At 45.2% G+C, this 70,102-nt stretch overlaps 3 protein-coding genes and 1 non-coding gene across 6 annotated transcripts; all 4 read right to left on the bottom strand.

Moving 5' to 3' along the window:
• Positions 1–11,983: 11,983 nt before the first annotated feature.
• LOC131896381 (keratin, type II cytoskeletal 6A-like) lies at positions 11,984–15,736 on the bottom strand. 2 transcript variants are annotated; one of them, XM_059246998.1, is made up of 9 exons: positions 15,230–15,736; positions 14,483–14,697; positions 14,108–14,168; positions 13,857–13,952; positions 13,459–13,623; positions 12,915–13,040; positions 12,560–12,780; positions 12,316–12,350; positions 11,984–12,216 (listed from the first exon to the last, which is right to left on the bottom strand). In XM_059246998.1, the coding sequence occupies exons 1-9, from the start codon at positions 15,734–15,736 to the stop codon at positions 11,984–11,986; spliced, it is 1,659 nt and encodes a 552-aa protein (XP_059102981.1). The 2 variants fall into 2 exon arrangements, with proteins under 2 accessions (XP_059102981.1, XP_059102980.1); XM_059246997.1 differs by having other exon boundaries at positions 11,984–12,350.
• A 19,132-nt stretch (positions 15,737–34,868) lies between these two features.
• LOC131897271 (U6 spliceosomal RNA) lies at positions 34,869–34,975 on the bottom strand. The gene has a single exon (XR_009375626.1). It is a non-coding gene; the product is annotated as a U6 spliceosomal RNA (small nuclear RNA).
• A 3,598-nt stretch (positions 34,976–38,573) lies between these two features.
• On the bottom strand, positions 38,574–42,293 carry Krt6a (keratin 6A). 2 transcript variants are annotated; one of them, XM_059246981.1, is made up of 9 exons: positions 41,787–42,293; positions 41,036–41,250; positions 40,661–40,721; positions 40,410–40,505; positions 40,055–40,219; positions 39,512–39,637; positions 39,149–39,369; positions 38,906–38,940; positions 38,574–38,806 (listed from the first exon to the last, which is right to left on the bottom strand). In XM_059246981.1, the coding sequence occupies exons 1-9, from the start codon at positions 42,291–42,293 to the stop codon at positions 38,574–38,576; spliced, it is 1,659 nt and encodes a 552-aa protein (XP_059102964.1). The 2 variants fall into 2 exon arrangements, with proteins under 2 accessions (XP_059102964.1, XP_059102963.1); XM_059246980.1 differs by having other exon boundaries at positions 38,574–38,940.
• Positions 42,294–52,636: 10,343 nt separating this feature from the next.
• Positions 52,637–58,239, bottom strand: Krt5 (keratin 5). Its single transcript, XM_059247632.1, has 9 exons — positions 57,604–58,239; positions 56,841–57,055; positions 56,044–56,104; positions 55,842–55,937; positions 55,559–55,723; positions 55,057–55,182; positions 54,472–54,692; positions 53,694–53,728; positions 52,637–53,293 (listed from the first exon to the last, which is right to left on the bottom strand). Exons 1-9 carry the CDS (start codon positions 58,153–58,155, stop codon positions 52,998–53,000), a joined length of 1,767 nt encoding a protein of 588 aa, XP_059103615.1. The 5' UTR covers positions 58,156–58,239; the 3' UTR covers positions 52,637–52,997.
• Between the last annotated feature and the right edge of the window lie 11,863 nt (positions 58,240–70,102).

Raw genomic sequence — 70,102 nt, 5'->3', positions numbered from 1 at the left:
ATCATACAAGTCTTTCACTTGCTGGGTTAGAGTTTTATGTATTTCATGTTATTTGAGGCTATTTTGAAATGTATTGTTTCCCTTATTTCTTTCTCAGTCAGTTTGTCATTTGTATGTAGGAAGGACACTGATTAGTGAGTTCATCTTGTATCCAATTACTTGCTGAAAGTGTTTATCAGCTGTAGAAGTTTCCATGTGGATTTTTAGGGTCACTCGTATATACTGTCATATCATTTGCAAATGGAGATACTTTAAACTTCTTCCTTTCCAATTTGAATCCTCTTGATCTCCTTCAGTTGTCTAATTGCTCTAGCTAAGACTTCAAGTACTCCATTGAATAGATCTGGAGAGAGTAGACAACCTTGTCTTGTTTCTGATTTTAGTGGAAATGCTTTAATTTTCTTTCCATTTATTTTGATGTTTACTTTGGCCTTGATGTAAATTGCCTTTATTGTGTTAAACTACTCAGTTAAACCAACATATATATGCTCCCTGTATTCATAATATCTCCAGAACTTTTATTTTGAAGGGCTGGTAAGTTTGTTAGATGGGAATGGGGGGCGGGCTGGGGGGGGAAGGTGAGGGGGGCGGGAGGGAGGAGAACAAGGGAATCTGTGGCTGATATGTACAACTGAATTGTATTGCAAAATAAAAATTAAAAAATAAATAAATTTAAAAAAAGTCTTTTCCTCAACTAATGATGTGATCATGCGATTTGTGTCTCTTGGTTTGTTTATATGGTAGATTTCATTTATTCATTTACAGGTGTTGAACCAGCTCTGCATGTCTGGAATAAAGCCTACTTGATCATGATGGATGATCTTTTTCATGTGTGTAACTGAAAGTTTTTCTGTGTCCCTGCCTGCTGTAGGTCTGGACCAATCTCTCCCACCTGTGTCTGCCAAGTAAACACACAGAGGTTTATATTAATTAAAACTGTATGTCCATGGCAGGCTTCTTGCTATCTAGTCTTTTTTTTTTTTTTCCGGTTTGGTTTGGTTTTTCGAGACAGGGTTTCTCTGTGTAGCTTTGCACCTTTCCAGGAACTCACTCTGTAGCCCAGGCGGGCCTCAAACTCATAGAGATCTGCCTGCCTCTGCCTCCTGAGTGCTGGGATTAAAAGAGGGCGCCACGACTGCCTGCACTATTTAGTTCTTATACGTTAAATTAACCCATTTCTGTTCATCTATAAGTTGCCACGTGGCTGAGGCTTACTGGTCTGCTGGCGTGTTGTTCCTTTGGTGGTTGCTAGTGTCTGCCCCTTCCCAGAATTCTCCTTGTCTGTTTTTCCTACCTATACTTCCTGCCTGGCTACTGGCCAATCAGCTTTTTATTTATCAAGCAATCAGAGTAATACATTCACAGCATACAGAACTTCCCACAGAAGATGTGCTTTTCAATTTGATTTGCAAGTACTTTATGAGAATTTTTATATCTATGTTCCCAAGGAAAAATGGTCTGTAATTTTCTTTTTTGGGAATGGGGGTTGTGTGGTTTGGGTATCAGGGTAACTGTGGCTGCATAAATGGACTGGGCAATGTTTTTTCTGTTTCTATATTGGCGGATAATTTGAGGAGTATGGCGTTATCTCTTTGTTGAAAGTGCTCCAAAAACCATAAAGCCCTGGGCTTTGTTTTTGTTGGCTTTTAATGGCTGCTTCTATTTTACTGGCTTTATAGGTCTGTTTAAATGGATAATGAGATTTTAATTAAACTTTTGGAAGTGGCATGTCTTGAGAAAATTATCAATTTCTTAGATTTTCCAAATTGGTGGAGTACAGCTTTTTAAAATATGTCCTTAGATTCTCTGGATTTCCTCGCTGTCTATTGTCTGCCTTTTCATGGATAATTTGGTTAGTTTGGATATTCACTCTCTGCCTTCTATTTAGTTTGCATAAGGGTTTGTCAATTGTATTCATTTTCTCAAAGAACCAACTCTTTATGTCAATGATTCTTTGCATTGCTTGTTTGTATTTTATTGATTTCAGCCCTCAGTTTGATTATTTCCTGTCATTTGATGTGTGATTTCTTCTTTCTGTCCTAGAGCTTTCAGGTGTGCTGTTAAGATCTCTCTAACTTTTTTTATGTAGGCACTTAGTGCTATGAACTTGCCTTAGAACTGCCTTCATTGTGTCCCATAAGTTTGGGTATGTTGTGTATTCAGTTTCATTCAATGCTAGAAATCTTTAATTTCTTTCTTAATCCATTTTAAATTCAGTAGTGAATATTTCAGTGTCCAATGAGTTTGAAAGCTTTCTATTGTTTCTGTTGTTGTTGGTATCCAGCTTTAGCCCATTGTGGCCACATAGCATGCAGGGGTTTACTTCAATTTTCTTGAATCTGTTGAGACTTGCTTTGAGTATATGGTCAGTTTTGGAGAAAGTTCTATGAGGTACTGAGAAACAGGTTTTTTGTGTGTGTTTGGGTGAATTGTTCTGTAAATATATTGAGTCCATTTGGTTTATAACGTCTGCTAGCTCCAGCATTTCTCTATTTAGTTTTTTGTCTGTCTTTTGGCCAGAGTCAGGTCATAAAATCTCCCACTATCAATGTGTGATTTCAGCTGTAGTAGTGTTTCTTTTACAAACTTGGGTTCCCTGTGTTTGGTACACAGATATTAAGAAATGCTATGTCCTTGTCAGAAGCTATTTCCATAAGAATTAAAGCTTTTAAAAAGAGGAAAGAAAAAGAGGGAGATGAGTACCTACCATTCTCTAGCAAGCATCTTGATCTTGGTTCAAGATCAACAGGCAAGTAATTCACTGGGGCTAATTTTGGAATGAGTACACAAGGTGCTATGATGGTCGTCCTTGCCCCACAGGGGACCTCTACCTCAGCCAGGTGCTCATGTGGAATGCTTGGCTATTTATCAAGAGATTATGAGAATCTGGGCAGGGCAGTGGTGGCACATGCCTTTAATCCCAGCACTTGGGAGGCAGAGGCAGGTGGATCTATATGAGTTTGAAGTCAGCATGGTCTACAAGTTAGTTCCAAGACAGCCAGGACATTTACACAGAGAAACCCTGTCTTGAAAAAAAACAAGAACAAACAAAAAAACAAAAACAAAAACCAAAAAAAGAAAGAGAATTTGGAATGTTTCTAGATAAAGTCATAGATGTTCCTAGCAGGCCACCAGGGAACATTAATCCTCAGATTGAGGAATTAGGATTTTTTTTTTTTTTTTACCATTTTTCTTTAAGGGTCTTGCAGACTGCATCTTGTCCAGACAGGCAGAACAATTCCAAATGTCTGCAGATCCTACCATGTCCTAACTTGAAATAATCCCAGTCATCTACAGTATTTTAGAGGCTCTTCCAAATGCAAAGAGAAGGCTCAGACTGTCACTTTGCTGATGTCATTACCTAGCCATGTGCCCAGAGGTGAGTCATAGTCACCTCTCTGCCCACCAAGGAGGTTAGTTCACCAAGGGAGGGACCAGGTGCTACAAACCACTGAAGCCATGCAAACATCCTCTCAGAATCTGACTGGTTACATATTCTGGTTATGACTCGGGCTTCATACAGGGTCCTGAGGGTGAGCTCATCAGATGGTCTTGTCCTCTAGCTAGGTATCTCTTTAATGCTTTTTAAAAGTGGAAATTGAAGTGCACACACTCTAGAATTCTCCTTTTTAAAGGGTACAAAGAGTTACTAAATGACAAACTTGCATCTAATCACAGGATGTTTCTGTTATTTCCAAAAGAAGCTTGAACTGGTTAGAAGTTTCTCCTAAATGCCCCCTGCTTCTCAACCCTGTACACCACTTATTTTCCATCATGTCTGTGAACTGCCCTAACCTGGACATTCACACTGGTGGAATAAAATGTGATACTTGGGGAAAGAAGAGTTGCAGTTTCCTCCTGATGGATTTTTCTTTTGATGAATCTGTAGTGCTCTTCTTTATCTCTTCTTATCAGGTTTGACTTGAAGTTTATTTTGCAACATATTAAAATGGCTGCATCAGTTGTCTTGTGTCCATTTGTTTGGAATATCTTTTTCTGTCCCTGTAGCCTGAGATGATGTCTGTTCTAGATATTAGAGTGTATTTCTTGGGTGCAGCAGGATGGAGCCTATTTTCACATCCGTTCTGTGTCTTTATTGGGGAATTGATGCTGAGATGATGTGAGCAGTGATTTTTTTTTGATTCATGTTATTTAGCTGTGTATGTTATTTGGTGTGTGTGTGTGTGTGTGTGTGTGTGTGTGTGTGTGTGTGTGTGTATCCCCTCTTTGGATTTTCTGGTGTGTGATTATTTATTCCTTGTGTTTTCTTGCATGTAGTTAACTGTTGTGGATGGTCTTTCTGTATGCTGTGAATGTGTGTTGCTACCATTGGTTAATAGAGAAACTCCTATGGCCTATGGCAATGCAGAATACAGAAAGGTGGGAAATCCAAGGGAGATACAGGTAGAAGAAAGGTGGGGTCAGAAGGGTCACTGCTACCTGCCTAGAGGAGCAAGATGTAATAGGATACAGGTAAAGCCATGAGACATGTGACAATATATAAATTATTAGAATTGGGTTAATTTAACATAAAAGAGCTAGCTAGCAAGAGGCCTGAGCCATAGACCAAACAGTCTTAATATTAAGTCTGTGAGGCCAGGCAGGACCTAGAAAAATTCCAGCTACAGTTAACCTCTTGAGGTTGGAGTTTACCTTTCAGTGCGTTCTGTAGGGCTGGGTTTATAGATAGAAATTGATTAAGTTTGGTTTTATCGTAATGTGTCTTATTTTTCCATCTATCGTGATTGGAAATTTACTGGGTCTAATAGTGCTGGCTGGCATCTGTTGTCTCTTAGAGTCGTAGAACATCTGTCCAGGCCGTTCTGGCTTTTAGAGTCTCCATTGAGAAGTCAGATGCTATTCTCACAGGTCTGCCTTCCTATGTTATCTGGTCTTTTCTCCTTGCAGCTTTTATATTCTTTTTTGTTCTTTATGTTTAGTGTTTGATTATTGTATGCTGAGAGGAATTTCTTTTCTAATCCATTCTACTTGGTGTTCTGTATATTTGTTGTAGAAGGCATCTTCTTCGGTTTAGGGAAATTTTCTTCTATGATCTGTTGAAATGTTTTCTGTGCCTTTGATCTGAGTATCTTTTCTTCCATTTATTCCTGGTATTCATATATTTGGTGTTTTTATCATGCCCCAGATTTCTTGAATGTTTTGTGCCAGTATATTTTAAAATTTAACATTTTCTTTCATGCAGATATCTGTTTCTTCTATTATGTCTTCAATTTCTGAAGTTCTCTCTTCCATATTTTGTATTCTGCTGGTGAGGCTTGCCTCTGAGTTTACTGTCTGATTTCCATATTTTTTCACTTCTAGATTTCCCTCAGTTTGGTTTTCTCTCTTGATTCTATTCCCACTTTCAGGTCTTGAACTGTTTTCTTCTTTTCCTTCCCCCATTTGTTTGTGTTTTTGTAGGATTTTTAAGGGATCAGTCCATTTCCTATCTGGGATCTCTGTCATATCCATAAAGGCTGTTTTTAGGTCTTTGTTCCGTACTTCAGCTATGCTCCCATTGCCAGGGTCTGCTGTGTTTGGATGCCTGGCTGTGGTGGAGACACATTGTCATGGCTGCTGTTGATTGGGTTTTTGTGCTGGCATCTAGGCATCTTGGTTTATGATGATTGCAATACAAGGTGCCGATATCTGGTCTTGCCTTTGTTGGGTGGGTGTATTGTTCCTTGGTTTCTGTTGCCCTCTCTGGTGCTTAGGAGGGTGTGGTGGCTGTGTGTTGCCTCTTAGGCAGTTCTCTTGGGATCCTGCTGGGTGTGACTAGTGGGACTTCCAGGAACTGGGAACTGACACTTAGAAATGGTCTGAAGGGAGTAGGGTGTCCACAGGAGACAGGAAATAAAGCAGAGTGTTCTATTATGATCTGCTCAGTCCCTTGCAGATTGGGGCAGAGTGAGGAAAGGCCACAGCAGGTCATCTGCCACAGAGGCAGTGGGGAGACGGAGGAGTAGATTTTGAGGAGAGGAGGGAGAGTGAAGGTCTGTGGTTACCCTACCAGCTTCCCTCCCCAGAGTGCCAAAACCTCTTAGAGTTTGATAATTAGAAGCAAACAACTCGATTATAAACCAGCCTAAGTCTTCAAAAGACGTGTCACTGAGTTGTCCTTACAGGTGACAAATAAACGATACTCAAGCTGTCATCAGAGAAATGCTGATTCAAATATCGAGATGTCACCGTATACCTGGCACCGTGGTCAGGCCCGGAACTGTGTCACCACAGGCTGTGAAACAGGTGACACCTAGTCACTTCTGGTAGAGGGTAAAATAGGGTCCAGCCACTGTCAAGGCAGGATTGCAATTTCTTAACACAACCAAGTATGCTCTACCCAGATAATCCAACAATTGTACCCCTTGACATTTACCCAAATGAGTTGAAATTATGCCAGAAAAATAAAAACATGCATATGGACGTTTATAATGGCTTTATTCATAATTGCTAAAAAGTGGAAGAAACCAAGACATCCTTCTGGCAGTGGAATATCATTCATCATTTAAAAAAAATTAGTTATAGCCAGACGTGGCAGCTCACAGTTTTAATCCTAACACTTACTAGGAAGAGGCCAGTGGCTCTTTGTGAATGGAGTCCAGCTTGGTCTACATAGGTAGTTCCTGGCCAGCCAAAATGATACAGTGAAAACGTGTCTCAAAAAAACTTATCTGTCAATCCAGTCAAAGGCAAAGAGAAAAATTGAATGTACCGTCTGCTAACATTGAACGATATATTCTGCATGATTCCAACCACCAGACACAACTGATAGCAACAACAAACACATTGAGTGGAGTCAGGATTTGGTAGAGGCAGGGAGGTATAGATGGAACTCATCTAGAACGTATAATACAGGAGTACTAGAGTGGGGCTGTTCTCTATAATATTGTAGCGGTTGACACGTGCTATTTTGCACGTTCCAAATCCATTAGAAGATAAAAAGCCATGAGTGGATTCTAATGCAGACTGTGGACTTTGGGTGATGGCAACATGTCAACATTGTGATCCACCAGTGGTAACAAGTGTATCACTGTGTGTGGGTTGTTTTATTATTTGGTGTGGTTGTGTCTTTGTGGGAGCAAAGGCTATACTATGAGTCTTTACATTTAGACAATTTTGCTATGAACCTAAAACTGCTCTAAAACTCAAGGCACAAGTGGTCTACCTGGAGGACATGATGCTATGCAAGAGAAGGCAGGGACACGATGAAAACTGTCATGTGACTTTACTTCTGTGCAGAGTTTAAATGAGGTTAAGAGTTAGACAGTAGAATTGGTTACTAGGATGGGGGAGGGGAGCCATCAAAGGAGAGGGAAGTTGCAGATGAAAGGGAAAAGCTTCCGGGTGGGTAAGAGGGGTACTTGTAGACTGACTGCACAATAGTGTTCACTAAAGAAAAATGGCACCTTTCAAAAAGAATAGAAGAGTAAAATTTAAATATCTAACCAAAATATGATTGAATGGTGGGTATGTTTGTTGGTAGGTTCTCTATTCCTTTTCATATACCTACTTGGAAACTTATTATATCTCATAAATCTATACAATTATGGTTTAACCGATAAAAGCTATATTAATTGAAAAACCAAAAACAAGGGGGTTAGAGAGATGGCTCAGCAGTTAAGAGCACTTGCTGCTCTTACAGAGGACCTGGGTTCAGTTCCTAGCACCCACATGGGGGCTCACAACTGTTTGTAAATTTCCAGGGATTTGGTGCCCTCTTCTGGCCTCCACAGTACCCAGGTATACACATGGTACAGGAACATACATACAGGCAAAACACCTACACATATAAAAATAAACAAATGAAATCATTTAAAAAACATAATCTAGATGTTTTGACCCAAGCATAAATATCATGCTATCACACATGACAGTTTCCCATGTAAGCACTTCACCACCTACAAATGTCCTCTATCACTTTATATCAACTATATAAAGTGTCCTAAACACTTTACATCATCTTGACACTAGTTAGAGTCACCAGATCATAGCCCATATGGGGAATGGCTTTACCAATTTCCCATGGGTCCAAGGCCTTGGGGTTCTTGATGACTATACCCATGTCAATACATATTTACTCAGGACTTCAGTCACTGGGGCTTCCTCTTCTCCCCACAAGATAAGATAAACCTTTTCCTTCCTCGGTTGCTTTTGAACTAAAGAGTGCTGAGACTTCTCCTTTCCACAGAAACCTCATTCAGTGTGCTGTTGTTTGCAAAAGAGCTTGCTAGAATCGAAATTAGTATTGCACTGAATATATATGTTATGTTACATATTAGATATTACATATTAAGCATTATATATTATACCAGGATACAGAATGCAGATAGAGAGGTTGGCATCTTAATAGTGCTCAGTCTTCTAACCTGTAAACCAGGTTGTTGACTGGCCTTTTAGACAGCTCCCTTGGTGTTTTATAGACTTCCTGCTGTAGATCTCTACAGATTTCGTTAGGGGCTTCAGTGTTTTCTATATACTGTTTTCTCTCTCACTGATTTTCCTTTCTGTTGTTTCCCATATATGGCATGTGTCATGAAGGGCTTAGATTACAGAAACCAGTCTTCATCTTTATGCTTTCTGAGGAGTTCTGGGCAGAGAGGGAAGAGAACCCAGGGTGGCGAGTGTCCAGGGTCGTTTGGAGAGCAGCGAAGGTCAAACCAACAGAAAATGATAGAGAAGTCAACACACAGCACCAAAACCCAAGACAATTTCTCCCTTGCTTTGAGGACTTGGGGGTTAGGAGGATGGCGTCTGTTTTAGGGGATAATGGGATGGAGGTAGCCCCAGGAAGGAGTGAACTGATTGACCTTACACTGGGGTTCAGGTTCCCCTTGCTTATTCATGACATTAAATCAGGACGGGACAGACAGGAGTGAAAACATCACTCCAGGCCAGCTACATAGAAACCAGGTTCTTGGCATATCCACAGGGGTGGTTAGAGGTATGAGAAGGAGGGGGATATTCTCCAAAGCCGAAGCCTCCTCCAACTCGGCTACCATAGCCTCCTCCAATGCCACAGCTGCCCCCTCCGAAGGAGATCCTCTTGGAACTCCCCACCCCATAGAGGCTCCTGCTGCCAAAGCCAGCTCCTCCACACATGGCCCCAGAGCCACCACTGCCTCGGGAGCGGCACACAGACACACTGCTGAAGCCAGAGCGGTTGAGCCCAGGGACTCTGGCTGAGCCGGCACTGAAGCCTCGGTGGCCGGTTTGACTCCTGATGGTGGATTTGGTAGACATGGTTCCTGGAGATGAGAAGTCTGTGAAGTGGAGAGACTGCAGGGCACAGCTGAGCAGATGAGGGTGACAGGCTCTGGGCAGCTGCTTATATATAGTGTAGATGGGCTGGGCTTGGTCCTAAAGGTGAGCTGCAGAGTGGGAAGGGCAGGGCTTTACACACAGTGAGCTCACACCTAGATTATTCAAAATGTTATTTAATATTGAGGTTGTGGTTTGGCTTCCTTTATTCAGGGAAAATTATCCTGCATCCAATTATAACTTAATCTGGGTACAGTAAATCAGTTGTTCATTCACTGTGTCTCAGTTAGTCACCGACTCAAAGGTTCTGCAGGTCCTGATGAATGTGCTGAGATCCCTCTGCTCCTTGCCTGCCCCTCTCTCCCACAGACATCCTGGAGACCAACTGTCCTCTTATGCCAACAGAGAGGCTGTTACTGACCTTCAGCGATTAGGAATGTGAACTGTGACCTTTTTTCCTTTAGATCCCATCTCAACAGATAGAGAAGTCAACCATACGTTGTCCCACACACCTGTCACCAGTTTACACCAAACAGCTCACAGCCAGCCTTATTTATTCACCGTGTTTCCAATCAGTTCACTCACCAACCCTATACTATTTGAAAGCAGATCTCAAAAAATATGATTTCTTCAGTAAATAATTCATATTACATCTAAAGATAGGCTGTTTTGTATATATGTATAAAATAGCCATATGTCTTTATATATATATGTATATATATACACATATATTTACATTAAAAATGATTCAAGGAACTGTAAAGATGGCTCACTGGTGAATAACACTTGTTGCTCCTCAGTGGACCTGACTTTAGGTACCAACATCCACATGGTCGATGACAACTATCTATAACTCCAGTTCTAGGGAATCCCATTTCTTCTTCTGACCTCTGAGAACACCACACACACGCATGTTACACATACTTACATTCACAAATCTAGTCTTATACATAAAATAACTTAAATATAACAGAAGTGATTGATTTTCCTATAATCTTGTTAGTATTTTTTAAGTATTTTGATTATTCACATTTGTAAATATATTTAACTCTTGTTTTATGTAGGTCATAGATCTTCAATAGTTTACTAGAACTTATCATTATCCCATAATCATTTTTCTCCTAATAACTTAATAAAATGTGTCCTGGTGTTTTGCCTGAATGAATGTCTGTGAACCTCTTGTGTGCCTGATTCCCTGAAGGTCAGAAGAGTTGGTCAGATCCTCTAGATAGAGTTACAGAAGGTTGTGAGCTGTGAGCCACATAGAAACCCAGTTTCTTGGAATATCCAAGGGAATGGTTAAAGGTATGAGAAGGAGGGAGATATTCTCGTAAAGCCTTTATGTGTCCCAAAATGAGAATTTCAGGATTTGCTTCAGGATTCTTGGCTTCCTTAATTTGACTAGCTCCAATGTCCCCAGTATTCCCCAGTAAGTGTTGTAGGTGGGATCATTGGCATGTCTGAATACCATGCTGTGTTTATGCTGTTTCTTCAGGGCACATTTCCAGAAATGCAGTTCCAGTTCAGAAGAAGCAACGTTAATTGACTGGTCCCTAACTGTCATGCAAGCTACTTGCTCATGAACAGCTGTAGTTCTAAAACAAATGCCTTATTCTCTTGTCAAAAGTCTTTGCGATGGTGGTGCAAGGATGTGTTTCCCCACCTGAATGCTTTGGCTGAGTGTGTACAGAGGGGAAGAGGTGCCAGTGATCACATCAGGGAGACCTCACCGCTTACTCCTGATAAGGGCTGTTAAAAACAAGTGTACACTAACAGTCTGACAGATTCTTGTTCTCACTGACAGGAAGACAATTCACATGGGAAGGAACACTCAACTCACATTTGTTAACTCTCTCTAAAGAAGGGGAGTGACACACATGGGGGAACAGATGTGTTAAAATTATCACATGATAATGAGGAAATATAGGTTCTGAAGAAAGGCTATGAATTTGAAAATGGAGGATCACGGGAGGATTTGGAGTAAGGGTAGCTAAAAGGAGGTGGAAAATAAAGAGGGAACTTGGTATAATTATATTTTAATTTAAATGTATTAAAATTAAACATAACCTTAAATTTCAAATATATATATTTATGATAAAGACATACAGAGCTTGGAATGTGAGCAGTAGGAATACCCTAAAAGGGCCTTATCTTTTTCAGTTGCAGACTTTCTATATAAAACAATTCGCAACAAAAAAATACACTTGGAGGAAGTCATTATGTTATAAACCTGCTTTATTTGGCAATTTCATGAAAGCAAAGAGCAGAGGAGAGGTCACATGATCACAGACTCCATACACCACAGGACTGTTGCCTTAGGCTATCAAGTTACTGCCAGGGAGCTTCATGATTGAAGCTGGGGGTTTTCTAGGGCAACAGGAAACTAAAGGGAAGCTCCCATTATGTTGAGTAGGACCTAGACAATGATTTCCAGAAGGAAAGGGACAGGGACACCATTTCACAAGTAACGTCAGAGACAGGAGCCTGGAAACCTAAATACAACTTGAAGCACCAAATGTGAGTGAACTGTGATGTGAAGTCAGAGGATGACAATCAAAAGATGAGTCATGGGGACCCAGCAGAGACAGACAGAGGAGCAACAAGGACTCAGCTCCCCAGCCCAAACCAGAGAGCAGAGGTGGGAGACCAGCAGGGACAGCCCCTGAGCACAGGGCTCTGCAGCCAGGGGTCTGGGGATCAGGGACCAGCTCTGGTGGCAGGGACTTCAGTGCCTGTAGCTCTTCCTGCTGGAGGAGGTGCTGGTGTACTTGATGGTGGAAGAGCTGCCACCAGAGGAGCTGAGGCCACCGCTGATGCCCCTGCCACTGCCAGAACTGAAGCCACCTCCAAGGCCATGGCTGCTGCTGTAGGAGTAGCTGCTGCCTCCTCCCAGGCCCAGGCTGCTGCTGGCACCACCTGAGCTGCCATAGCCGCTGGACATGGTGGACTGCACCACAGCTGTGGAGGAGGGAAGGGTACAAGGGACACCGTGAGCCACTCTGTCCGGTGAGCCAGGCACAAGGCAGGGCAAGGGGAGGTGGCCAGCAGAGTACTTACAGATGTTGACTGGTCCAACGCCTTCACCATTCAGCCTGGAAGAGGAACAGAGCAGGTGAGAACCAGGGAGCCATCACCTCAGTCCCTGTGGGAACCCTCAGTCTGGTGACGGTTCACAGAGAATCCCCGGCAGAGGGTTCCTGAATGGAGCCATTGTGGCCACAGCTTGTGCTCCCTCATCTTGTGCTCAGTGCCTGGCATCATGGAGGTGTCCTCAGGGGCTGGAGGAGGGGTGAATACTCACCTGCACTCCTCTCCTTCCAGCAGCGTCCTGTAGGTGGCGATCTCCACATCAAGGGCCAGCTTGACATTCATGAGCTCCTGGTACTCCTTCAACAGCCTGGCCATGTCCTGTTTGGCCTTCTGCAGGGCATCCTCCAGCCCCTCCAGCTTGCCCCTGGCATCCTTGAGGGCCATCTCCCCTCGCTGTTCAGCCTCAGCAATGGCAGCCTGCAGGTTGGCACACTGGGCAGAGAGAGAAAGAAAAACAAACTTGAAGTGTGGTTCTCTTGAGAGGGTGAGCCCAAGATCTTTGTTCCTAGAGTCTAGAGGACCAGAAATAATGGATAGCAACTTCTGAATTTTTCTGTTTATCCTACCTGCTTCTTGACGTGGTCGATTTCAGATCTCAGCCTCTGGATCATGCGGTTGATCTCAGCGATCTCCTGCTTGGTGTTGCGCAGGTCATCCCCGTGTCTGCCAGCTGTGACCCTCAGCTCCTCATACTGAAGGTCAATTGAAGAGAGAGCATTTATGTGAGTTTTGTATATGAAAGCAAATTCACCTTTGAGTGCCATGCACTATCATTGATGTTATAGGTTTTCCTCAAGAGAAGCTGTAGGGGAACACAGCCTATATAGTTCTTTGGGGACTGAAAATGTTCTATGTAATCTCATGAGGACCAGTATTCTTAGTACAGCTGAAGCAAAGAGAGCATGGACACCATTTATGGCAACTTTCATTCTACCTCTGGTTTCTTTTGATCCTTGGACTACAACATAACTCTGCAACACTTGTAAGGTCCATTTGCTATTGCCGGATCCCAGGTTCTTCTCAGTAGATCTCTAACCTCGAATGATGTCGAGACTTACAGATTCATTTTGGTTCCCAGATATTCTTAATCAGCCTCCATTCAATACTCACTTTTGTCTGGTACCAAGACTCAGCCTCTGCCCGGCTCCTCTGAGCAATCTCCTCATATTGGGCCTTGACCTCAGCAATGATGCTATCCAGGTCCAGGCTACGGTTGTTGTCCATGGAGAGGACCACAGAGGTGTCTGAGATGTGAGTTTGCATCTGAGACAGTTCCTACAGATCAGAAAGAGGCAACGTGAGCTTTGGATGTGAGGTTTACAGATGTTCCCAACACCCCACTCGCACTTTGCACAGGAGAAAATAAAGGGAAATGGGGCAGACTAGAAGAGGGAGAAAAATAGAGGAAGACACACACACACACACACACACACACACACACACACACAGACAGACAGAGATACAGAGAGAGAGACAGAGAAAGAGACAAAGAGTGTAAAGTGACTTACTGCATCATAGAGAACTCTCAGGAAGTTGATCTCATCTGTCAGGCTGTCTGTCTTGGCTTGCAGTTCAACCTTATTCATGTAGGCAGCATCTACATCCTGAGGAAAGAGTCAACAACATGGAATCTGGTTAACTCTCTTGCCCAGCCTATTTTCCTCCATCTCCCTGGCAACCATTCTCTGGAATGGACCAGACATGCAAAGCATTTTTCTCCATCAGCAGAGAAACCATCCCTGTGACTTAGTCAGCTCACCTTCTTCAGGGTCACAAATTCATTCTCTGCTGCTGTGCGCTTGTTGATTTCATCTTCATATCTATAAGAGGGAGGGTTCCACACATTGTAGTCAGTGGGTAGATGGCATCACAGGCAGCCCTTGACCCTACCCCAGCTTCTAAAAATGCAATATATCCAAATCATGCCAAAGATGATTTTGTTGTTATTAAATATCATTCCTTTTCTCTCCCCTAGCCTCCTACAACCCTCCAGGGTCTTATTCTCTTGCTCTTTGGCAATAAATTGTCATTTCATCGTTATGACTGAGCTTCCTTAATTCATGGAATTCGGGTCTAGATTATGCCTCCATTACCATGAACTTGGGCAACCTGAGTTCTTCTTTTGTTAACTCACTTGTTCTTGTAGTCCTCCACTGTATCCTGCATGCTCCTCAGCTCTGAGTCCAGGCGGCCCCTCTCCCCAATGATGTTGTCCAGCTGCCTCCTGAGGTTGCTGATGTACTGTTCAAACAATGGCTCCAGGTTCTGCCTCACAGTCTTGGTGCCCTGCTCCTGCAGCAGGGTCCACTTGGTGTCCAGGACCTTGTTCTGTTGCTCTAGGAACCTCACCTGGAGGGGCAGAGTGTGACAAGTATTTGAGTTTCATTCTTCAGTGACCCCTTTATTAGTGTGACTCTCCTCTCAGGCTGTCTGTCTAGACCCCTTCAGTGTAATCCCTGGCCCTGGGTCTACAGGTGCAACCAGAGTGAAGCTTCCAACATCATCCCCGTAAGAAAGGCAGAGCTCTCAGGCAGGGCACAGGCAGTATAGGCAGTGCTCACTGGGGTGTGGTTTACCTCATTGTATGAACCTAGGATGGCTCCCAAACTGGACTTCTGCCTCATTACAATCCTCCTTTGTGAGCTCATATCAGCCTACTGGAATCAGACACCCTTATGGGGCAACCTCTGGAGGAGAGGAACTCTGACCCTGATTGCCAGCTGCCAGCCTAACTAAAGAGGAGCACCAAGCCAGGACAGAGTCAACTAGAAACAATGGCCATATTTGAGCAAAGACTAAAGTATCTTCCCTCCACATCTGCCTTTGGCATTCACTGGAGTCTACTCCTGTGTAGACTCCTCTAGCAAGAACCACATCTCACCTTGTCGATGAAGGAGGCAAACTTGTTGTTGAGGGTCTTGATCTGCTCACGCTCCTCAGTCCTCACCCTCTGGATGGTGGGGTCGATTTGCAGGTTCAGAGGGGTGAGGAGGCTCTGGTTGATGGTGACCTCTTGGATGCCTCCAGGGGGGCACACGGGGAATCCAGCTCCCCCATAGCCACCACCAAAGCCAGCTCCACCACCGAATCCAAAGCCACTGCCGACTCCTCCTCCAAAGCCGAAGCCTCCTCCAACTCGGCTACCATAGCCTCCTCCAATGCCACAGCTGCCCCCTCCGATGGAGATCCTCTTGGAACTCCCCACCCCATAGAGGCTCCTGCTGCCAAAGCCAGCTCCTCCACACATGGCCCCAGAGCCACCACTGCCTCGGGAGCGGCACACAGACACACTGCTGAAGCCAGAGCGGTTGAGCCCAGGGACTCTGGCTGAGCCGGCACTGAAGCCTCGGTGGCTGGTTTGACTCCTGATGGTGGATTTGGTAGACATGGTTCCTGGAGATGAGAAGTCTGTGAAGTGGAGAGACTGCAGGGCACAGCTGAGCAGATGAGGGTGACAGGCTCTGGGCAGCTGCTTATATATAGTGTAGATGGGCTGGGCTTGGTCCTGAAGGTGAGCTGCAGAGTGGGAAGGGCAGGGCTTTACACACAGTTAGGTCACACCTAGATTATTCAAAATGTTATGAAATACTGAGGTTGCAGTTTTGGCTTCCTTTAGTCAGGGAAAATCCTTCTGCCTCCAGTTTTGACTTGATCCATACAGTAAATCAGTTGTTCATTCACTGTATATCACTTAGTCACCGACTCAAAAGTTCTGCAGGTCCTGATGAATGTGCTGAGATCCCTCTCCTCCCTGCCTGCCCCTCTCTCCCACGGACATCCTGGAGACCAACTGTCCTCTTATGCCTACAGAGAGGCTGTCACTGACCTTCAGCGTTTAGGAATGTGAACTGTGACCTGTTTTCCTTTAGATTCCATCTCAAACAGGTAGAGAAGTCAACCACATGTTGTCCCACACCCCTGTCACCTGTTTACACCAAACAGCTCACAGCCAGCCTTAGTTTTTCATGTTTCCATTCAGTTCACTCACCAACCCTATACTATTTGAAAGCAGATCTCAAAAAATATGATTTCTTCAGTAAGTAATTCATATTATATCTAAAGATAGGCTGTTTTGTATATATGTAGAACATGACCGTTGTGTTAATATATATATATATATATATATATATATATATATATATATATACACACACACATAATATTTACATTAAAACTGATGGTTCACTGTTGAAAAACATTAGTTGCTCTTGCTGAGGACCCAACTTTAGTTCCCAACATCCACATGCTCAGTCACAACCATCTGTAACTCCAGTTCCTGGGAATCCCATGTCTTCTTCTTACCTCTGAGGGCATCAGCCACATGCATGTTACACATACTTGCATTCACAAAACTAGTTTTATATGTAAGAGAGTTAAATATAATAACAGATATTATTGATTTTCCAATACTCTTCAAGCATAATTTTTTAAATAATTTGATTGTTCAAATTTGTAAATATATTTAATTCATGTTTTATGTAGGTCGTAGATCTTCAATAGTTTAACAGAATTTATCATCATCCCATGATCTTTTTTCTCCTAGTATCCTAAACAAACAAACAAAAAAGTGTGCTAGTGTTTTGCCTGAATGAATGTCTGTGAACCGCCTGTGTGCCTGGTTCCCCTGGAGGCCAGAAGAGTGAGTCAGTTCCCCCAGAAGTAGAGTTACCAGAAGGTTGTGAGCTGTGAGCCACTTGAACCCGAGGCCTGCACAAGATCAGACAGTGCTCCTCCCTGCTGAGCAATCTCTCCAGCCCTCTCCTAATAACCATTTTGTTAAGGATCCAGATGAACTTCCTTCTTAGTGTTCCAGCTGCTGCCTTCTCCTTGATTGCTGCTGGTGTGTGCTTTAACAGGCCTCAGTGTCCACCCTGTCTGCTGTAAACTGATTTTATTTAAGTCATGAATCTCAGTGGAATGTAGTCAAGCCTTTCAGGGATGGGGATGCCTGCCTCCAGTATTTCTTGTAGTTTTCATAATTGTTCTTAACTATCCTGGGTTTTTTTCTGTTTCCATATGAAGCTGAAAGTTTTCTGTCAAAACCTGTGAAGAACTGTGTTGGAATATTGATGGAATTGTATTGACTCTATAGGCCGCTCCTGGTAGGATGGCCGTTTTTACTTTATTAACCCTACCGACCCATGAGCTTGGGAGATCTTCCCATCTTCCTGTTATCTTCTTCACATTTTAAACTTCTTATCATACAACTTTGCAGTGGGATAATGCTCTGGTAGACCCTAAAGATTTGTCACTCGAATTGGTTTAATAAAATGTTGATTGGCCAGTAGCCAGGGAAGAATTATTGGTGGGTGACAGACTAGAATTCTGGGAAGAGGGTGGATGGAGTCAAGAGTTGCAAGAAAGACACAGAGGAAGCAAGATGAGAATGCCTCACTGACAAAAGGTACCAAGCCACGTGGCTAAACATAGGTAAGAAGTATGGGTTAATTTAAGTGTAAGAGCTAGTCAGTAATAAGCCTGAGCTATTGGCCAAGCATTTATAAGCAATTGTAATATGAATCTTAAAACGTCTTATTAATAAAACAAACCTGGAGCCAGGTATTGGGGTGAACACTGAAAGATTAGAGAGACAGAACAGGCCACAGCTAACCTTACCTTGCCAGCTTCTCATCTGATCCTGTTTCCTCAAACTGGAAGCCTCTAAGTCCTCATCTGGAATGAATCTCAGCTGAACTGCTGCTAAAAGCCTGAAGGCTTAACCAGACTCTAGTTCCTGGTCCTCATACCTTCTATATCTTTCTGCTTCCTGCCATCACTTCCTAGGATTAAAGGCATGTGTCACCATGCCTAGCTGTTTCCAGTGTGGCTTTGAACTCATAGAGATTCAGATGGATCACTGCCTCCAGAATGCTAGGATTAAAGATGTGTGTGCCACCATTTTCTGGCCTCTATATCTAGTGACTGTTATGTTTCCTGACCCCAGATAAGATTATTAGGGTGCACAATATATTGGGGAACACAATATCACCACAAGTAATCTCAAAGTCTATTATTTAAGAAGTGGCTGCCAGGTATTTGGGAGTAGACAACCAGGAGAGAAACTTCTGCTTATATTTGGTGCCCAGACATTTGTCAAGAATCTCCACATAAAACATGAGAGAGCTTAAAAAACAACAAACAAAAAATGGTTCTAAAATGGAGCAGCTTCCTAGTTCATGTCTCTCATTTTGGGCTGCAGTGGGCCTCAGCTGAACATGGTGGACTCTTGCAGTCTCTGACAGGCTGCTATAGAAACAGGCTTCTACCAGCCACTGCACAGCCATGGGATTAAGAACATAGCTGCATGCTACTTAATACTGCTTCCCAAAATTGGGGCAATTCACATGGCTCTCACCAGGGCCTCCACCATGAAATATACTCTCAGGAAGCCATGGAATGAGGTGGAACCAGCTGTTTTACTCCTTGCCATGCCTGCTTAGCAGATTAAATGCTCATGTGGTCAGTAAAAGATAGAGATATGCAGTAAAGACAGATGCAGACAAAAAAGGAAAAAAACTCTAACGGGTTTACATTGTGTTTAAAGATATACTCTCTTGGGAGAGTAAAGAGAAGGTATAGACTGTCATAAAAAAAGAAGTATGTAGTTTTAAAATAATAAAATAAAGTCCTTAAAAGGAAGTAGAGTAATGTAAAGAAGGCCACATAAAGATGGAATATACACAGAGAGTCTGGCTACTGTATGTTATTGTGTTGTCTTTGAATTGTTTGACAGCTGAGAAAGGAGCAGCAGCTGCTAAGAGACATTTGATTATAAACATTGTTGGATTAATCCAACCTATATATTTTGAAAATGCCTTGCTTGACTTCAAAATTTAATTACAAAGATATGTTACTTTGGAGAAGAGGTTATGCTTCTATTTCCAGAGGAAATGAAAAGTTGTGGATTCATTAAGAAAAATCAGATTTGATTAAGGAAGACCCCCTGAAAAATTTCCAATGGGAACAGATGACCAAGATGGCCCAGATGATTCAGTGTTTCAGAGCACCCCTGCTGCAGTTTCCTCTGAGTTCTGCATCCAGTACAGCTTCAAGGCTGCTTGCTGAGATGATCCATCACCACAGACTCTTCCAGTCCAGGACTTGACCATACTCCTACATTTTTCCTGGTTCCCCCCAAAATTACAAATGTCACCAATAAAAGGAAACTGTCTCAAGAACTATACTCACATTCCTAAAAATAGATTATGAATGCTTGTCTTTGTTTAGTGGGTTGGTTATGAATTGTTATTGGTTATAGACAATCTCTTCCTAAAGAAGAAAGGAGGATAAGATATAGAAATGATAGAATAAAAGTATGGATTATTGACTCTACTTTAATTCAAAAAACAACTATTGATTTTAAATATTTTACATTGGTATGGGTTTTGGTTTATTGCTACAAATTTAAGATCAATTTTATTTAAATATATGTATATTTCTTGCTGTGGGATATCTTTCTGTATGCTGTGAATATGTGTTGCTCTCATTGGTTGATAAATAAAACTGTTTGGTGAATGGCAAGGCAGAATAAGGTTAAGTGGTACATTCAAACTAAAGACAGAGATGAAGAAGGGTGGAGTCAAGAGAGATGCCAGTCTGCCACCCAAGGAGCAACAAGATTCTAGCAGACCAGTAACACTGAGGCCACATGGCAACATATAGATGAATAGAAATTGGTTAATTTAAGATGAAAGTTCTAGTTAGCAAGAAGCCTGAGCCATAGGCCATAAAGTTTGTAGTTACTATAAGCCTCTGTGTGTTTACTTGGGACTGAGCGGCTGCAGGACTGGTGGGACACAGGAAAAATCCTGACTACATCTTCTACTCTTATTTAGGGTATTATGTTTATGCAGCTCATCTAAAAACGTAATACATAGTTAAGAAATATGGATTAATAGTCATCTATAATAGCAAAGTTATAGTCATGTTAGATATGTTTTCAAAATCATACAGAGATATATTTCAGATAGATAGACAATCTTCAGATGCCTCAAAGACCTACAGAATATGGCATTTAAATGTTTTAAGAAAGGGAAAACACTGGACCAACGAATGTAGATCAACAAGGGACAGACAGGGTAATCCTCTGCCTCCAGCTTCGGGAAACTCCCAGAGGGGCCTCAGGCAGGCCCCCACAGTAAATGCAGTTCAAACCTTTCCTGCAGTTGTAGAGGAAACCCCTACTCAAAGCAACTAAGTAACCAAATGTCTATTGGAATAAATCATGTTAGTCGAGATGATGAAACAGAGAAAATAGGAAATTCAGGAAAAAACATAAAGAAAATTTTTTGGCAAACTTCTATTAATGAACAAAGACCAAAACTAACAATAAAGATAAATGGTGTTTTGTTGTCTGGTCTGGTAGACACAGGTGCTGACATTACCATAATTGCACCAGAATTTTGGCATCCAACTTGGCCTCTTCAGGAGGTAAACGTTCAACTGTTAGGAATTGGGACATTATCTCAAGTGAAACAAAGTGCAAGATGGCTTGAATGTATAGGTCCAGAAGGACAGAAAGGAAAATTAAAACCATATATGGCTAACATAGCTATGAACCTGTGGGGTCGAGATTTGTTACAACAATGGAATACTCAGATTAATATCCCTCCAATCTCAGAAACAAATCATAAATTAGTACATGTTTCTGAGAGAAATATTAAAAGATATTATTCTAATGAGTGCTCACCAGCCATCCATGTCATACAAGAACAGGGCACAACAACTGATAATTTTCCAAAAACACCAACAGCTCTACCTTTAAAATGGTCAACAGACAAGCCTGTATGGGTTCAGCAATGGCCTTTAACAACAGAGAAACTCCAGGCTTTATAGAGCTGGTGGAAGAACAGTTAAATGCTCATCATATTGAAGAATCAACCAGCCCTTGGAATTCGCCTGTATTTGTTATTAAAAAGAAATCTGGTAAATGGAGAATGGTAACAGACCTTAGAGCAATTAACAAAGTAATTCAGCCAATGGGCTCTTTACAATCTGGAATTCCTTTGCCTATTCTGTTACCAAAAGGATGGCCTCTCATAGTTATTGATTTAAAAGACTGTTTCTTTTTAATACCGTTACAAGAAAAAGACAGAGAAAGATTTACTTTCATAGTGCCTGCTTATAATAATTCTCAACTGGTTAAAAAATTTCAGTGGAAGGTTCTCCCACAGGAAATGTTGAATAGCCCAACTTTGTGCCAATATTTTATAAAACAGCCATTAGAAGTGGTACGTAAAAAATTTCCTAAATCTATAATTTATCATTATATGGATGATATTTTATTAGCTGACTCAAATGCAGATACTTTAGAAAGAATGTTTGAGGAAGTAAAGAAAATTTTGCCTTGCTGGGGATTACAATTTGCTCCTGAAAAGATACAAAGAGGAGATTCTATTAATTATTTAGGATATAAAATAGAACTTCAAAAAATTAGACCTCAAAAGGTGCAAATTAAGAGAGACAGACTCTTAATGACTTTCAAAGATTATTTGGAGACATTTCTCATCTAAGAACTATTGTTGGGGTAAAAAATGATGAACTGAATAATTTGTTTAAAACCTTAGAAGGTGATAAGGACTTGAATAGTCCAAGAGAATTATCACCTGAAGCTGAGAAAGAATTGGCCTTGGTAGAAAAGAAAGTATATGAAGGGCACGTAGATCGTATTGATCCAAAGCTGGATTGCATTTTGGTTATTTTACCTTCTAGGCATTCTCCTACAGGAATATTAATGCAAAGGGAAGATATTATATTGGAATGGATATTTTTACCAAATAAACCAAATAAAAAATTTAAAACTTATTTGGAAAAAATCTCTGACTTGGTTTGGAAAGGAAAATTGAGACTTCGTCAATTAGCAGGAATAAACCCAGCAGAAATTGTTGTACCTTTAACTAAGGAGGATATTGAAAAATTATGGATAGAAAATGAAGCTTGGCAAAAAGCTTGTAGTAATTTTTTGGGAGAAATTAACAGCAAATACCCCAAAAGCAGTAGAATTGATCTTATAAAGAAAGCTGATTGGATCTTGCCTCGAATTGTGAGGAAAAAACCCATATCTGGAGTTCGTACATTTTATACAGATGCCAACAAACAAGGAAAGGCAGGTTACAAATCAGAAAATTTAAGTAAAGTGGTTCAAAGTCCTTATAATTCAGTTCAAAAATCAGAATTGTATGCTATTCTGTTGGTATTAATGGATTTTTCAGAACCTCTCAATGTAGTAACTGACTCTCAGTATGCTGAAAGAGTAGTATTACATATTGAGACTGCAGAATTTATTCACGATGCTTCAGAATTAACTTCATTATTTATTCAATTACAAGATACAATCAGAAAAAGGAGTCATCCTTTATATATAACTCACATCCGATCTCATACTGGTCTGCTAGGCCCTCTAGCACAAGGCAATGATGAGATTGATAAATTATTGATAGGAAATGTGCTGGAGGCCTCAGAATTTCATAAAAAACATCATGTCAATAGTAAAGGTTTAAAAAAGGATTTTTCCATAACCTGGCAACAAGCCAAAGAAATAGTAAAGAAATGTCCTACTTGTTCCTTCTACAATCAAACACCATTACCAGCAGGATGTAACCCAAAGGGTACTCAGAGGAATGAAATCTGGCAGATGGACGTGTTTCACTTTGCAGAATTTGGAAAATTGAAATATGTACACCACACTATCGATACTTATTCAGGATTTCAATGGGCAACTGCTTTGAGTTCTGAAAAAGCTGATTCTGTAATCACTCATTTGCTAGAAGTTATGGCCATTATGGGTATACCTGCACAAATCAAAACTGATAATGCTCCATCATGTGTCTCTGTTAAAATGAAACAGTTTTTTGCTTATTATAATATAAACCATATTACAGGTATACCACATAATCCTACAGGTCAAGTAGTTATAGAAAGATCAAACAGAACTCTAAAGGATATGCTAAATAAACAAAAAAGAGTAACAAAACCCCCCAGAAATAGACTACATAATGCTCTATTAACTTTGAATTTTCTCAATGCCAATGAGAAAGGAACAACAGCTGCAGAGAGACATTGGATAATAGAAAAAACTACAGAATTAAATCAACTTACATACTTTAAGGATGTGCTGACCTCAGAATGAAAACCAGGATATGTGTTACATTGGGGACGAGGTTTTGCTTTTATTTCTACGGGAGAAGATAAGCTGTGGGTACCATCAAAATTGATAAGGGTTCGATTTGAACAAGAGAGACCTCTTAATTAGAGGAGGTGATAGTTCATCAACTATCATGAACATCCAATTTAAACTAACTTACACCAGTAACATATGCCTTTTCATTTAATCAGATAATAACTTGCCAAAAAGGAACATCCAAAAAAAAACCTTGGAGAAAGGTTTTTGTTTTTGTTTTTTAGGAAAATGAAGGTTAAGAAATTTGAAGAACACTGGACAAATGAGACAACTGAAGAAAAGGGACAAATCATCTATCCTAAGAAACAGAGTGAAATGGTGTATGGGTATGTTATCTAAAAAATTTTATGTCTTCCTAAATGTTTGTTTCTGCTTTTCTTTAAAGATTTAACACTATTTAACTTCTAATAGTCCCAGTTCAATTAAAATTTAAAGCTGACTTTGGAGTTGGAGAATGGCTCTCTCCTTCTTTAAACTCAAGCATGTTGTTAAATGGAAAATGCAAACTCCCTGTATCATGCCAGAAGAAAAGAGCCATCTTCTGCTATGGGACAGGAGAAAAGCCAAATTAATTAAGGGACTATTCTATTACTAATCTCAACTCTTTGATTCTATTCTGATTCTTTAAACTTTTCTTAAAGTATGAATTTTATATCAAAATTTACAAGATTTATATATATATATATACATTTTAAACTTTGTTAAGATATAAATGGTCATATAGAGTACTAACTAATTCTAAAAAGCCGTATATATAGTTTTTGTGTTCGAGTCTCTTATCAGTTTTTTGCAGGCCTAACATCAACTGAAGTCTCCAGGAAGAAGATGGGGCCCCACAACAACAACAATTCCACATGGACAATAATAACATCACTAAGCTGACAAACATCATCTACAGATCAGCTTTGAACTACAAAGTGTTCAGAGCAATTTTGAGAGAGCTAGCTGAGATGATCCAGTCTCAAAGACTACTTGAATAAGGATTTGAGATAAACCCTGAACTTTGGCATTATATACAGACTGGATAACGAAGGATATAGTTACCTTTCCTAGAATTTGACAATTAACCTAAAATTTTTCTTTTCAGGATAAAGATACCTTCGCCCATACCCAGCAAGAAGCAATTTCAAGAATACGACGCCCACATTCCCAAAGAGGTGGTGTGGGGTGGGTGGGTTGTTTTTTTTTTGGTCTTTTAATGGGTTTTGGGTCTGGGATAATTTTCATTGACTAGGGGGGTTGGTTACAAGTTGTTGTCAAGGGTGAGGAAAAGGGCTAAGCAAAGGAGATTAGATTTAAGGTTCTTATTTTTAAAAAAAAAAAGAAAGAAAGAAAGAAAAGAAAAATGTAAATACTTTACATTGGATTGGATTGTTTTATATTGTATACAAATTATATATATTGAAATTGATATTATTAGAAAATGCTATATGTATATTTCTAATTGTACCGTTCATTTAACAATGTAATACAATTTTCTGATCCTTGAATGTTGTTATTACCAACTATTAGGATATAAAGAAATGAAAGTTAGTAGTTAGACATTATAATAGAACTTGTAGTTATATTAGGTATGTTTTCAAGATTGAGTAGATATATTTTAGATAGACAGGTTATCTTCAAACCCTTCAGAGATCTACAGAATATGGCATTTAAAATGTTTTAATAAATTAGAAAATTTTTCTTTTTTGTTATGACTATGAGACATGTCAGCTCCTGACAGTACCAATCTACTTCAGAGAAAATATGGGCATTGAAAAAACTGCAATTGGAGTTAACTTTCATTGTAGCAAAAGTTAGCCACTAGACAACAAAGTGTCCTCGAATCAACTGCTGACAAACAGGATAGACAGGACACAAAACAAAGGACTACTGATTCTTGTCAAAACAAGTGTGGTTATGGTTTTATCAAAAGGCATCTTCTGAGGCCAGGACAATATGGCACCATCCCTGAAGTGGCCTTCGCAATCCGGGAAAGGTATAGTGCCCTTTTCTTCTAAGGCAGCTGAACAGGCAGTGGGCCGATGGCTTCTGATGTGCAATGGGGAGGTAGTTGAAACAATTATTCTTGAAGAGTAATTAAGCTCACACCTCTCAACAGAAGAATGGCATTTAATAGAGGCATGTGGAGAAGAATGGGATGCTGAAATGAAGCCACATACACACATAGCCAACAAGAATGGACAGCTGAATTCAAAAAACATCAATAATTTCCAGAATTTAAAATCCTGAATCATGACATGACACTAGTGGAATTCAGGTATTTCTGGTATATAGACTGCTCTCACCCAATGTGAGGTTGAACTGTTGACCTTGTGTACATCCTACTTCACAAATGAGTCTGTCAGATACGCTAAGCCTATAGGCTGAAAATGATGCCCAAGGACTGCGGAGAAACCTCAGGTGACTGTCCAGACAGCTGGCTGTTTCTGTCAACTCACAATTTTTTGGAAGTTGCTTGCATATACTTCCTGTTTTTATTTTTTTGTTAGCTAATACTATTTCCTTCTTGGGTCTCTGAGGGAGTTGAAGATTAGTTAGTTATAGTTGACGATTAATTAGGATAGAAAGTGAATTAGATACAATAGAATAGATAATGGAATTATTTTTTCTGAATTTGTCAAATACAAATGAACTAGACATTGTTTAGATATTTATTACTTGTATATATTGTATATAGTTATTGTACTTTTGTATATAGTTTTTCTTATGTTAGTTATAAGCTTTTTCTTTTTTCCTTTTTATTAAAATAGAAAAGGGGAAATATGGTGATATTTTATTTGTATTAAAATGTTATTTGTATGTTAATAAATAAAGTTGCCCGGGGGTCAGAGCTATTAGCAAGCCATAGGAAAGCAGGGCAGTGGTGGCATACACTTGTAATCCCAGCACTTGGTAGGTAGAGCTGGGTAAGTCTCTGTGTGTTCAGGGATACAGCCATTATTGGATACACATGCCTTTAATCTCAATACCAAGCATGGAAAACCTGGAGGCCTATACAGACAGGCCTTGACGAGGCGATCATGTGGTTGGGTTTACAACCAATGAGAAGGCAGAACAGGAACACTATATAAAGACTTTAACACAGGGGTAGTTCTAGTTCGGAGAGGTAGGACCACTGCAGGAGGAAGGGTAAGGTTTTAGCTCTTAGCTCTGACCTCTTGGCTTTCTTCTTTGCATTGGTTCTGTGTTTCTTATTTAATAAGAAGGTTGGTTACATCTACATTTGGCGTCCAACGTGGTGGCAAGAGTTTCTACCTAAAAACTGAGAAAAAAGATTCTAAAACTGAGCTAAAAACAGCTTCCTAATTGTCTCTCTCAAATGAGCGGCAGCTGCCGGTTTGAGCTACTGGCGGGTTCCTGGCGTGCACGCTCGACCTGCAGTATGGCGGGAATGAGGCCTCTGCAAGTGGCACATTAAGCTGCGTGATGGATTTAGCCTTTGCTAGTACAAAACAAAAAAAACAACAACAACAAAAAAAAGAGGTTTCTGGACTACACGCTGCTGGACCCACGATAGGTCCCAGAGCTGGTGGTAAACCACCGCCATGTTGGGAAGCTGAAGTGGGCGGATCCAGCAGCCACAGCTGCTGCAGTTTAAAGCAATAGATTCACAATAAGACAGATTCAGATGTAATAGTTTACAATGTGTGTAAAAATGTATGTAGGCTTGAAAGAGAGAGAAAAAGGAATATATACAGTTATATAAAGAAATAAATAGTTTTTAAAAATAAAGTCTTTAAAGAGACAGTAAAATTAATATAAAAAATAAGCCACGTGAAGATGAATATTGCACAGAGAATCTGGATTGTGTTGTCTTTGGGATTTTTAACTGCAGAAAAACATTTGATCATAAAAGATATTGAGTTAAACCAATATGTATATTTTAAAGATACATTGACTTCAAAATTTGGATATAAGGATATGTTGCTTTGGAAAGGAGACTCTGCTTTTGTTCCCACAGAAAGCCAAAGGCTATGGATTTGTTCAAGATTAAGATACATCAGGTTTGCCGGGCGGTGGTGGCGCACGCCTTTAATCCCAGCACTCGGGAGGCAGAGCCAGGTGGATCTCTGTGAGTTCGAGGCCAGCCTGGGCTACCAAGTGAGTCCCAGGAAAGGCGCAAAGCTACACAGAGAAACCCTGTCTTGAAACCCCCCCCCCAAAAAAAAAAGATACATCAGGTTTGACCAGCCAAGATCCCCTGAAAGGTCTCCGATGACACCATGGCCCAGATGATCCAACATCCAGAATGGTTTGAAGGCAACTGGCTCAGACAATACAGCCTCATGGACTATTCCATAATCCTAAAATTTTCTTTGTGTCCCCATAAGATACAGCGCCTCCCTCCAGCAGGAAGTAGTAAGAGAAGCTACGCCCAAATTCCGAAATTATATGTAATTTTACTTTGTTAAGTTTAAAATCTTCCTTTTTGAAAAAAAAAAGGGGGGAAAGTGCTGTGGGATGTTCTGTATGGCAAATGTGTTGCTGATTGGTCAATAAATAAAACACTGATTGGCCATTGGCGAGGCAGGAAGTATAGGCGGGACAAGGAGAATAAAGCTGGGAAGTGGAAGGCTGAGTCAGAGAGAAACTGCCAGCCGCCACCATGACAAACAGCATGTGAAGATGCCAGTAAGCCACGAGCCACGTGGCAAGGTATAGATTTATAGAAATGGATTAATTTAAGCTATAAGAACAGTTAGCAAGAAGCCTGCCACGGCCATACAGTTTGTAACCAATATAAGTCTCTGTGTTTACTTGGTCGGGTCTGAGGCTGTGGGACTGGCAGGTGATAGAGATTCGTCCTCACTGTGGGCCAGGCAGGAAAACTCTAGCTACAGGTATGTTTTCAAAATCATACAGAGATATATTTCAGATAAATAGACAATCTTCAGACACCTCAAAGACCTACAGAATATGGCATTTAAAATGTTTTAAGAAACTTATGCTTTCCTCAACAGTGAAACATCTCTGCTCCTAGCAGCACCAATTACTTCAAAGTGGATGACCGGCATAGAAGAAACTCCATATGGAGTTTGTTTTCTTTATGGCAAAAGCTAGCCATGTGGGCAAAGCGTCTTTGCCTCAACTGCTGACAGTTTGCTGTACATATTGGACAAGCAGGGCACAAAAGAAAGTGACTGAAAAACTTTGCAGAGACAAGGTGGGACAGTCCTTCAAAGATCCTGCTTCACAGATAAGTCTGTCAGATATGCCAGGCCTGTAGGCTGAAGATGGATGGCCCAGTGTCGCAGAGGAACTTTGAGTGACTGTCCAGGCAGCCTGATGTCCCTGTCATTAGGTAACATTTCACTCTTCTGGGGTCTTTGATGTAGCTGAAGACTAGATAGTTATAGTTATAGTTTTCTTTAGTTATGATAAAAGATAAATTAGATATAAAACCTTAGGCTCACCAAGATAAGATGGATGATTAAATATTTTCTCTAACTTTGTCAAGTACAAATGGATTGGATATTATTATGATAGATAATAAGTATTTTCTCTAACTTTTTCAAATGCAAATGGATTGGATAGTGTTACTATAATTCTTACTTAATAACTTTTTGTTTTACTATATTAAGTTTAAAACCTTCCTTTTTAATTAAACAAAAAAGGAGAAATTCAGAAGGAAAATATTCTTGTACACAGTAAAGATTTGTCACTATAATTGGTTTAATAAAATGCTGATTGGCCAGTAGACAGGCAGGAAATATAGATGGGTCAACCAGACTATAAGAATTCTGGGAGAAGGAAGGGCGGAGTCAGGAATCACCAGCCAGACACAGAGGAAGCAAAATGAGAATGCCACACTGAGAAAAGGTACCAAGCCACGTGGCTAAACATAGATAAGAAGTATGGGTTAATTAAGTGTAAAAGCTAGTTATTGATAAGCCTAGGCTACCAGCTGAGCATTTGTAAGTAATATTAAGCCTCTGAGTGATTATTTGGGAAATGTCAGGTGGAAGAGAATCATCTGTTTACATAACTTCTTATCTTTCACTTGCTGGATTAAAGTTTTATGTATTTCATGTTATTTGAGGCTATTTTGAAATGTATTGTTTCCCTTATTTCTTTCTCAGTCAATTTGTCATTTGTATATAGGAAGGATACTGATTTGTGAGTTCATCTTGTATCCAAATACTTGCTGAGAGTGTTTATCAGTTGTAGGAGTTTCCAGGTGGACTTTTAGGGTCACTCATATATACTGTCATATCATCTGCAAATGGAGATACTTTAACTGCTTCTGTTCCAATTTGTATCTCCTTGATCTCCTTCAGTTGTCTTATTGCTCTAACTAAGACTTCACGTACTGCATTGAGTAGATCTGGAGAGAGTGGACAACCTTGTCTTGTTTCTGACTTTAGTGGAAATGCTTTCATTTTCTCTTCATTTAAGTTGATGTTGGCTATGGGCTTGATGTAAATTGTCTTTATTATGTTGATATATGTTCCCTATATTAATAGTATTTCCAGGACTTTTATTTTAAAAGGGTGGTAGATTTTTTTTTTTTTTTTTTTTTTTTTTTTGGTTTTTCGAGACAGGGTTTCTCTGTGTAGCTTTGCGCCTTTACTGGAACTCACTTGGTAGTCCAGGCTGGCCTCGAACTCACAGAGATCCGCCTGGCTCTGCCTCCCGAGTGCTGGGATTAAAGGCGTGCGCCACCACCGCCCGGCTAAGGGTGGTAGATTTTTGTCAAAGGTCTTTTCTGTATCTAATGACATGATCTTGTAGTTTTTGACTTTTTGTTTGTTTTTATGGTAGATTTCATACATCTATTTACAGATGTTGAACCAGCTCTCCATGTCTTGGATGAAGCTCACTTGATCATGATGGATGATCTTTTTGATGTGGTTTTCAATTCAATTTATAAGTACTTTATGAGAATTTTTACATCTATGTTCCTAAGGGAAATTGGTCTGATATTCTCTTTTTGTTTGATTTTTCTGTGGTCTGGGTATCAGGGTAACTGTGGCCTCATAAATGAATTGGGAAATGTTTCTTCTGTTTCTATCTCATAGAATAATTTGAGGAGTATGGTTAAAAGTTGAAAGTCTGATAGAATTCTGCTCCAAACCTCCTCAGGCCCTGGCCTTTGTTTTTGTTGGGAGACCTTTTTTCCTTTTTCTTTCTTTCTTTCTTTTTTTTTGGGGGGGGTTCCAAGGCAGGGTTTCTCTGTGTAGTTTTGGAGCCTGTCCTGGAACTCACTTTGTAGACCAGGCTGGCCTTGAACTCACAGAGATCCACCTGCTTCTGCTTCCCGGGTGCTGGGATTAAAGGCATGAGCCACCACCACCCGGCAAGGTTAGGAGATTTTTAATGACTGCTTCTATTTCACTGAATTTATAGGTCTGTTTAAATGGCTTATGAGATCTTAATTAAATTTTTGGAAGTGGTATGTCTTGAGAAAATTATCAATTTCTTAGATTTTCCAAATTGGTGGAGTACAGCTTTTAAAAATAAGTCTTTAGATTCTCTGGATTTCCTCTCTGTCTATTGTCTGCCTTTTCATGGTTAATTTTGTTAGTTGAGATATTCACTCTCTGCCTTCTAGTTAGTTTGCATAAAGGTTTGTCAATTGTATTCATTTTCTCAAAGAACCAACTCTTTATGTCAATGATTCTTTGCATTGTTTGTATTTTATTGATTTCAGCCCTCAGTTTGATCATTACCTGTCATTTGATGTGTGATTTCTTCTTTCTGTCCTAGGGCTTTCCAGTGTGCTGTTAAGACCTCTCTAACTTTTTTATGTAGGCACTTAGTGCTATGAACTTGCCTCTTAGAACTGCCTTCATTGTGTCCCATAAGTTTGGGTATGTTGTGTATTCAGTTTCATTCAATGCTGGAAATCTTTAATTTCTTTCTTAATCCATTTTAAATTCAGCGGTGAATATTTCAGTATCCAGTGAGTTTGTAACCTTTCTATTCTTTCTATTGTTGGTATCCAACTTTAACCCCTGGTGGCCAGAAATGATGCAGAGGTTATTTCAATTTTCTTGAATCTGTTGAGACTTGGTTTGTGTGCCTGAGTATATTGTCAGTTTTGGAGAAAGTTCTATGAGGTACTGAGAAACAGGTGCATTTTCTTGTGTTTGAATGACTTGTTCTGTAAATATTTTAGGTCCATTTGGTTTATAATGTCTGTTAGCTCCAGCATTTCTCTATTTAGTTTTTTCTGTCTTTTGGCCAGAGTCAGGTCATAAAATCTCCCACTATCAATGTGTGATTTCAGCTGTAGTAGTGTTTCTTTTACAAACTTGGGTTCCCTGTGTTTGGTACACAGATATTAAGAAATGCTATGTCCTTGTCAGAAGCTATTTCCATAAGAATTAAAGCTTTTAAAAAGAGGAGAGAAAAAGAGGGAGATGAGTATCCACCATTCTTTAGCAAGCATCTTGATCTTGGTTCAAAATCAACAGGCAAATAATTCACTGGAGCTAATGTTGGAATGAGTACACAAGGTGCTATGATGGTCGTCCTTGCCCCACAGGGGACCTCTACCTCAGCCAGGTGCTCATGTGGAATGCTTGGCTATTTATCAAGAGATTATGAGAATCTGGGCAGGGCAGTGGTGGCACATGCCTTTAATCCCAGCACTTGGGAGGCAGAGGCAGGTAGATCTCTGTGAGTTTGAGGCCAGTCTGGCCTACAGGTGAGTTCCAGGATAACCTGGGCTACAAAGAGAAACCCTGTCTTGGAAAAACAAAAGAGAATTTAGAATGTTTCCAGATGGAGTCATAGATGTTCTAGCAGGCCTCCAGGAAACATTAATCCTCAGACTGAGGAATTAGGATATTTTACCATTCTTCTTTAAGGATCTTGCGGACTCCATCTTGTCCAGATAGGCATAATGATACCAAATGTCTGCAGGTCCTGCCATATCCTAATTTGAATTAACCCCAGTCATCTACATTATTTTAGAGCCTCTACCAAATAGAAACAGAAGGCTCAGACTATCACTTTGCTGATGTCATTACCTAGCCATGTGCCCAGAGGTGAGTCATGGTCACCTCTCTGCCCACCAAGGAGATTTGTTCACCAAGGGAGGGACCAGGTGCTACAAAGCACTGAAGCCATGCAAACATCCCCTCACTCAGAATCTGACTGGTTACATATTCTGTTTATGACTCAGGCTTCATACAGGGTCCTGAGGGTGAGCTTATCAGATGGTCTTGTCCTCTAGCTAGGCATCCCTTTAATGCTTTTTAAAAGTGGAAATTAACATGCACATAGTCTAGAATTCTCCTTTTTAAAGGGTACAAAGAGTTACTAAATGACAAACATGCATCTAATCACAGGATGTTTCTGTTATTTCCAAAAGAAGCCTTGAACTGGTTAGAAGTTTCTCCGAAATGCACCCTGCTTCCCAACCCTGTACACCTCTCATTTTCCATCCTGTCTGTGAACTGCCCTAACCTGGAAATTCACACTGGCAGAATAAAATGCAATACTTGGGGAAAGAAGAGTTGCAGTTTCCTAGTGGATTTTTCCTTTGATAGTATGCAGTACCCTTCCTTATCTCCTCTGATCAGGTTTGGTTTGAAATCTATTTTGTAATGTATCAAAATGGCTATATCAGCTTGTTTCTTGTGTCTGTTTGCCTGGAATATCTTTTTCTATCTCTGTACCCTGAGGTGATGTCTGTTGTTGATATTAAAGTGTGTTTCTTGGATGCAGCAGAAGGATGGAGCCTGTTTTTCACATCCATTCTGTGCCTTTTTTATTGGGGAATTGATGTTGAGAGTTATCAGTGAGCAGTGACTTTTTTAATTCATGTTATTTGGCTGTGTGTGTTATTTGTGGTGTGTGTGTGTGTGTGTGTGTGTGTGTGTGTGTGTGTGTGTTTGTGTGTCCTCTCTCTTGATTTGCTGCTCTGGGATTACTTATTCCTTGTGTTTTCTTGCATGTGTTTAACCTCTTGAGGTTGGAGTTTACCTTTCAGTGCGTTCTGTAGTGCTGCGTTTATAGATAGATATTGATTAAGTTTGGTTTTATCGTAATGTGTCTTATTTTTCCACCTATCGTGATTAGAAATTTACTGGGTCTAATAGTGCTGGCTGGCATCTGTTGTCTCTTAGAGTTGTAGAACATCTGTCCAGGCCATTCTGGCTTTTAGAGTCTCCATTGAGAAGTCAGATGCTATTCTCACAGGTCTGCCTTCCTATGTTATCTGGTCTTTTCTCCTTGCAGCTTTTATATTCTTTTTTGTTCTTTATGTTTAGTGTTTTGGTTATTATAGGCTGAGAGGAATTTCTTTTCTAATCCATTCTACTTGGTGTTCTGTATACTTCTTGTCGAAGGCATCTTCTTCGGTTTAGGGAAATTTCCTTCTATGATTTTTTGAAATGTTTTCTATGCCTTCGATCTGGGTATCTTCTCCTTCCTCTGTTCTTATTATTCACAGGTTTTGTCTTTTCATCGTGTCCCAGATTTCCTGAATGTTTTGTGCCATGATATTTTAAGATTTAACATTTCTTTTCATCAAGATATCCATTTCTTCTACCACATCTTCAGTTTCTGAAGTTCCCTCTTCCATATTTGTATTCTGCTGGTGAGGCTTGCCTCTGAGTTTACTGTCTGATTTCCATAATTTTTCACTTCTAGATTTCCCTCAGTTTGGTTTTCTCTCTTGATTCTATTCCCACTTTCAGGTCTTGAACTGTTTTCTTCTTTTCCTTCCCCCATTTGTTTGTGTTTTTGTAGGATTTTTAAGGGATCAGTCCATTTCCTATCTGGGATCTCTGTCATATCCATAAAGGCTGTTTTTAGGTCTTTGTTCCGTACTTCAGCTATGCTCCCGTTGCCAGGGTCTGCTGTGTTTGGATGCCTGGCTGTGGTGGAGACACATTGTCATGGCTGCTGTTGATTGGGTTTTTGTGCTGGCATCTAGGCATCTTGGTTTATGATGATTGCAATTCAAGGTGCCGATATCTGGTCTTGCCTTTGTTGGGTGGGTGTATTGTTCCTTGGTTTCTGTTGCCCTCTCTAGTTCTTAGGAGGGTGTGGTGGTTGTGTGTTGCCTGTTAAGGAATTCTTCTGGGATCCTGCTGGGTGTGGCTGAGGGCTTCAGGTAAAATGTGTTTCTAGGTATTGTGAACTGACTTTTTGAAATGGGGCTGGGTTGAGAAGGACCCTCTCATTGTCCTGTCTCTACCTTCAGATCTTTCCCTCCTTCATTTCCATTTTGTATCTCTCTCTGTCTCTCTCTGTCTCTCTCTATCTCTCTCTCTGTCTCTATCTCATACAAACACATGTTCCCACACACACATGCTCATGCATGTATGTATGTGTGCATTCCTCATATGCAAGAAACCACACAATAATTGTCTTTCTTTTTTTTTTTTTAATGGAACGCTTCACAAATTTGCGTGTCATCCTTGCGCAGGGGCCATGCTAATCTTCTCTGTATCATTCCAATTTTAGTATATGTGCTGCCGAAGCGGGCACATAATTGTCTTTCTGAGTCTGGCTTATTTCACTTCTCATAATGCACTCAAGTTCGTCTGTTCTCTTACCAAATGTTATAACTTATTTCCTTATGACTACAACCCCACAGTATATGTGCCAGATTTTCTTCATCCATCTTCATCAGCTGATGGACATCTAGACTGAGTTCATGAATAAAGATGGGTGTGCAGGTGTCTCTGATACGCTGACTTACATAATTTGGTGTGTGTGCCTGGGACATAGGCTGGGACCATTTCCAGTTTTCTGAGGAATATCCACACTGATGACACAGTGGCTGCACTATTAGCAGGACTGACGGGCTCCCCTTCCCTGCACTGTTGGTGTTTACTTTCTTGATGACAGTCGTTCTTACTAGGGTGGGATGCAATCTCTCTGTAATATTTATTTTTCATGAAATTCATGTGTGTGACTGGTCTGTGAGTGTGAGTGTGAGCGCAGTGCTAGTGGGGGCCCAGCGTGCGTGCTGGGACCTGAACTTCTGTCCTGCAAGAGCAGTGTGCATTTTTAGCCACTGAGGCATCTCTCTAAGCCCTAGTTTTTAAAATCAACTACTCTGCATCTTGTAATCGGAGAGTTACAACAATTTATAATTAGGGTCGGTACTGAGACACAATTACTCACTCCAGGTATTTGCTGTTACTTTCCTCATTGACTCAGTACTGTTTGTTTTTTAAAACTTGTTACTCATTTTGAGGGCGTGCTGACTTACTGAGATGAACATGTTTGATTCTTCTCTTTTCCTCTTATGTTCATGTTTCCTCTCGTGAGATTGATTATTTTCTCGGCTCTTACGTTTGTGGTTGCCTTACTTCTCTTGTGTGAAATTCCTTTAAGTGTCCTCATGGATGTTGGCTTAAGGGTTATGAACTGTTTTAGGTTTTGTTTATCTCAGAATGCCTTTATTTCTCCATCCATCTGGGAAAGCTAACTTTTCAGGATATAGTAACTAGGGTTGGTAGTTATTTACTTTCAGGAATTTCATAAAACATTCTAGCCATGCACAGTGGTACACAGCCTATAATTCTAGCACTTGGAGGAAAGGCAGGAGGATCAGGATCCAGTTCAAGGACATCCTGTTACATAACAATTTCCAGGTTAGCCTGGCATACATAGAGAACCTAGTTCAAAAAAAAAATGTGCATGTATTAAACTGCATATATGCATATATAAAATGCGAGTATATACACATAAAATGCAAATCATATGTACATATGTGTATATATGGTGTGGATGTATACATACAATTACATGCTTTCCTGAATTTTAGAGTTTTAATAAAAATATGATGTTATTCTAATAAGTTTGCTTCTGTAGGTGAGTGATTTTCCTCTCAGATATTTTAATATTGTGTTTTTGTTCCATAGCCATGGAAGTTTTTAATTAGAATGCAACTTGAAAATGTTCTCGTCTAGGTGTATTTATTTGGGATTCTAAGTGTCTCGTATTTCATTCCATCATTGTTTATGCCTTCAGTTTTTAATCTCAGCTCTCTCCTACACTCCACAGATGCTTAAGTTTGGGCTGTTGAATGTGTTCACACATTCCTGAGCAGTGTGGCCATGCTGATTCATGTCTTTTTTGCTATCTGCATGTAGTATTTCCTTGACCATGGCTTCATTGCTGATATTCTTATGCAGTGTGCTGGCTTTGGGCTCTGGAGTTCATCCTCAGGTGACAGGTTTGCTTTTTCACAGTGGAAAAGAAGCCATTGACTACCACACCCTTCAAAACAGGACTCCCTGATGCTTGCATTTCTCAGTGGGTCCTTGACTAAGTCTCCTCCTCTGAACAAGTGCCTCTCATTGTCTCCTCTTGGTAGGAGGGTGTTTGGATGTCCTTTGCTTTCAGGTCCTGACAATAGCTGACTTGCAAACAATAGCTGCCATCTTAAGACAATGCCTAGCTCCAGCACTCTGAGAAGTGGGGAATGGTGTCTTAGTTAAGGTTTCTATTGCTGCAAAGAAGCAACATGACCAAAAAGAAAGCTGGGGAGGAAAGTTTATTCAGCTTACACTTCCACATTGCTGTTCATCAGTGAAGGAAGTCAAGATAGGAACTCAAACAGGGCAGGATCCTGGAGGCAAGAGCTGATACAGAGGCTATGGAGGGGTGATGCTTACTGACTTGCTTTATATGGCTTGCTCAGCCTGCTTTCTTATAGAACCATCAGCTCAAGGATGGCACCACCCACTATGGCCTGACCCTCCCCCATCAATCACTAATTAAGAAAATACCTTATAACTGGATCTCAGGGAGGCATTTCCTCAACTGAGGCTCCTTCCTCTCTGATGACTCTAGCTTGTGTCAAGTTGGCACACAAAACCAGCCAGTACAAGAGGCAAAATGGATTTCTTCTTCAAAGCCTGCCAGACATGTGGAGGAGTGTCTGTCACACTGGGTCCCCTGATGGGACTTGTGAGAACCATGGGCTTGCCCTGTGGTTAAATCTGCCAGTCAGTTTTTCCATAGCTACCTGGCTTCCCCTGTGCTTGTGGGTTTGGCTCCTCCTGTCCAGGGAGCCAAGGCTGGAGCCCTGCACTGTTTTCTACTTTACTTTGGAGTTGTCTTCCTGTTGGCCACACTTATCAGGATCCTGTTATCTCTCATGAAGTCCCCATGCTCTTCCTCTTTGTATTCCCTTGAGGATAAAGCCTGTCCTTTTTGCCCTGACTCTTCTTACACAGAAGTCACACAGAAGAAGTTTCTGAGCTGCTGTAGTAATCCTCCTTTTCAAGCATATATATTAGTGATTCTATTTGTTTAATAGGGTTTTAGGTATCCTGATTATTGATTTATTCTTGTATGAAATTTGGTGTTTTGTGCTTTCTAGAATATGGCGAGTTTAATCTAAACAATACATTCTGACACAGAGGTCTTTGCAGCGATCATTTTGGGTGAGGCAACCCAAACTCAGAAAGACAAATGCAACATGTCCCCTCTCATATGTGGAAAATGAGCAATAAAGGTAACTTTAAGGGCCTTTTCTTCAAAGTTGCAGACTCTCTGTATAAAACAATTTGCTACAAAAGATACACTTGGAGGAAGTCATTATGTTATAAACGTGCTTTATTTAGCAATTTCAAGAAAGCAAAGAGCAGAGGAGAGGTCACATGAGCACAGACTCCATACATCACAGGAATGTTGACTTAGGCTATCACAGGTACTGCCAGAGAGCTTCATGACATTGAAGTTGGGCTTTTCTCAGGCCACTGGAAATTTAAGGAAAGCTCTGGTTTTGTTGAGTAGGACCCAGACAATGGTTTCCAGAATGAATGAAAGGGACAAGGACACCATTTCACAAGCAGCATCAGAGACAGAGCCAGGGAGGCAGGAGCCTGGAAACCTAAATACAACTTGAAGCACCAAATGTTAGTAAACTGTGATGTGAAGTCAGAAGATGACAATCAAAAGATGAGTCATGGGGACCCAGCAGAGACAGACAGAGGAGCAACAAGGACTCAGCTCCCCAGCCCAAACCAGAGAGCAGAGGTGGGAGACCAGCAGGGACAGCCCCTGAGCACAGGGCTCTGCAGCCAGGGGGTCTGGGGATCAGGGACCAGCTCTGGTGGCAGGGACTTCAGTGCCTGTAGCTCTTCCTGCTGGAGGAGGTGCTGGTGTACTTGATGGTGGAAGAGCTGCCACCAGAGGAGCTGAGGCCACCGCTGATGCCCCTGCCACTGCCAGAACTGAAGCCACCTCCAAGGCCATGGCTGCTGCTGTAGGAGTAGCTGCTGCCTCCTCCCAGGCCCAGGCTGCTGCTGGCACCACCTGAGCTGCCATAGCCGCTGGACATGGTGGACTGCACCACAGCTGTGGAGGAGGGAAGGGTACAAGGGACACCGTGAGCCACTGTGTCCGGTGAGCCAGGCACAAGGCAGGGCAAGGGGAGGTGGCCAGCAGAGTACTTACAGATGTTGACTGGTCCAACGCCTTCACCATTCAGCCTGGAAGAGGAACAGAGCAGGTGAGAACCAGGGAGCCATCACCTCAGTCCCTGTGGGAACCCTCAGTCTGGTGACGGTTCACAGAGAATCGCCGGCAGAGGGTTCCTGAATGGAGCCATTGTGGCCACAGCTAGTGCTCCCTCATCTTGTGCTCAGATGCCTTATCTTGGAGGTGTCCTCAGGGGCTGGAGGAGGGGTGAATACTCACCTGCACTCCTCTCCTTCCAGAAGCTTCCTGTAGGTGGCGATCTCCACATCAAGGGCCAGCTTGACATTCATGAGCTCCTGGTACTCCTTCAACAGCCTGGCCATGTCCTGTTTGGCCTTCTGCAGGGCATCCTCCAGCCCCTCCAGCTTACCCCTGGCATCCTTGAGGGCCATCTCCCCTCGCTGTTCAGCCTCAGCAATGGCAGCCTGCAGGTTGGCACACTGGGCAGAGAGAGAAAGAAAAACAAACTTGAAGTGTGGTTCTCTTGAGAGGGTGAGCCCAAGACCTTTGTTCCTAGTGAGCAAGAATCTAGAAGACCAGAAATAATAGACAGCAACCTCTGAATTTTTCTGTTTATCCTACCTGCTTCTTGACGTGGTCGATTTCAGATCTCAGCCTCTGGATCATGCGGTTGATCTCAGCGATCTCCTGCTTGGTGTTGCGCAGGTCATCCCCGTGTCTGCCAGCTGTCACCTGCAGCTCCTCATACTGAAGATCAGTTGAAGAGAGAGCATTTATGTGAGTTTTGCATGTGAAAGCAAATTCACCTTCAATGAACTATCATTGGTGTAATGGCCTTCCCTCAAGAGAAGCTGCAGAAGAATAGGACTACATAGTTCTCTTGGGGACTGAACATGTTCTGTGCAATCTCATGAGGACCAGTGTTTTGAGTACAGCTCAAGCTAAAAGAGCATGGACATCATTTATGGCAACTTTCCATCTACCTCGGGTTCCTCTTGATCCCTGGACTATAACATAATTCTATAACACCAAGTGCAAGGTCCATTTGCTATTACAGGATCCCAGTTTCTTCTTAGTAGATCTCTAACTTCTAATGACATTGGAGGTATATGAATTCATTGTGGGTCCCAATTATTCTTAATCAGTTTCCAACTTAATACTCACTTTTGTCTGGTACCAAGACTCAGCCTCTGCCCGGCTCCTCTGAGCAATCTCCTCATATTGGGCCTTGACCTCAGCAATGATGCTGTCCAGGTCCAGACTACGGTTATTGTCCATGGAGAGGACCACAGAGGTGTCTGAGATGTGAGTTTGCATCTGAGACAGTTCCTACAGAACAGAAAGAGGCAACGTCAGCTATGGATGTGAGAATTACAGACATTCCCAATGCCCCACTCTCAGTTTGCACAGGAGAAAATAAAGGAATGGGGGCAGATTCGAAGAGGGAGAAAAACAGAGGAAGACACACACACACACACACACACACACACACACACACACACACGCAGACTTGACTTACTGCATCATAGAGAGCTCTCAGGAAGTTGATCTCATCTGTCAGGCTGTCTGTCTTGGCTTGCAGTTCAACCTTATTCATGTAGGCAGCATCTACATCCTGAGGAAAGAGTCAACAACATGGAATCTGGTTAACTCTCTTGCCCAGCCTATTTTCCTCCATCTCCCTGGCAACCATTCTCTGGAATGGACCAGACATGCAAAGCATATCTCTCCATCAGCAGAGAAACCATCCCTGTGACTTAGTCAGCTCACCTTCTTCAGGGTCACAAATTCATTCTCTGCTGCTGTGCGCTTGTTGATTTCATCTTCATATCTACAAGAGGGAGGGTTCCACACATTGTAGTCAGTGGGTAGATGGCATCACAGGCAGCCCTTGACCCTACCCCAGTTTCTAAAAATGCAATATATTCAAATCATGCCAAAGATGATTTTGTTGTTATTAAATATCATTCCTTGTCTCTCCCCTAGCCTCCTACAACCCTCCAGGGTCTTATTCTCTTGCTCTTTGGCAATAAATTGACATTTCATCATTATGACTGAGCTTCCTTAATTCATGGAATTCGGGTCTAGATTATGCCTCCATTATCATGAACTTGGGCAACCTGAGTTCTTCTTTTGTTAACTCACTTGTTCTTGTAGTCCTCCACTGTATCCTGCATGCTCCTCAGCTCTGAGTCCAGGCGGCCCCTCTCCCCAATGATGTTGTCCAGCTGCCTCCTGAGGTTGCTGATGTACTGTTCAAACAATGGCTCCAGGTTCTGCCTCACAGTCTTGGTGCCCTGCTCCTGCAGCAGGGTCCACTTGGTGTCCAGGACCTTGTTCTGTTGCTCTAGGAACCTCACCTGGAGGGGCAGAGTGTGAGAAGTATTTGAGTTTCATTCTTCAGTGACCCCTTTGTTAGTGTGACTCTCCTCTCAGGCTGTCTGTCTAGACCCCTTCAGTGTAGTACCTGGCCCTGGGTCTACAGGGGCGACCAGAGCGAAGCTCCCAACATCCTCCCTGTAAGAAAGGCAGAGCACTCAGGCAGGGCACAGGCAGCCTAGCAGTGGCTCCCTAGAGTTCCTTTAGTGTGACTGGGATGCCTCCCAAACTGCCCTGTAGAGACTTCTGCCTCAGTACAATCCTCTGTGATAGGAGGCCAGAGCTCATATCAGCCCACTGGAATCAGACACCCTTATGGGGCAACCTCTGGAGGAGAGGAACTCTGACCCTGATTGCTAGCTGCCAGACTAAAGAGGAGCACAAAGCCAGGACAGAGTCAACTAGAAACAATGGCTGTACTTGAGCAAACCCTAAAGTATCTTCCCTTCACACCTGTCTTTGGCATTCACTGGAGTCTACTCCTGTGTAGACTCCTCTAGCAAGAACCACATCTCACCTTGTCGATGAAGGAGGCAAACTTGTTGTTGAGGGTCTTGATCTGCTCACGCTCCTCAGTCCTCACCCTCTGGATGGTGGGGTCGATTTGCAGGTTCAGAGGGGTGAGGAGGCTCTGGTTGATGGTGACCTCTTGGATACCTCCAGGGGGACACACGGGGAATCCAGCTCCCCCATAGCCACCACCAAAGCCAGCTCCACCACCGAAGCCGAAGCCACTGCCGACTCCTCCTCCAAAGCCGAAGCCTCCTCCAACTCGGCTACCATAGCCTCCTCCAATGCCACAGCTGCCCCCTCCGATGGAGATCCTCTTGGAACTCCCCACCCCATAGAGGCTCCTGCTGCCAAAGCCAGCTCCTCCACACATGGCCCCAGAGCCACCACTGCCTCGGGAGCGGCACACAGACACACTGCTGAAGCCAGAGCGGTTGAGCCCAGGGAGTCTGGCTGAGCCGGCACTGAAGCCTCGGTGGCTGGTTTGACTCCTGATGGTGGATTTGGTAGACATGGTTCCTGGAGATGAGAAGTCTGTGAAGTGGAGAGACTGCAGGGCACAGCTGAGCAGATGAAGGTGACAGGCTCTGGGCAGCTGCTTATATATAGTGTAGATGGGCTGGGCTTGGTCCTGAAGGTGAGCTGCAGAGTGGGAAGGGCAGGGCTTTACAAATAATGAGATCACCCCCAAGTTCTAGTAAGGTATGATACATGAAGATTGCTTTTGGCTTCCTTTAGTCATGGAGCAAATTCTCCTGCCTTCCAGCCTTGACTTGATCTGAACACAATGAGCCTGGACGTAAATTCTCTGAAGTCATGAGTTAGTCATCATCTCAAACAAAAGAGACAAGGAGCTGATCTGTGATAATTGTCCCTTCATTCTGCTTATTTAGACACTCCCTGTGTGCCCCCTCACCACACAGGTTTTCCTTTCCTCCTTCACCTCCCTCTCCAGCTCAGTCAGACTCTCCCTTAAGTCGTAAAGGCATTTACCCAATATCCCAATCTAGAAATTGCCAGCTACATGGAACTAATTCTTCTGTAGCTCCTGGCTGCTCTTGCTGATGGTCTGGGATGGCCAGGAGAGTCTCTTTGTCCATATAACCCTCCTCTCTTAGGCCAGCGAGTAGAGAAGTTGATTCTTTCCACTCTAAGACTAACATTGACTGTGTGCTACACATTAACCTCCACTTGATTTTTCCCTGAGGACAGGCAGATCCACCTGACCTCTGCGGGTGCCCCATCTCACCTGGTACCTCCCTTCCACTGTTTGCTCTCACATCAGGCTCATTCTTGAGTAAAACAGTCTTTCCACATTCACAGACATTGTCGTCTACACTGTGTTGACATGTTTTCTTAGAGCTTAAACTAAAGATCCCAAATGAAAACGACCACCACAGTCTCTCAGACATCCTCAGAATTTTTCTAACCATCGATTTGGACATTTCCTAGGAATGAGAAATCAGTAATGTTAGTAGGATGTGGACAAAAAGGTGAGGGGGGCATAGAGAAGCAACAAATCACCGAAATGTGCCCTTACAAGTGTGGCGATTTCACAAGTCCATTCCCAACGTATTTTTCTAGTCTCATATCCTGAAAAAGTCAAATTCCAAAGGAGAGTTTGTGTTTGCAGGGGAGTGAGGTTCACTCTTTCCAGTCCACGCATGAGGAACCACGCATGAGGAAAAGAGAACAATTCCAGGTGTGTTGTCTCTGAGAACATGTAGCTAGAGAAGCAGCTGTGGGCGGCAAGGCCGACTCCCATATTGAGCAGAGCTTGCCTAAGGTCCTGTTACTGTTTTGAATTCAATCACTGCTCTCTGGCACAGTGGGAACCCACCAATCCAGGAAGGTAGGGAGCTCCGGACTCCTCAAAGGTGCTAACTCAGTGTCTGGCAGGAGAGAGATACCTTCCCCAGACAACGGAAGCAGCTGCCCTCCCTCCACCCTGTTGCACAATGCTTCACCAAGAATGTGTTTCCACCCAGTTCTGGGAAAGAAGTGCTTCTCATGGTGTGGAGCACTGATTCTCAATGCTCTCTTGAGTTAGGGGTACTAGGTGTGGTCGGGCTGCAAGGTGGAGAAGTCAGTTGATGCAACCTGTATCTTCCCACTTCCCTGGTCTATTTCAATGTCTGTACCTGCTTCAGTTGTGACAACCAAGACTGTGATTTGCAAAGCCGGAAGAATTCACTATTCATTCCTTTAAGGAAATCCTTTGCCAAGCCCTGGTGCAGAGCATGAGTCCTGGGGTCAGACAGAGCAGTTCCCCTGTGCTCATATACAAACCACTGAACCCTTCGTGTGTGCTTTTATACCCACAGACAAGATGAAAACTATACCTTCCTCACAGCATTGTGGAGATGGGAAAGTTCTCACGAAGGTCTTGGTGACATGTATGTTCTCAACAAGGATGAGCTAGTGTCATTATTAGAAAGAAGCATGATGAAGTTTGATGCGTAGGGATCCATGAGAAGCTTTGGAAACTGGAACACAGGTACAGTGTGTGTATGTGTGTGTGTGTGTGTGTGTGTGTGTGTGTGTGTGTGTGTGTGTGTGTTTGGAGGACAGCAGGAGAAACAAAGCCATTATGGCCGAGTCTGTGCCATGTTTGTCAGGGACCTGGAAGCTGTGTGTAGGAGATTGCCCTGCACCTGCCGGAGCTGCAGCCGACAGGAAGGCAACAGGACAGGAAGACTTCTTGCCAGCAGGACTGGCAGAACCCACCCCACTGCCCGCAGGAGCCGAGTCTCATGGTCAGAGAGCATGAGTCTGGCTCGAGCCCAGCAGGCTACACTACTCCCTCCACTGGAGCCAGGCTCCCTGCTCATCCTCTACTGGGTCCCTAACTGTCTCTGGCTGTGCAGGGACATGCTGCCACGCACCAGCACAGGTGACTGCACCATTCTGTGTGTTTTTGAAGGTGGTGCTCTCAAATGAAACACGTTCCTTAGTTGCAGCAGGGACCTCACTTTCAGTCATTGAACCCATCGGAGTCTGGTATCACCTCAGCCTTCTATCTGACCCCAGGCTTGTCTATGCTCCAGAGAGCATGGGTAGTCAAAAGTGCCATTTGATTTCCTGACACAAGCTTGCCCGTTGGTAGATTGGTAAGGCACATTCTAATACAGTGCTTCTCAACTTTCCACCCTTTAATAAAGTTCCTCGTGTTGTGGTGACCCCCAACCATAAAATTATTTTCATTGCTACCTCATAACTGTACTTTTGCTACTGTTACAAATCATATTGTAAATATCTAATATACAGGATATCTGATAGGCGACCCCTGTGCAAAAGTCCTCCAACCACCACAGGGGGCAAGACCCACAGGTAGATAAAAATCCTCTTGGCTGGGCAAGTGTTTGAGTGGTTTCTTTAAACTAGCTGTATGATATCTTTATGAGTTAATTGGAATAAAGTAATTTTACTTTAAAAATTTAAATCAAATCTCCTTGGTCACCTACTAGGGAGCACTCTGAGAACTCACTCCAGTGACTTTATCTAGGAGGACTCGGGGGGAGGAGGGTGCACACACACACACACACACACACACACACACACACACATCACCACCACCAGCACCACACCACACCATGCCACACCACACCAGGAGCTCCATTTCTGATTCTTCTCAGCCCCACTAGCCTTCAAGGGTTAGCTCATACTTGGCTTTTTTATCCTTGGTGCCATTCTTGTCTGAGTGTTCTCTAGCTAGTTTCAGAACTGGGCTGTTTCTCACTTTCTAGACTTCAGTCTTCACACACACCCATTTTTTTTTCTTTCTTTCTTTTTCTTTCTTTTTTTTTTAAATAGGAGCTCACTATGTAGCTATGGTTGGCCTAGAGCTCTGTAGACCAGGCTGGCCTTGAACTCACAGAGATCCACCTACCCCTGCCTCTGCCTCCTCGGTGCTGAGATTAAAGGCAAGTGTCTTTACACCTGGCTTCACACATTACTTTAGTATCCATGGGTGTTCTAAGCCGGAGGGACCCCTGAAAGGTTAGAGACTTAATGGAGTCCTCCCTGGTGGCCCTGAGTCATACCCCACAGTGTCACCCCAGGCAGTTGGGTTTCCCAGAGGAGCCAGGGAGGAAGGGCCACCTTTCATAATGAGACGAGAACAAAGGGTGATAGTTCAGGCAACTATGTGGGGGAAGAAGTGAGTGTGAGTAACTCCATGGCAGCTGGCCTCCTCCCTAGCAAGCTGCTGAAGACAGCCTCTTTTCTGTGCTGGAAGAGTCCTATTTAGTCCAGCCTGCAGCTGCCTCGGGAGGCCATGGAATGTAGAATGCCCTGTGCTTGGCCAGAGGGTAGCCGGCACTGCTCACTTTGTTCCTGGCATGGAGGTGGGTCAGAGGGAGGTGTTGAAGCCTGGGCCTAGGGAAAGTTGCCTCAAGATGATTTGCCTCGTCTTTCAGCCTCCCTGGGTGGAGCCCATCAACGATCATGGAAGGCTTAGGACTAAGCACACAATCCACAAACCACAGGGCAGGACGATGCTGTTCCCAGGGAATCCCACAACCCATCCTTTAGGAGTATCCCAAGAGAAAGGCACACCCGTGCGGCTACATGCACGTGTGAGAACACATTCAGCAGCTCCGGGGCTGGAATGAGCAGACTGCTTTACACAGCCAGTGTGTCAGGTAGTCCCTACACCTGTGCACACTAAACAGTTTCCACTGTAGCTGCAACTGCACTCCCATGTCCCTCCCCCCTCAGAGAGCACACCAGGCCAGGTCACGTATCAGAAAACCTGAGTGGCTTCCACTACAGCTAAAGTCTCTGGCAACTGATTTTTCAGTGGGATGGGATCTCTTCATCAGTTCAACTGTAGAGTCCCAATGTCACGACAAGGGCATTTTCCACAGTGCTTCATAAGATACTTGGTTCCCAGCACTGAGCTGCCTCTGAACTGTGACCCCTAATCCCCAGATGTTACCCGCTGGAAATTTGAAACTGAGATGTGACCTGGACCTCTTCTTTACAGGGAAAAGACACATCATGACTTCCATTTCCACCGCCCAAAGTAGCATATGATGAGAGGGGTCTGGGATGCACCTGAGGGACTGATAATTGCCCTGTGCCGTGAGGAGCACACATGCAGGTATAATCGCAGAGTTACCTCTATTGTCTTATCGGTGGATCTTGGCATCTGTTTGTAGAGAACCTTGCTATGTAGAGAAACATTTTGAAAATATTTGGTTCTTTTTTATCCACTTTGCCCCTGTGATATTGAATGTTTCAGGCACTGAGAAGTTCAGAGTTGGGCTTGGGACTGAAGACATATTTGAAAGGAAGGGACAGCTTGTGGCCTGTCTGGTCAATATGGAGATACTGAAGATCTCAGAGAGGCTGGGAAGGTGGAAAGGGGCAGCTGAGTGGCAGGACCAGCCTAGGGCTTGCCTGGACGAGCAGGACAGGAGCCCTGGCAGAGGTGCCAACCAGCTTCTGCTTCCTTCATATGCCCAAGATTCAAAAGAGCCAAGCCAGGGCTCAGAGGGGCCAGGACAATCTCCAAGTGGAGTGCTTCCCCGCCTTCTAATCCCTACCCCTGTGTTCTCTGGCTTCCTCACCACCCCTGCAGGATCCACCTTACTAGACTGTGTGACTTTCAAAATTGTAGTGGGCAGGAGGGGGCGGGATAATCTAACAGTCTGCCAATGAAATACAAAAGGCAACTGGCTTGCATAATGGAAGTGGCTAGGTGAAGTTGTCCTAGGGAATCACACCTTAATAATACTTGGAATCCTGGGTAGACTGGGGAAAACAAGGCCTTTTGAATGTGATGAGTCATTGCTCCATATTGGGACAAATCTGCAGTAATTCTACCTGCAAATCTCATAGCAGAATGACCTGGCCCCTGAAGTTCAGATACCCTAGACAGCAGAACTTACTGTCTGCACTGGGATTTCTTGGCATCCAGCGGCTCCTTCTGCCTTTATGATCTCACCTGAAGCCTGAGGTTGGGATTAATGACAGATCATTGATAACTCTGGCACAAGTCTGTGGCACTTATGTCACAACTTAAGCCTCTAAGGGATTGGCCTACTTCCTTCTCCTCGGTCCTTGCCCTCCCTCAGACATTGGAAAGAAATAGCCTGGATCTTTCTAAACTGGTAAGAGGAACACTGGATGTGATTAAGAAAGTCTGCGCCCTGGAGTCGCTCGGTGGACTGGCAAACCTGCATTCTATTCCCAGCACACTTCTTTCTGCCCATCTCCACTATGGAAATGAGAAATGGGAAATATTTTCCCTTTCTTTTAAAACCACATTTTGCTGAGGTATAATTTACATGTAAAGAAACGCACAGAACTTAAGTGTGTGGAACTCAAATTATTCTGATAAAATCACATACTCTATAACCTATAAGCCAGCAAAACATAGAATATTTATTCCCATTACTCCAAAAATTCCTTTGGGCCCCTTCCTTGTGAATTTCACCGTTCCAAGAAAACGTTTGATTTTTCTACCAAATAGCCATACAGTATATATTTATATTGTGTTATACATGAATTTATTATATTAGTATACTAGTATCTTGGCTTTTTTATTTAAGAAAATGTTTTTTGATTGTGCTTCATAGCTGAGAGATATGTGAGTGATTCACGGCTTGGTTAACACACTCCTACTCATAAATTCCTGGGATATTTCCAGCTAGGATTCCCTTGACTAAATGAGATTTGAGTACACTAGCATTTCTAAGAACATAAATATTCACTTTGGATACCTTAAAATGGAATTCATGCATTGACAGCAAATGCATATGAGTTTTCAAAAGCTGTTGCACCATTTTTGAAAGTAAATTTCCCTTTTTAAAGCAACTTTTGGTTCATAACAAGACTAAGCAGTGTGCCCCACCGTGCTCACCCTCCAGCCAGGTGGTATGATGGTTACAGTGCATGAACCTGCCTGACATGATGTCGTTACCTCAAGTAATGGTTAATGTTAGGGCCAACCCTGCCGTTGTCTCTTCTGTGAGTCTAGAAGAATATGCAATGATGGAATTTCATTAATCTAGAAAAATCCTATGACTAAACCCCAAATCCCATGATTCCCTTATCTACCCCTTCTACTTCTTGTCATTGTCAGCCACTGGCTTTTTAGCTTTCTGAGTCTTTTTCCAGAATGTGATTATAGATGATAGATGATAGATGATAGCTAGATAGCTAGATAGATAGATAGATGATAGAGTGATTGATTGATAGATGATAGACAGACAGATAATAGATGACAGATCAATAGATAATAGATAGATAGATAGATAGATAGATAGATAGATAGATAGATAGACTGATAGATGAGAGATAGACAGATGATAGATATATAGATAGATCATTAGATGATAGATAGATAGATAGATAGATAGATAGATAGATAGATGATAGATAGCTATCAGATGCTTCTGAACATAACCTTTTCAGATCAGCTATTTGCATTTAGTAATGTACATTTAAGTTGTCTTCATGTATTTTCATTGATTGATAGCTTTTTAAATCCTGAATAATATTTATTTTCTTGATATACCACAGTTTGTCTGTTCACCTTCTGAAGGATATCAGAGTTTCTTCTATAGTTTGGTATTCAGGAATACGGCTGCTTTAAAAGCCCATGTGGAGGTTCTTGTATTGTCATGTACTTTCAGCTCATTTGTGCAAATGCCAAGGAATGATTGCTAGATTTCTGGTGCAAGTATGTTCAATTTTGTAATAAACTACCAGAGTCTGTTCCAAAGTGGCTAGACCATTTTGTATCTCCACCACCTTCAACCACAACTGCCTTCACCGCCCTGCCGGCACCGAGTGGTGCCTGGGTTCTGGGTTTGGTGCCATTTGACTAGCACATAGTGGTGTCTCCTTGCACATCTCTGACGTATGGTGATATCGAGCGGCTAACCGATGCTTTGATTATGCATTATCAGTTATGCATCATTCAGGGATGTGTCTTAAAAGTTCACCAATGCATTTATACCAGAGTGACTTGTTTCTCTTATCATTGAGCGTTCAGAGATCTTTGTACATTGGTTTGTTTGTTTGTTTGTTTGTTTGTTTTCCTGTCCATTCCTCTAGTCCTGTTTCCCAGTATTCCCATCCCACATGTGTTACATCTTCTATAGCTGTATATTCTCACAGCTGAAGAATAGAACTCTTGACAGTTTCAAAAGCAGTTCATTTCTGCTCCCCCTGCTGGAAGCATGAGGAGATTTTTTTTTTTTTTTCTCTAGCCTTCTCTCTACACAGGCTTGGCAGAGCCCCTAGAGGTAAAACTCACTAAAGCAAACTGGGATTCTCTATCTGTCTGTCTGTCTCTCTGCTCTGCAGGCTCAGTTCTCTGCTGAGTGAGGAGGGCCGTTGCCTTTCGTGTGTTCGGCTTTGAGTAAAAATCTACAGATGTCCACAGGTGGGTAGGGGTCTCACAGCTGATCAGCTTTGAGTAAATACCTACAGATGTCCACGGGTGGGCAGGGGTCTCACAGCTGATCAGCTTTGAGTAAAAATCTACAAATGTGCATGGGTGGGCAGGGGTCTCACAGTTGATCAGCTTTGAGTAAATACCTACAGATGTCCACGGGTGGGCAGGGGTCTCACAGCTGAAAGGTCGTTAGGAGCGTGAGGCCTGGGACAGTCTTCGGGATGGGGGCAGTGACTTTCCCTCCTGGACTGTCATTTCCCCGACTTCACCACCGCAGCATCTTCTGTCTCTCGCTGTGGTTTGCAGTCTGGCTTGCAGCGTGCACGTCAAGCGGCGGTGCGACCTTGGTGAGCTGCTGTTGCGTGCAGTGTGCGGCAAGCTTACACATGGACCTCTGTTGCTTTGGGTTACCTTTGTAAGTTCCACTTTATAGATTTCATTGGTCTGAATCAGAAGTCACAGTAATGGTCACTTAGGAGGAGGCATGTAGGGTTGGGTCCCTCATAACAATACCTTTGGGTGCTGTGTCTCTGTCCAGAACTATCTACGTGTCCCATGTTAAGCTCTGTCTGCCAGTTCTACTGTAAACCAGGACCGATGATGCTAAGCTCGGTGGAAGGTCCCTTACCCTGTGGCTGTTGGCTGCCTGTCTCAGGCTGGCACAACCCTCTCTTTACGGAGTGTGCAAGGAAAAGACTGATAAACCCTGCGGTAAATGGTCCCATTGGGTTGTGGCTTTCACAGAGGAAGAGTGTTACAATGTGGCACGCTAATGCCACACTCCAACAGGCCCTGTAAAATTCATAGGCTGCTACTAATACTTGCCAGGCCTCTGTGGAGAATTGAAAAACAAACAAAAAAAAAACCCCACAAACACAAAAACAAACAAACAAAACCCCTTTTCCCCTGGGCTATAGAGGCAAACCAAGGAATGATGCAGTTATTTCTGTGGGAGCAGCCTCCCGCCCTGGTAGTAATAATAGGGGGCTCTCCAGAGAAAGACACATAGCAACATGAAGTCTCCAGTCTTGTCATAGTACATCCACAAACAGGAGGGAGGGGAGGGAGAGGAGTTGGAACTTAGGGGAGATGAAAGAGTTGGGATTGGGGGTGAGGGAGAGGAGTTGAAATTGGGGGAAGCAGAGTAATGAAACAAGATTCCACAATTTGATATAAGTAGAAATCTCAGCGACTCTGAAAGAACTTATACAGCATAAAGATCAAAGAGTGTGCCGGTTGGCTTCAGGCCTCTACCACAGAGGTTATGAATTACATTCATATCCGCTGAAATACTCCAGATAACCAAACTTCATGACTTTAGTCCATGCTGGAGTTCCGATTACACTTATACATGAGGGTCCTACTAGACATAAATAGGATGCCCCTGCAGCCTTGGGGGACTGAATCCAAAGGAGAACCAGTTACCTCCTCTAACTCATCAGAACTATTGATTCCTAAATGCCCCCACAAGCACATCATCTTTTAAAATACCTGAGTCTGAGCCAATAGATTAAGTCTTGGACACTTAACTTTCTTGAAAGGAATGGACTTCATGGGCCTTCCTTTCCCAGTGTAAATGAAGCAGATGCTCTGATGCTCTGCTTCATGGGATCTGCTTAGGGAAGAAGAGGTGGTTCCACCTTCTCCATACAACACAGCTGGGCCTCTGTTTATACTTGGAAAGGATGAATTGTTCTGTACAATAGAGTTCCACAGGCTTAAGGTCACAGCAATAAAGTACCTACAACAAACATTGCTGAAGGTACTGACTCATCCAGTCCACCCCACTCATGAATTTGGCTCACAATACACTGCTCAGTGCCTCCTTTAACAGCCTTCACCTCTGAAGGCTCACAACATGGCTTCCCAGACATCCTTAAAGGGATTTATTTTACAATAACTCATGGTTAGCGCAAGGGAGCTCACCTAAGAGGGAGTGCCAGCATCACACACAGAGGTCCTGCCATCTCGGGTAAATCACCAGTGCCACTTGGTGAGCTGTGAAGTACTAGATCCCTAACGCTGACAAGAAATGCCCGTTGACCCACTAGGGACCCGTGATGTTGGAAAATCCCAGTATCTTTTAGGTCCTTTGGAGTTCTGTGCCAATAGAGTCTTCATTTACCAACCTCAGTTCAGCCCATTTGCCATCTGTTCCTTACCAATCAGCCTGCCTTAAACAGCTCCCGCTTCAACACTGCGCTCTAAAATTAACCCAAGTGTGACTCAGTGGACACTCCCCTTTGTGCCTTGTGGAGACTGCCTCACTGAGCTTCACAACCTCCTGCCTGCCTCGTGGAACCTGTGGACCACCCATGGTGTCACTCCCCATTTCAGGCCCTCCTGTACCCCCTGGGAATCATCAAAGAAACCGAGCACACATGGACAGGTCCCACCTTGTCTCTAGGATAACTGTAGACCTGTAGAAAACCATTCTACTCAGAGGCTTATATTATAAAAGCATTTTATTGAACACACTCTGGAGGAAGTCAGAACCAGAATTAAGGTGGGTGTCAGGTTAGGGATTCTGTTTTGGTGGCTGACATTCTGGAAAACTTTGGATGTCTGTGTCATCGAAGACCATCTATAGGTACCTAAAAACTGACTTGCTGCAAAAATGTAGAACTATGGCATGGGAGGCCAGAGGTTGGGATTCATTCCCTCCTGGGAACCAAAGCACGTGGTTCTGCAGTAGGTGTGGTCTAGACTACTCTCCGGAAAGAGTAGGCCTGGTTGACCGCCTAGAAGAAGCCATCTCCATGGGCCTGGGGCTGCCCACGAGGGCCAGGGTCTTGCAGCGGGCTCTTCTTAGCTCTTGAAGCTCCTCCGGGAGGAGGAGGTGGTGGAGACGAATTTGACGCTGGAGCTGCTGCCCCCACCGCTGCCAAAGCCCACGCCTCGGCCACTGCTTGCACTGAAGCCAGAGCCCCCAACACTCAGCCCGCCGCCGCCGCCCAGACCGACGCCCCCACTGCTACTGGAATAGTAGCTTCCGCCTCCGCCTCCTCCAAGACCGCTGCCAAGGCCGCCGCCAAAGCTGCTGCCACCGCCAAAGCCGAAGCTGCCTCCTCCATAGCCAGAAGAGACACTGTTGGTCACCACAGCTGTGGAGAGGGAGGAGTGGGTGAGACGGGTCTGTCAGATTTATTCCGCACAGCTAGCCTGTTTGATCCCACCTGGGGTAGAATGTATCCCTGACCTTTTTACAAAGTAGCAGAACAGGCCAGAAGAACTAAATTACTCAGTTGGGGTCCCTGACAGAAAACTAATGACATAAGAGACAAGGCATGGGGCCCGGTGCTTGGTAGAGGTGAGGATTAAGGACAAAGCTCAATATGTATGGATCCTATAGGAGATCGGATGGAGCTACGTCCACCTCATGTCCCTGCCTGTGTCCGTCCCGCCACCACCTGCTCCTCACTATCTGGTAATCATTTATTGGGATGGGAAATGTCTGGTGTCTAGAAACAAAAGGATTCTGAGTATACAGTCTAGGTTACTTACAGATGTTGACTGGTCCAACTCCTTCTCCGCTCAGCCTGAAAGACAAGAAGTGGGTGTAAGGGTGAACAATCTCTCCTCCAAAACAGCAAGGCTATCATTGTCGTGGTCAGGGTCACACCAAAGCCAGGCACCTGCCTATCTCTAAATTCCTGTAAATTAGAAAAGATCACGCTCTCTGGAAGGACTGTCCCCAGTGAAGAGGATGTAGCCCAGAGCTGGGCTGTCAAAGGAAGATCCTAATTCCCATTCTCCTCCACCCAGTTTCTGGAAGGTGTAAGTAAGCAGCAGCGATAATATGAATATGCATAAAGCAGACTTTGCCCTAGGAGCCCCCATTGTGCAGGAGACCTCCGGCCAGAAGGAACCTCACAGTTAGCAATGCCTGTGCCAGAAAAAAATAAAGAACACACAGTAGTTTGAGAACCCAGAAGAAATGAGTTTAGGTCAACTGGAGTAGCCATGAAAGGCTTCCCAGAGAGAGGAGAATAAGGATGACAAGGAGTGTGGCGTGGACACCGAGGTCTAGAAAAGAACATGAGCAAAAGCAGAAAGAGGACACGGTGCAGGACACATCTGCTGAGGGTCTTGGTTGACTGAGGGGGGCAGAGGTCAAGAGAGTGGAACAGGGAGTGAGCCAACGGCACCAAAGCCCATGGCACACCCACATGCCAGACTGAAAGCGGATGATGTTCAGCCATCTGTGTGTGATTCTGGCACTCTTCACCAAACTCTCCTTCCTCAAAGGGGAGGCCACCTCAGGCACGTGATGTCTGCCCACCTGCACTCCTCGCCCTCCAGCAGCTTGCGGTAGGTGGCGATCTCCACGTCCAGGGCCAGCTTGGTGTTCATGAGCTCCTGGTACTCGCGCAGCAGCCGGGCCATGTCCTGCTTGGCCTTCTGCAGGGCCTCCTCTAGCTCGGTCAACTTGTTCCTAGCATCTTTGAGAGCCAGCTCTCCACGCTGCTCCGCATCGGCGATGGCATTCTGCAGGTTGGCACACTGCAGAAAGGAAAGGAGCGGTGGGGACGCTACAGTAGCGGAGCTGTCCAGACGGTCCATTTGTGAGCGTCTGAGTCAGATATACCAAGCCTGGAGCCCTAGAAAGAACTCAGTACATCCTGGCTGTTATAAGTGGCGAAATATGGCAACATTGTGAATTGTTCCTGTGGTGTGTACACGTGAGTGCTTGCATGTGTGTGTGCATGTGTGTATGCATGCATGTGTGTGTGCGCGTGCGTGCGTGCGTGTGTGTGTGTGTGTGTGTGTGTGTGTGTGTGTGTGTACGTGTGTCAAATGCAAAGCAAAAGAGATCTCTCATCCTAAGTCCAGGACCTTCTTTTATCCTCTTTTAATTCCTCCCTACCTGCTTCTTGACATTGTCAATCTCAGATCTCAGCCTCTGGATCATCCGGTTCATCTCAGAGATCTCATGCTTGGTGTTTCGAAGGTCGTCGCCGTGCCGGCCAGCTGTCTGTTGCAGCTCCTCGTACTGATGACACAGAAAGAGAAGGAAGACAGTTAACACAGGGTGGGATGCACTTTTCCCAAGTCCACAGACAGGAGCTGTTGAGAGGTGGTAAGTGGTGGAGCCCTCTAGGGTCTGGGGCTGGTTTGGGCCTTTGCAAGATGGTGCTGTTCTTAAGTAACTTCTTGAGAGTCTCAGTCCTCCTAAAGGTACTGGTGTGAAATGCTTCGTAAGTTCCTGGGGTTTTGTGGAAAATAGATAGCTGGCTACTTTGCAATGTGTCCCAAGTGGCCTCAGTAGTCCTGGGAGTCCTGTCCTTAGCATTGTTATGGTCTGGAATCCTAGACACCCCTAGACAGGTGCATCCTCTCACTCAGGGGACATTCACTCAGGCACTCACCTTGGTCTGGTACCAGGACTCAGCCTCTGTTCGGCTTCGGTTGGCAATGTCCTCATACTGTGCCTTGACCTCAGCGATGATGCTGTCCAGGTCCAGGCTGCGGTTGTTATCCATGGACAAGACCACAGATGTGTCTGAGACATGTGTCTGCATCTGAGACAGCTCCTAGAGGGACACTTGACGTTAGTCACCTGATCCTGTTATTTAATGAGTTCCATTCAAATCTCCCATTTATTGTATCATAATAAAATACCCACAGGAGAAATTTAGGTTAATTGCTCACCGCATCAAAGAACATCTTCATAAAGTTGATCTCGTCCATGAGGGCATCAACCCTGGCCTCCAGTTCCACCTTGCTCATGTAGGCAGCGTCCACATCCTAAGGAAACAGGGGTGGTTGCCATCCAACAATATGCACCTGCCTTGAACGGCTCCACCCCCAGGAGAGCATAGCCCGGGGCTAGGGTTCTCTTCACCACACCCACCTTCTTCAGCATCACAAACTCATTCTCAGCAGTGGTTCGCTTGTTGATTTCATCCTCATACCTGGTGGTAAAGGGACAGGAAGTATTAGTCCGATGACAAGGGCCAGGTAAAGGTTCTCCTGCTGCAGTCACTGTGAGCTTGCTTTCACACTGGAAGGAGGCTGCTCACGTCTCACAGGCAGACAAGTGGGGGCACCATGAGCCCTGGGCAAGTCCTTATCCTGTGATATGCTGCCTTCTTGGAAACTGCCTGCCAAGTACTCATTCTAGTATCACTATTATTCACTTGTTTCAGCAAGGACCCTATAGGAGTCGGGGTGCAGCTCAGCAGCAGAGCACTTGCTCAGCGTGCACAAATTCCTGAGTTCTCCACCACCACCAAGAACACACAAAGAAATAGAACCCCAGCAGCCTGGTGAATCAGTAGCCGATCTGTGTGGCTATAGCTAGGTTCTGTCACCAGTTCCTGTTCCGAGTAGAAACTATCAAGGGCCGTGCTGTGTATTTTGAGGGCACTGGGAGGAGAGCCCCAGAGAGTGAGGGGTCCAGGATGGCACCGTTCACCAGGTGGTGCTAGGGGCACACACTGCTACCCGGGGAAGGTGAGTAAGCGCTTTATAGAGGGGCTGAGCCTGGGGCTGGAACTTTCTAAACAGAGGCTTAGAGCTTTTCCTTTGTGGTGTAATGTGCATGCTTCTAGCCTTCAGGGAAGACAGAAGAAGCCTCAGTCTGGCTATGGAGCATATCCGGTACAAGGAAGTCCCCCACGCCTCTCTTTCCACCACATTACAACTCACTTGTTCTTGAAGTCCTCCACCAGATCCTGCATGTTCCTCAGCTCTGAGTCCAGGCGGCCCCTCTCCCCCAGGACTCCATCCAACTGCCTCCTGAGGTTGTTAATGTACTGCTCAAACAATGGATCCAGGTTCTGCCTCACAGTCTTGGTGCCCTGCTCCTGCAGCAGGGTCCACTTGGTGTCCAGGACCTTGTTCTGCTGCTCCAGGAACCGCACCTGGAGGGGCAGAGTGTGAGAGGGAGAGGTTTGGGTTTCAGGCTTCTGTGACATCTTTACTGGTGTGCCACTTGTCACATGCTGTCCCACCAAACCTTGTGTTCAGTGCCTGGCCTGTGACCTGTGGGGGACAATCGGTAGTGAAACTCCCAACATCCTCCCTGTAGGGAAGGTAGGTCCCTCGTGCAGGGCACAGACAGCCCAGTAGTGACTGGCTGGAGTGTGGTCCAATACACTGGGGCTGGAAAGCCTCCTAGACTGCCTTATAGACACCTTAGCCTCCGTGCAATCCTGTTATAAGAGACACAGAGCTGGTATCAGCCCACTGAATCAGACACCCTTATGGGGCAACCTCTGGAGGAGAGGAACTCTGACCCTGATTGCCAGCTGCCAGCCTAACTAAAGAGGAGCACAAAGCCAGGACAGAGTCAACTAGAAACAATGTCTGTACTTGAGCAAACCCTAAAGTATCTTCCCTCCACATCTGCCTTTGGCATTCACTGGAGTCTACTCCTGTGTAGACTCCTCTAGCAAGAACCACATCTCACCTTGTCGATGAAGGAGGCAAACTTGTTGTTGAGGGTCTTGATCTGCTCACGCTCCTCAGTCCTCACTCTCTGGATGGTGGGGTCGATTTGCAGGTTCAGAGGGGTGAGGAGGTTCTGGTTGACGGTGACCTCTTGGATGCCTCCAGGGGGGCACACGGGGAATCCAGCTCCCCCATAGCCACCACCAAAGCCAGCTCCACCACCGAAGCCGAAGCCACTACCAGCTCCACTGCCGAAGCCAAATCCGCTGCCAGCTCCTCCTCCAAAGCCAAAGCTGCCTCCAGCACCAGCGCCAAATCGGTTCCTGAAGCTGCCACCGCCAGAGCTGAATGATATCCTTTTGGAACCCCCCACATTGTACAGGCTCCGGCTGCCATAGCCACCTGCTCCATAAGCACCCCCAAGGCTGACCCTGCTACCACCACCACCACCACCACCACTGCGGGACACCGAGCTGAAGCTGGTACGAGAGACAGACGGAGTGATGGCCGAGGCGGCACTGAAAGAGCGGCTGCCCCCGCTTCGGAAGGACACACTCGACTGGCGAGACATGCTGGTTCCCGGAGGAGCGAGAGCACTGGACACTGGTAGTGGGGAAGGTGCTGGTGAGGTCGGCGGCTGCGGCGCTCAACAGGACGCTGTGGGCGGTTGTTACTTAGAGGCTTCCAGGCCCCCTTTTATCCCCTTAGAAGTGGGTTGGGCAGGAGAGCTGTCGAGCTGTGAATGATTAGTGGGCTGGGCATGCCTGGGGGGCAGCTGTGAGCTCACCCAGCACACCTGCACAGTGGTGTGGGGTGCAAATGCTCCTCCCATCAGGCTCTGCTCAGTTAGAAATAAACCTTCCTTGCAGCACTGGTGTCCTGGCAGTCAGTTTGGGGTGGAGGGTGTCAATCGTCTCTTGTCGCCGCAGGATCTGGGTGCTGTGTGTAGCCTAGAAGGATGCTGGGAAGTAAGGGACATTTGCCCATGGCCACTGTCCTAGATGATCCTTGCGGAATCAGTGACACGCCCCACTGTCCCAGCCTGGTTCATGCTGCCTTGCCACCTTAGGGGATCTGGTCCATCCGTGGGGCAGAGTGGGCAACGATCTGCTCTTCTTACACTGGGCTGTGCAGCGGGTGCTGCAGAAACCTGAGCTCTTGGCAAAGCAATCTATGGCCTCACATTTTGGGTATGTTCCAGAGAAGTGGGGTCCAGCCCTTCACTGCACTGTGCTTTCTTTAAGAGAGGTCCATTTACCCCAGATACCACTCACTGGGCAGGTTCTCCTGCAAGATTCAGACCAGAAAGGCTCCCTCAAGCCCCCAGCTTAAAAAACAGAGGAGGAAGATCCCCTCACCCAGGCTGTACACCACTGAGCTCTCTTTAAGGCCAGACCCACCACTCCACAGTTCCTCCTGATACAGCTCTCTGTGTGCCCTTGATGTTCTTTGTCCTGGGCAGGCCCATGTGGGAACCTAGTAAACCAGCGACTCCACTTAAATCCCTTACAAAAAAAGTCTTGACACTGGCCCGGCAGCCACGTCTCTCTTGGTGGGGAACTGCTCTGCCAGCTTCCCTAGTACCCCCCAAGCTGTGTTCCAGCAAGTTCTCAGTTATTCCAACAGAGGAGAAGTGAGTCATCGTATCTGTTGATACAGGCTGAAGGCCGCCGCAAACACATACCTGCAGGAGCTTCTAATCTCATCAGCAACATGTTGAGAATCGGCCGGCCTGTTATAACGGGGAACCACCCTGTTCCAGGCAGAGGAAACTGCTGTGTTTCCTCTACCTCCAGCCCAAAGCCTCCTTCAGGGCCAAAGGCATGGAAAATGGAATTTTAAGTCTGTAGACTGACTGCCAGAGAGACTAGACAGAGCAAGTCGGGGGGACCAGGCAGCTGGCACAATAGCCTGCCAGTTACAAAGATGAGTGCTCCCAGAAGACTCTCCTGCAAAGCTTGTGGGTATCACCTGTGGCACCATGTGAAAGGAAGGGGATTCAGGTTAGATTTTAGCAAATGTCTGCCCTACACTGTGCCCTGTCCTTCTGGATCAGGATTTGAGTGGGATCCCCTCTCTGCCTCCTCCCAGGGGAGAGCAGGGCTCTTGGACCCTGTTTGTCTGAAGCAGGAGGAGCAGTGGGAACTATCACTATGTGGGAACTGCCGAGGGGTCACATTCTCAAGAGATCAGGAGTCAGACACGGGAATCTCTGTGCAAATCCTAAGGTTGCCTCGAGGAAGCCAAGGCTGCAGAAAATAATTCTTGAGGGCTGCCGAGGGTCTGCTGAGATGGTGATGGCTCACCAGGGGCTGGGCTGAGAAGCCTGCTAATAGGTAATCCTGCAACACTCACTGGTCAAACTGACCTGGCAGGTCCTGGGCAACAGGCATGGGTGTTTCTTTGCCTAGAGGGTCTCTGAGACCCTCAGAGACTACGCCACTATTACCTTTTGTGGTCTTTTAGAGACCAGATGTGAATGTCCCGGGACCCTCATCCCTAAGAATAGCTCTTAGCTTGAGGCAGGTATCTGGAGTATCCTGGCAGGAGTGCCCCTCCTTACTGGAAAATCACTGCCAAGGTGTGTCCCACCAAACACACACACAGCATTGGGTACTGTCTCCACTGTCCTTCAGGAAGATCCACCCCTCTGGAAACATTGAAGCATTCTCTTTCCCCCATTCAGTCTTCGGTGGCTGTACTGTGAAGGAGGGCTTGCCAAGAAAGGAGTGCATTCTGGCTGGTCCGAGAATTGCTTCAGCAGCCACACTCAGAGCCGGGGGCCAGTGACCGGAGTCTGGTGGGTGGCAAGTAGCTACAGCAGGGTGTGTTGGGGGCCTCACAAGAGAAGCAGTGGGAGTCCCCATGGTAGGGAGGGTGGACCCTCCCGCCTCCAGACCAGTCAGGTATAAGTAATACAGAAACCTGGGGAGAGCCAGGTACCACCTCCTCTGCTGAGCAGAGACCCACCCCAGCTTGGAATGAATCCCTGTGGGCAGGAAGAGCAGGATCACACTGAGGCCTGGACTCTCCTGCAGGGCACTCCCAGGACATGGTCAGACAAGTCACTTAGCCTCTGTTTTCATTACCAAAACCCCATGAAGGGCTGAGGGGTCCCCAGCAGCAGACCTTCCCGTCAGAGGGGCAAGTCACAAGACGGCTCCTCTCACCTCTGTCCTGGAGAACCTACAAGGTGGGCCTGTACTGTGATCAGAGACCACCTCACAGACTCACGGGTGAGAAAGAGGTAAATCCATTAACACCTTCCCAGAATCCTCTCCTCGGAGCCCACACTCCAACCTGTGTGTCTTTGAGCAAAGATACTTAAGAGAAGATAGTAAGATAAAAGAAAGTAAAAGACAATGGTTTTGCTCATGTCTGCCAGGGCATCTCATCAGCTTCTCTGTGAACACTGCAATCCTCTCCTGGGTTAATTTGACAGGGTCCCCTCCACCAAGTCCTTCCCCTGGCCTCTGAGTGAGCCCTTTCCATCCTTGTTCTGAGTCCCAGAGACCTGCCCATCTAGTTCCATCCCTGGGACCATGTCTATAGGGCAAATCTTTGTCCTCTTCAGGCAGGACACCTTCTGAGGACAGAGCGATGCCTCTTCGTGCTATGGACCTCCCTCTGCTCCTTCCTCTCCTAGCTAATCCTGGATAACATGCTGGGGGGCCTTTGAAGGCCCCACACCCTGCTCTAGCCCCCAGGAAAGAAAGCAAACGATGGGGCCTTCATCTTTGCGGCGTTTCCCTTGAGTGTTCTCCACAGAAATGTAGGGAGGATGGCTGAGGTGTGAGTCACCCAGTCATCGGGCTGTGGTTGGCAGTCCCATCCAGGAGCCTGGAGCCAGATTCACAGGATGGAGCAGTGAGCCAGCCCAAGACAACTCTTCACAAAGCCTAGCCTCAGGGAGGAATTGAGGGAAGAATTTTCCTGCCTCCACCCAAAGCTCCGGGGTCCTACCCCTATGCCTCTGAGACCCACTGTGGGGCTCAGCTGGATCCTCAGGATTGCAGGGCACAACTTGTGTGTGTGTGTGTGTGTGTGTGTGTGTGTGTGTGTGTGTGTGTGTAACTGGCCATGCTGTAAAGTTGGGAAGTTTGGTGCCCACCCCCCAGCAAGACAACCATGGTTGCCTGGTGAGGCTAGAAACGATGTCAGATTATCAAGGACTCTCAGATTATCAAGAAACCGAGGTAGAAATGCAAATGTCCAGAAATAAAGCCTTGGTTTGGGTTGAGCTTGGAAGTCGAGATGTCGTGACTGGAGTCAGAGTAACAAGTGAGCCCCCCTCCACCCTTAGTGTTGAATTTCCTTATCTAAGTACTTTAATCGCGACCTCACTCTGGGCCACATCTTGCCCCTAATATAACCCTTGAAATATTCAAGAGCTCTGGACATGCTGCCCAGTCTTTCACTCCACAGTTCCCTCCACGGACTCAGGAGGAAACGTACATGAGTTTGTTGGAAGGGGCCATGCCGGCTGAGATTTTAATGCTGAGCTGGCTGGGTAAGCAGGAAGGGTGGGGTAACACATGGGGGGCTGTGGGGAGCAGCCTTGGCCCTGTCCCTCAGATTTTGCAGGCGATTGGCAGACTAGAGCTGCAGAACTGAGCTCTCGGTGTCTCTCCGACAGGCCCCTGCAGGCCTCAGGTGCTCTTCCTTCTCTTCAAGGGTGTTTTGCCAGTGGCGTGCATACCAAGTCTTTGAAAATCCCCCTTGCTTGGTTGAAACTGCAGGCTGGAAATCAACAAATACTTTAATTAGTCAGAGGGACTAAAAACAGATCTACCTGCCCAGCAAGAACCTTTGGGCTTTGCTTTCCCACAATGGGAGGGCTGTCATTTTTAGACAAATAGAGAGGAATCGCCAGGTTCTGGCACTGTCCCCACACACATTTGTACATCTGAAATAATGTGCCATGCCACGCGTTTTTGGCCTGTTGGTTTTTGTTTTGTTTTTAACCATTTTCTGCATGTTTTCTCTGGTCCTCACAAGTGGACAGGAGTAGGTGTTAACCACTTCTCCAGCGGAGAGACAGGGCTGTACTGCCTGTGTGCCAGCCTGCATCCCTGTTCGTCAGAGCCATCAAGGGAAGCCCTTCACACCCCTAACCTGCGCACATCCCTTTCCCTCTTCTCCTTTCTGCTCCTTCTGCAGACGCCACACTGGGGAGTGGAGTATAGGAGCTGCCGTCTCGGGGCTTCCAGCTAGCTCATCCCAAGAGGCTAGGTGCAGAGAAGAGCCTGTGTCCCCACCTGCTTTTCCTTGACTTTGGAGGAGTTCCATTCAGAGGTTGATTCAGCACAGGGATGTTTCCAAGGTCAGGAAAGGAAATCTGGTCACAGCCAGAAATGATCCCTTTCCCCAGCTTCCCTCACACTAGACTTCAGACAGTCTTCAAGGCTCACCGACCCCTTGCTGTCCTCAGTCCTACCTTCCACACACCCGCAGTTCCTGTCACACGTTCTACTACTGACCTCGCTTTCTCAGCTGCTTGAGCCGGATATCATTGCCAAGGGTTAGCAAAACAGGCTAAGGTTTTGAACACAGAAATCAAGAAAAGAGAGTAGGCTGGGAGACTGGCAGCAACCACTGAGGAGGGGCTCCTTCACCGCGTGTGTTTTTGAGCCATTGCGAGTGCCAGGCAACGGGTATTGCTAGACTTGGTTGTGTGTCTCTGACATTCTTCAGCTTCTTCCAGACACTGTGTGAGCACAGGGGTGAGCTTCTGTGTGAGCACAGGGGTGAGCTTCTGTGTAAGCACAGAGGTAAGCACAGGGGTGAGCTTCTGTGTGAGCACAGGGGTGAGCTTCTGTGTGAGCACAGGGGTGAGCTTCTGTGTGAGCACAGGGGTGAGCTTCTGTGTGAGCACAGGGGTGAGCTTCTGTGTGAGCACAGGGGTGAGCTTCTGTGTGAGCACAGGGGTGAGCTTCTGTGTGAGCGCAGAGGTAAGCACAGGGGTGAGCTTCTGTGTAAGAACAGGAGGGAGCTTCTGTGTAAGCACAGGGGTGAGCTTCTGTGTAAGCACAGAGGTAAGCACAGGGGAGAGCTTCTGTGTAAGCCCAGGGGAGAGCTTCTGTGTAAGCCCAGGGGTGAGCCTCCTCCTTGGATCTTCTTTCAGGCCCAGGTTGGTATCCCATGTCATGTGGACAGGGTGATAGTTAATTTTATTGTCATCTTCGTTAATGAGAGACTTCTAGAAAAATCAGTAAAACACAGCTGGGTGTGTTTGTGAGGGTGTTCCCAGAGAAGAGTGGTGTGTGGCTCACTGAACTAACTGGGAAACTCTCACCCTGAACGTGGGCAGCACCATCACGTAGCCTGGGGACCAGGCAGATTAAAAAGGCAGAAGAGGAAGAAGCACACTCTAGGAACTCGACCCCCGACTCGTCTCTTTGCTTCTGTTGGTGGTTTTGGATGCCAGACTGAAGATTGTTTGGCTCTTGGATACAGACTTGGACCTGTGACTGTCTAGAGTGGATTGGAGGCCTTCAGTCTGGAACTGGGACTCCATCACTGCCCCCTCTTTTTTTCTTGAGGCATCTAGCTTCTTGGACTGAGAAGCTCTTGCTTGCTCTGGCTCTCCCACCTGCAGACGGCCATTGCAGGACTGCCCAGCCACTGACCATGCAAGCCATTCAGTTAAATCCTGTGCATGCATGTGTATGCCTGTGCATGCATGTGTATGACTGTGTGTGTGTGTGTGTGTGTGTGTGTGTGTGTGTGTGTGTGTATGCATGCATATGCTTGTGCATGTGTGTGTAGGGGCTGCTATTGTTCTGTTCCTCTGGAGAAGCATAACTGGTACATCCAGTGTGGCATGGCCGACCATGCAGAGGCTGGGTCAGAGCATGCTGCTTGAGCTGGTTTCAGTGGAGAGAATGTCCCCCAAAGATTCAACGACTGACTTCAGCAAATCTACACTGATTTCCAACACTGATGCTGCAAGTTTGGTTCCTGCCTGTGTGGGTAGAGGGACTGTCTGGCAACGACCACGAGTGACAATAATTCTTCTGCAATCTCCTTCTCCCCTGTCTAAACCTCAAGGATCTTCTGACACTAGGGAAGAGTGGCTAAATTCAGCTCCCAGGATCATGTCACCCTTCCTCAACCCTGCCTTTCCCCCTCTCCCACTTTTCCTTCCCCATCCCCCAACCCTCAGCTCTCCTGGATCAAAACACAAGAAGAAACCCCAGACAGTGAGTGACACATGTCTGAGGGTCACTAGACAGGCACCTCTCTGAAACCCTGACTTCCCGTGATCCTCCAGGAGCTCAGATCGTAGGAGGGGGCTGTGCCTCAGTTGTATTTTGTGGTGCAGTGGAAGAAAGTAACACCCACATTCACATCACACTGACTGCCAGACAGAATCCCCTCCTCTAACCTTCTCAAGCTCAAGGCGGGTCTATTGCTGTCTTACAGACTAGAAACGGCTGTCCAGCAAGGGTGAGGAGCTGGTAAGTGACCACCTTCCTACGGGCTCATGCAAATATGGCCCTGCAAGTCCTTGTCTTCACCACTGTGGACACTCAGGTTGTTGATAAGTAGCCATAGTGCGGCTGTGAAGAGGGTGTCTTGTCAGAGACCCAGTCAGCTTGTGAGGGCAGCAAGCACGGGGGGCGGGGGGCATCCATGTCACGAAGCCGTTAGTGTGCCTCAGCATCACCAGCAAACTGTGAGTGAAATAAGGGGCCTACTTGGAGGAGCCCCCTCCTCTTTTTGACTTCCAGAGTCGGGGAAGGGCATTTGGGATGCTGGGTCAAGCTTCCAGGAGATGGATGTGGTCTTCCACTACATCCCCAGGGGCTAAGCATGGGGTCAGCTACTGCCTCAGACGGGCCAGACTACACAGGGGCCTCATCGAGATTGGCTGGCTCCCTGTGTGACCCTACCTCACAGAGAAATCAATGTCGTTTCATTCAGTTATGTCCACTGAGCCCGGCTTCCTTCAGCCCCTTTGGTGATGATGGCTGTTGCGTCATGACTAGGCACCTGGCACTGTGCTAAGACTCACACACCTTGCCTGTTCACTCAGATTATCCCCAGAGGTAGCAACCACCTCTTATTTACTGTCTATTCCTGAGCCACAGGAAGGGCTAGACTTATGCAAGGTCATGCTGCTGCTGTGCAGTGTCAAGATAGGAACACAAATTCAGGTCTGGCTTCTAGAGCCTGAGCCCTTCCCCAGACACAGTGCTGGTGCTGAGGAGACCCCGAAGATCCCTACACCATCTACTTATCACCATCAGCAGCCTGACACCAAAGCTACCTTAGACACACATCCCACCTGAGCAAAAATGATATGTTCTTCTGAGAACCAGTTTAGAGGCACATCTACCATGCCAACACCTCTTCCTGAGCAGACTGGGTCTTTAAGCCCAAGTCATACCCAGAAAGAGGTCCTAGGGGACCACTGGAGTCACCATTACTGCAACACCCCTGCAAGATGGAGTGTCCCAGCTTTCTTACCTATGAGGCTTCAATGCTATCTACTGACCCGTCAGGATTCCCAGGCAGGGTCTGTGTGCGCCAAGGAGCGAACAGAAGCTCCATTCATATGGCCTTCCCCACCCCCACCCGGCCCTGAGTCTCTGACATTCCACCTGCCTGGGAATACCAACCGGTTTCATCCCACCCATCACCCTCACCCTCCAGTCTGCCCCAGAAGGGATAAGACTAGAGAAACACCAGCAGCCACAGGTGCCTTGAAGACAGATGGCCAGACTCGTCTAGACCTCTCAGGCAGTCTCCAGCCTCCAGCTGACCTGGACACCCCAAGGGCTGGGCCCCCTCACTTTGGCATCAGCCATAACCTCCTTGCAAATTGGCACACTGCCCTCGGCAGAGAACAGTAACACGTTATGGTCTGCAAGGGCTCAGACATAACGTGGCTCCATTGTTCTGAGTCTGGAAAATGATCTCATGCTGACCCTGAGAACTGAGGTTGCACTCAGTCCCTCAGGGGAGTGGGGTTCTGCTTTGTTCCAGAGCTCATGGTAGCTCCTTCTTCATCTTATTTTCAACTCCTCATTCCTCCGGGCACACCTTCCTCGCTGTCTCCTTACCTTCTTCAGTTGGCAGAACAATAGCCCCCAAAGATGTCTGGCTTCCTACCCGGTGGAGCCTGTTAATATATTAGATTCCAAGGCAAAAGGAGACAAAAGCTGTGAGTAGGATTAAGGATAGTAATTCACTGGTCTTAAAGGAGAGACTATCCTACATCATCCAGATGGGCAAGACCATCGTAAGCGTCCCTGAATGTGGAAAGGGGAAGCAGAAGAGGTTAGAGTGATGCCCTGTGGAAAGAACACAGCACACTGTGGCCGGTTTTAAAGAAAGCAGAAAGGCGGCCACTGGCCAAGGCGTGTGTACAGCCTCTGGAAGTTCCAAGGTGGGGGCCGGGGCAGAGATTCCTCTAGAGGCTCCAGAGGGGACCAATCTTGCTAACAACTTGATTTTAGCCCAGCAACACTGATGTCAAACTCAGGCCTCCAGATCTGTGTAATAAAATTATGAAGCTTTATCACTGAGTCTATGGCAGTCTGTTACAAGAGGGACCTTCTCTAGACAAAACGTCACTAGCCTGATTCAGTTTCCGCCAAGATAGTCAAGCTTAAACCCTTCACACTCAGGCTCTTTTCGCCCATCTTCAGGGTCTTTTCCCTGCCTCTCTCTCTCAGCCCTCCACGGCCCCCCTTTTCCTGAAGTCTACCCCTCACTTCTTCCCTCAAGAAAGCTGTCCTTCTGCCAGAGCCCCACTTTGCCCCTCTAGGACCTGAGTAGGTCTTCTGAAACAGGGTGACTAGGTAGCGCTCACTGTCTACAGGGACTCCTCTGAGGTCCTGGGGTCTTAGTGCACTGAGATCGGGCCAGTGCTACCAGATTAAAAGCCCTGAGCCAACCTGTCTCCGATTGATTTTCCCTCCAGACTCCTCCACAACCCTAAGATGAGAGTCGGAAGAATGCTGAGAAAGGGGGCCTGGAGGACCAACTGTCCTTTGCTACCATCTGACGGGAGTGAGCCGACCAGCCCAGGCCTCTCCATCCTGAGTTCTTGCCTTTTGTGGAGGGTCCAGCCTGTCCTCACCTCGTCTGCTTTTCTGATGTTTCCAGGAGATTCGTCCCTTAGCACCCCAGTGGCTTTCTTCCCTGGCCAACTGAGTGTGTCCTCACTGTCTGCCTGCTTCTACCCTTCATCACCTACTCTACAGGGATGTGCCAGCCCACCCAGGAAACACTGTCTGACCCTGCCTATGCTCACCTCTTCCATACCCCGGCCTCCTTCTGAGATCAGTCTTGGATGGGGACCTGGGAGCAAGCAAAGGTCTCCATCGTTCATGCCCCAGCCTGGAAGCTGAGCCCTGCTCCTCACTTACAAGTCTCAGGCCTCTTCTCCCACCTAACCAGCAGTCCCCTTGCTAGCGCTTTGGAGAAGGGTAGCCTGTAGAGGCAGGGTTAGCCACCAGGCTGACTTTAAACCTCAGCTGGGATGGGCAGGTACACCTGCCTCACAGTTAGGGAGGTGGCTGCTGAGCTTCTGTAATTACACAACCGAGTGTCTGGAAACCGCAAATGAGCACCTAGAAATGAGTAACAGTCCTTAGAGGTGAGAGGGTGAGGGTAGAGAGCAGCAGCGGGCCGCAGGAGGTTCAGCCGAGGTGCCAGTCAGGGGAGGAAGGAGGAGGGAGCTAAAGAGCTGGGGTAGCACCCACTTAGAGATGGACCCACTTTTACCAGCACCCCACCCCCACCCCCAGACCAGATAGCATGCCTGCAAAGCTCCCACCTCTAGGCATCTGCCCCTCCAGAGTCCTGGGGCCTTGCCTGGCCTTGACTATCTCCTGCAGCTCCTGCCCCACCACAGGACACATTCAGCCTCACTCCAGTCCTCCCCTTCTTTCTGTCCCACCCCCCCCCCCAAGTCCCTGGTTTCTCTGGATGCCCTTAGGGCTCTCACAGCTCCAGGCTTGGCTCTGTGTCCTCAGGTGCCAGGAGACACAAGATGGAGGCAAGGTGACCTCTTGCCTTCCTTCCCAGCATGCACCACAGTGCGTAGGAGAGAAGAATGGTTGCTAGCTGCCACTTACGGCTGGCCACCTTAAGCATGTCCTAAGGCCTCTCTGGACCTAAATTCCTTAATTATACAAGATGAGGCGTTAGTAAGGTTGTGGAGCGGGCTTAAGCAGAAAACAGCTCCAGGAACCCAGCTCACCGTTGGACACAGAGAAGTTCCTCATAAGCAACAGTGGCTGGCACTGTTCTGCCTCAGCATTCACCTCCCACTCCCGTCTCCCTCTGCATCTTCCCTGTTCCTGGGCCTTCCTGCTGACTTTTGATGCTCAGCACTTGGCCCAGGGGCCTGGGAGTCCTGAGTCTGCATCCTGCAGGCAGGAGACTCTATATGATGTTCCCAGATGCTCTTTCCCCTCCCTTCCCTGGAGATCCCCCTAGCCTGTGCTCAGGCCTATGAAGGCCTCTTGCCCCTTCAGAGCACAAGTCCTTCCTGTGAGCAGCTCCAGGCTGTGTGCAGATGGAGGTTAGAGCTGGTGGATCTGCTGAGGACAAAGGCAGGGTCAGGAGAGAAGAGGGGCAGGCTAGACTCTGGGGCTCCCTCTGCATGGCTACATCCAGATCTGGGACTCTAAGGAACCAAAGAATAACAAACACTCCACAAGAGCCTGGCTCCTCCTCGACCACTGACTGGGGAACCTCTAAGATGAGGATCCCAGGGCAGCAGGTGTGTCTGGGTGCTCTCATTCTCTGGAACTCCAGGAAACCCACTGGCCGTGTTCTGCCTCAAGCTTCAGGCTTGCCGGGCCTGGGGCCGAGGTGGAGAGGAAGCCACTGGCTCTCTCTCAAGCACATCCAAGGCAAAGCCAGGCACGCAACGGCTTAGATCCTTTCTCGGGCCTGTGAGCTGACTCATCAGCTCTTTTGTCTTTGGGAGCATTTGGGAGGCATCCCCCCCCCCCCCCCCCCCGCTCATCTCCCTGTCCATTCTGTGTTCTCTTTGTTAAAACCCAGTATCAAAACAAAACCCCACTCCTATTGCCTTTTACTTTGCCCACACTTCATCCCTCTCCGAGTTTCCAGGGCCATCTCTAGCCACTGAATCGGTGTGATAGAAACGCGACCCCGCAATGTGCTATGGCTCATCTCTTTCGGGTCTATGATTGGTGACATCATGCTTGTGGCTTGATGTCACTGTTGTGAGAATATTTACACCAAGGGAGTTGGAAAGTATTATAAACCACAGCTTGGTTTACCCTTTCTTACTCATCTAGAGCTTCATCGTCTAACACACAGGCCACTATTCCCACCTACCCAGAGTCAGCTTGGGAGGAGGAACCTTAACTGAGAAAACGCTCCTTCAGCCTGGCCTGTAGGCAAGACTGTGGAACATTTTCTTGATTACTGATTGTTATGAGAGATTCCAGCCCATTTCGGACAGTGTTACACCTGGGCAGATGGTCCTCAGCTAGCCACGAGGAGCAAGCCAGTAAGCAGTGTTCCTC

Source organism: Peromyscus eremicus, chromosome 20 (genome assembly GCF_949786415.1).
Source record: "Peromyscus eremicus chromosome 20, PerEre_H2_v1, whole genome shotgun sequence".
Taxonomy (NCBI): Eukaryota; Metazoa; Chordata; class Mammalia; order Rodentia; family Cricetidae; genus Peromyscus; species Peromyscus eremicus.
This window is presented reverse-complemented; position numbering and strand designations above follow the sequence as displayed.

What these genes read in the sequence shown, in the direction of transcription:
- Krt6a (XM_059246980.1), bottom strand. Translation starts at nt 42,293, where the DNA reads ATGTCTACCAAATCCACCATCAGGAGTCAAACCAGCCACCGAGGCTTC. An exon ending in AATTTGTGACCCTGAAGAAG is followed by an intron (nt 40,506 to 40,660) that starts GTGAGCTGACTA and finishes CTCTTTCCTCAG; the next exon opens with GATGTAGATGCTGCCTACAT. An exon ending in CTGGAAGGAGAGGAGTGCAG is followed by an intron (nt 38,941 to 39,148) that starts GTGAGTATTCAC and finishes TTCCTCTTCCAG; the next exon opens with GCTGAATGGTGAAGGCGTTG.
- LOC131896381 (XM_059246997.1), bottom strand. Translation starts at nt 15,736, where the DNA reads ATGTCTACCAAATCCACCATCAGGAGTCAAACCAGCCACCGAGGCTTC. An exon ending in AATTTGTGACCCTGAAGAAG is followed by an intron (nt 13,953 to 14,107) that starts GTGAGCTGACTA and finishes CTCTTTCCTCAG; the next exon opens with GATGTAGATGCTGCCTACAT. An exon ending in TGAGAGTTCTCTATGATGCA is followed by an intron (nt 13,624 to 13,856) that starts GTAAGTCACTTT and finishes TCTGATCTGTAG; the next exon opens with GAACTGTCTCAGATGCAAAC.
- Krt5 (XM_059247632.1), bottom strand. Translation starts at nt 58,155, where the DNA reads ATGTCTCGCCAGTCGAGTGTGTCCTTCCGAAGCGGGGGCAGCCGCTCT. An exon ending in GTGGAGGACTTCAAGAACAA is followed by an intron (nt 56,105 to 56,840) that starts GTGAGTTGTAAT and finishes CTTTACCACCAG; the next exon opens with GTATGAGGATGAAATCAACA. An exon ending in AGTTTGTGATGCTGAAGAAG is followed by an intron (nt 55,938 to 56,043) that starts GTGGGTGTGGTG and finishes CTGTTTCCTTAG; the next exon opens with GATGTGGACGCTGCCTACAT.